The sequence below is a fragment of the Cavia porcellus genome, unplaced genomic scaffold (assembly GCF_034190915.1).
Source record: "Cavia porcellus strain 051 isolate PalLab524CR breed Dunkin Hartley unplaced genomic scaffold, mCavPor4.1 scaffold_16, whole genome shotgun sequence".
Taxonomy (NCBI): Eukaryota; Metazoa; Chordata; class Mammalia; order Rodentia; family Caviidae; genus Cavia; species Cavia porcellus.
The window spans coordinates 55,891,108-55,958,119 of NW_026947499.1; the positions used below are offsets into that span (position 1 = coordinate 55,891,108).

At 50.0% G+C, this 67,012-nt stretch overlaps 5 protein-coding genes across 40 annotated transcripts in view; 2 read left to right on the forward strand and 3 right to left on the reverse strand.

The window, feature by feature from the left end:
- Window positions 1-3,979: 3,979 nt before the first annotated feature.
- On the forward strand, window positions 3,980-15,965 carry Rabep2 (rabaptin, RAB GTPase binding effector protein 2). Of its 4 annotated transcripts, XM_063226733.1 has the most exons (14): window positions 3,980-4,643; window positions 5,026-5,235; window positions 7,901-8,058; window positions 9,811-9,921; window positions 10,003-10,347; window positions 10,995-11,090; window positions 11,185-11,283; window positions 12,935-13,090; window positions 14,151-14,328; window positions 14,468-14,479; window positions 14,573-14,628; window positions 14,725-14,775; window positions 14,890-15,006; window positions 15,369-15,965. In XM_063226733.1, the coding sequence occupies exons 1-14, from the start codon at window positions 4,583-4,585 to the stop codon at window positions 15,468-15,470; spliced, it is 1,752 nt and encodes a 583-aa protein (XP_063082803.1). In that variant the 5' UTR covers window positions 3,980-4,582; the 3' UTR covers window positions 15,471-15,965. The 4 variants fall into 4 exon arrangements, with proteins under 4 accessions (XP_063082803.1, XP_063082804.1, XP_003477882.1 ...); XM_063226734.1 differs by lacking the exon at window positions 14,468-14,479 and having other exon boundaries at window positions 3,981-4,643; XM_003477834.4 differs by lacking the exon at window positions 14,725-14,775 and having other exon boundaries at window positions 3,986-4,643.
- Atp2a1 (ATPase sarcoplasmic/endoplasmic reticulum Ca2+ transporting 1) lies at window positions 15,920-33,771 on the reverse strand. Of its 2 annotated transcripts, XM_013142000.3 has the most exons (23): window positions 33,456-33,771; window positions 33,154-33,171; window positions 32,719-32,801; window positions 31,174-31,278; window positions 30,011-30,149; window positions 28,092-28,172; window positions 27,176-27,261; window positions 26,751-27,048; window positions 26,403-26,569; window positions 22,633-22,721; window positions 22,318-22,420; window positions 21,983-22,114; window positions 20,189-20,314; window positions 19,871-20,089; window positions 18,539-18,874; window positions 18,179-18,399; window positions 17,876-18,078; window positions 17,660-17,745; window positions 17,444-17,577; window positions 17,192-17,309; window positions 16,901-17,018; window positions 16,599-16,642; window positions 15,920-16,199 (listed from the first exon to the last, which is right to left on the reverse strand). In XM_013142000.3, exons 1-22 carry the CDS (start codon window positions 33,571-33,573, stop codon window positions 16,638-16,640), a joined length of 2,985 nt encoding a protein of 994 aa, XP_012997454.1. In that variant the 5' UTR covers window positions 33,574-33,771; the 3' UTR covers window positions 15,920-16,199; window positions 16,599-16,637. The 2 variants fall into 2 exon arrangements, with proteins under 2 accessions (XP_012997454.1, XP_003477883.1); XM_003477835.5 differs by lacking the exon at window positions 16,599-16,642.
- Window positions 33,772-38,221: 4,450 nt separating this feature from the next.
- Sh2b1 (SH2B adaptor protein 1) lies at window positions 38,222-46,636 on the reverse strand. Of its 5 annotated transcripts, none has more exons than XM_013142071.3 (10): window positions 46,483-46,636; window positions 43,496-44,520; window positions 43,106-43,207; window positions 42,889-42,980; window positions 42,604-42,779; window positions 40,426-40,629; window positions 40,022-40,230; window positions 39,753-39,921; window positions 39,184-39,283; window positions 38,878-39,005 (listed from the first exon to the last, which is right to left on the reverse strand). In XM_013142071.3, the coding sequence occupies exons 2-10, from the start codon at window positions 44,429-44,431 to the stop codon at window positions 38,987-38,989; spliced, it is 2,007 nt and encodes a 668-aa protein (XP_012997525.1). In that variant the 5' UTR covers window positions 44,432-44,520; window positions 46,483-46,636; the 3' UTR covers window positions 38,878-38,986. The 5 variants fall into 5 exon arrangements, with proteins under 5 accessions (XP_005007606.1, XP_023416548.1, XP_005007605.1 ...); XM_013142070.2 differs by having other exon boundaries at window positions 39,703-39,921; XM_005007549.3 differs by lacking the exon at window positions 39,184-39,283 and having other exon boundaries at window positions 38,222-39,005.
- A 12,825-nt stretch (window positions 46,637-59,461) lies between these two features.
- Tufm (Tu translation elongation factor, mitochondrial) lies at window positions 59,462-64,537 on the forward strand. The gene is made up of 10 exons (XM_005007553.4): window positions 59,462-59,621; window positions 59,723-59,917; window positions 60,533-60,699; window positions 61,276-61,380; window positions 61,463-61,627; window positions 61,765-61,897; window positions 61,979-62,083; window positions 62,179-62,330; window positions 62,419-62,538; window positions 64,181-64,537. The coding sequence occupies exons 1-10, from the start codon at window positions 59,579-59,581 to the stop codon at window positions 64,352-64,354; spliced, it is 1,359 nt and encodes a 452-aa protein (XP_005007610.1). The 5' UTR covers window positions 59,462-59,578; the 3' UTR covers window positions 64,355-64,537.
- A 2,320-nt stretch (window positions 64,538-66,857) lies between these two features.
- Atxn2l (ataxin 2 like) overlaps window positions 66,858-67,012 on the reverse strand; it is a 16,837-nt gene continuing 16,682 nt past the window's right edge. For all 28 annotated transcript variants that reach the window (XM_063226760.1, XM_063226761.1, XM_063226737.1 and 25 more), the window contains one exon: window positions 66,858-67,012. This exon is cut by the window's right edge. The gene's annotated coding sequence lies outside the window, so the exon portion shown is untranslated.

The following is a 67,012-nucleotide window of genomic DNA, read 5'->3' on the forward strand; positions in this document are numbered from 1 at the left end:
AAGTTTCCTTTGCTGGGCATGGTGGCACACTCCTAATCCCAGGAGGCTGAAGCAGGGGGTTCTCAAATTCCAGCTCTGCCCTGGAATTTAACAATTTAGCAATTTAGCAAGAGCCTGTCTCAAAAACAAAACAAAACTTTTTTTTTCAAGAGGGTTGGGGATGCTGGGCATGATGGCACACACCCATAATCTCAGCACTAAAGGGAGGTTGAGACAGGAGGATTACTGAAGCCAGTTCAAAGCCAGCCTGGGGTACATAGTGAGTTCAAAGCCAGCCTGAACTGCATAGAGAAACCCTGTCTCAAGAAAACAAAAAAAAAAAAGGGCTGACTTGGATGCAGTAGCACACATTTGTAATCCCAGCATTTTGAAAGGATGTAGCAGGAGTCTTGCCTGAGCAATTTACCAAAACTCTGTCTCATAAATAAATATTAATAATAATAATGACAAAAAATAATAATAACAATGGCTAAGGATGTTGCTCAGGGTGAAGCCTCTGAGTTCAAGTTCTAGTAGCACTAAATAAATAAAAAGCAAATAAACATTTTTTAAAATTCGGAGCTCTTACTGCAGAGCTCTTTTTGCAGAGCCCTGTTTTATTTTTTACGTTTTACTGTTTTACAGCAGAATGCCCAACTTAAAACATAATTGCTAATATTTAGTTAAACAAAAGAGGTGCTAATTCCTAAGTACACATGAGGGATGTGATTGTTTTCAACAAACATCTAAACATGTCTTCTTCCTCCTCAAGCATCTGGACTCTAGGTCTACATAGGGGACCTCCTTCAATTGGGGACCCATATTTATGTTATGATTCCCCCTCCAGTAATAGCCTGAATTTGTGTTTCAATGATCAAACATAGTTACAATGTCTCTCTTCTGAAGCCCTCCACAGTCACCTACAGATGGGACCTGGCCAGGACAAAGACAACTGGAATTTCTTGAAGGTCAGTACTCATTATGAGTCTTCTGCATGATTCTTTTTTTTTTCTTTTGGCTTTTTCCTTTTTTATCGGCTCACGACTGCCTGCTTGCAAGGCAGGCACTTATGCCACTGAGCTAAATCCCCAGCCCCTTCTGCAAGATTCTTTTAGCAAAAGAAATCTCCTCTATCAGCCACATGCTTCCCTTGCTCATCAGTCTTTAAAGGCTCTCAGGGTCTGCAGCAAGCATATACCAACCATGGTTTGTGGCCTGCATATGGCCCTGGGCTGCTAGGAATTCGGCTCCACATAATTGCAAACCATTAACATAATTACAATTTTTAGTGATTTTTTTTTTTTTTTTTTTGAGTACCAGAGATCGAACTCACAACCTTGTGCTTACTAGGTGGGCACTTTTGCCGCTGAGCTATATCTCTGGCCCTGCGATATTTTTTTTCATTCAATTGCTTGAGCAAGGACTGTGTAGATAACCACAAAATGGTATGGAGGGGAGGGTTTGTTGCAGTGCTGTCTGCCTCCTGCATCTGCCACATACAGTCTAATGGCAACCCTCTCTTTGTGTGTGTCAGGTGTTATATGCGCTTGTGCAACTTGGGGACTAAAAATGAGTACCAATCATATTCCAACCTACTGGCATGTGTGTCTGTGAACACAGGTGTTTGTCTTTATTAGGCAGCCATGTAAATTACCTTATTTATTAAACTCGGGCTTGTGTTATATCAAACTAGTTTCATAAATTTTAATAAAAGAGGCAGTTTTACTAATTTTTTTTTTTTTTTTTTAGTTTTACTATTTTCTATGTGACCCAAGATAATTCCTCTTCATTTGATAAGGCCCACATCAGCCTAAAAGATGACATGCAGGGCCTACAAGATGACAGCCAAGAGTGACAGCTGTCAGGCAGGCTCTCACTAAACTTGCTGGAGCCTTATATCTGTCACATGTCATTTCCTATCCTCCTCTAGATATCTTGTCACATACACTGGAAATAGAGACTTAGTACTGAGGGCAAGAAGCTTTTGGAGAAATAATTTATTTTATATTATTATTACTATTCGTAGTGCTGGGAATTGAAGTCAGGGCCTTTGCCCTCCTAAGCTATATTCCCAGTCCTTTTTTATTTTTGAGACAGTTCTAAGTCTCCAAATTGCCCAGGATAGGCTCAAACTTGTGATCCCCCTGCATCAGCTTCCCAGAGTGTTAGATTACAGGCATCCTCTACAGTGCCCAGTTTGTATTACTCTTTCATTTTAGTTATTTTAAGAAGTCTGTAGTGTTATCTCCCTGTGGCTTTAACTGACATTTCCTTAATGGCTAATGTTAAACCTTTTTTGTGAGACTACTTGTCTTTTGTGACAGCAGTGAACTGTCTGTTCTTATCCTTTGCCTATTTTCTTTCTTGTTTTGTTTCTAAGAAGCATGAGAAGGAATTAAGAGGTAGATATAGGAAGCACTCAAGGGCAGAGTGCAGGTCTTAAGTAAATGAAGCACTTGTTTGCTTATTTTCAAACTGGACAGCTAAAAGATTTTAAGTAGGAATAAGCCATGATCTCTGCTGTACAAAGTTTGCTCCAGCTGCTTGAAGGAGAAATAAAGGGGTTAAGAGTCTCATTGTAGATAACTTTGTGTTTTTGTGCTTCCAGTGGGGTTAAAAACATCCTGGCCCAGAAACAAGGCTTTAATCCCCATGTGTCAGCATAAGGACTAAGGCCACAGGGAACAGGAACCCCAGGTCGACCTCAACAAAGAACAGGAGGTAGGCAGGATGGAGGCATCCTGTGACTCCTTCTCTGTGTTAGCTCCTGTGGAGGTGGAGGTAGTCTTAGCTAAGCCTACACTTTTCTTTATCATCATGCCACATATATGTATTACCACCTTAAATCTCCACTTTGGGGTGTGGCTTCCTATGCTAATAAAGCAATCTACTTTGGGGTGTGACTTTCCTATGCTAATAAAGCAAAGATAACCAGAGGTTTCTTTAGTTGCATTTCTTCCCTGCCCCCATCGGCGCTGAGGCTAGGCAGGTGTTTATGCCATTGAGCTAAAACCCCAGTCCCTTTAGCTGCATTTCTATGATGCTTGTTCCTTGCCATTTGGAATTTGCCTCTTATCATCTGGGACAGTTCTTTGGAGCAGAGCAGATCATTCTTCTGCCTTGATGGGGCTTAATCTTAATGATCTTGGTTTTTTGGGTCTGGGTTTAGCTAATTTCTTTGTTGTTTTTTTTTAAAGTTTTTAAAAACTTTTTATCGGTACCAGGGACCGAACTCACGACCGCCTGCTTGCAAGGCAAGCTTATGCCGCTGAGCTAAATCCCCAGCCCCTTCTTGTTCTTGTTTTTGAGACAGGGTCTCTATAGTTCAGGGTGGCCTCAAACTCACAATGATCCTTCTGCCTCAGCCTCCGAAGTGCTGGGATCACAGGCACACACCATCACGCCCAGACTGTTTTTATGTCTTCAAATGTGCTCTTCCAATTGTTTGTTTTTGGTTTTTGGTTTTTTTGAAACAGGGTCTCATTATGCAGTTCAGGCTGGCCTTGAACTCACTTTGTAGCCCACACACTGATTTTGAATTTGCCATAATCCTCCTGCTCGACCACACCTAGTTTATGCTCTTTTAGTTAATTTTATAGCCTGGGAGACTGGTCTATTTTTTAACTCCTAATCTTTCTATATGTCTGTTAACCGTCCCCCAACAGCCCTATGAGCTATTTCATCACTAAGGAAGAGCACTGGGGAGATGCTGAGCACTGGGACTGGGTGTTGATGCAGGGGAACGGTGGGGACTCCACATTCGGAGATAATCTCTTCATTGCAAGATATGTTTGCAGGACAAGAAAACCGGCAATATCAGCCTTTTAGTTTCGTGGAAGAGTTTTCCTCTGTTAACAGGTTTAGGGGAAGGGGAATCAAGGCTCTGGACTTTGAATTGTCTGTCACTGGGCCAAGAGGAGAGGCCACAGATAATAGGAGCTTGACCCAGAGCCCAGATCAGGAGAGGGCGGATTTGAGGGTCTGGGAGAGAGAGAGGGGGATTAGCAGAACGCAGCATCGCCATAGGGGTGGTGAAGTGGAAGATTCGCATTTCTGTGACTGATCACCCAGGGACTCAGAGGCGCCCAGAAAAATGAAGTCGACACAGCCCTGGCCCCAGGGACGCCCCAAGAGGGCGGAGGTGCAGGGAGGGCCAGGCCACCATTCGCTGTAACGTGAGCCAGGCTGTGGCGGAAGGGCGGCCGGCCGATCAAAGCCAGGCTCCGCAGCCAGGGCACGCGGAGGGAGACCGCGCGCTTCGTCCGCCCAGGCCGAGTAGCAGGCACCCCCGAGAAGGTGCAGCTAGAGCAGAGCGTCCCAGAACGCTGAGACGCCAGGAGCCCTCTGGAAAAAGAACTGCAGGACTCTGAAGAGCAGGCATCCGACGGAGCCGCGCCGCCCAGCAGAGAGGCGGGGCCCGGGCCGGTGTCCACTCGGAAATCTCCGGCCGACACTCCGCAGTACCCCAGCCACCACGGGCCTGGGCAGCTTGCCTGGGACCCATCCGGAAACAGCCGAGCGGATCCGGAAACAGCCGACAGGACCCGGAAGCGGTGAGCGCCGTCACCAGGGAGTGCGGGAATCCGCCGTTTGCGCTGAAGTGATGGCTGCAGCTGCGCCAGCTGCCCCAGGCGAAGACGGGCGTCTGCAGCGACCAGGAGCGGGTACGTGAGGGCGAGTCCATGCACGCAGGGAGCTGTGGATCCTGAGGCGGGGCAAGTCCACCAACCCGCAGTCTGGGGGTGAAGGAAGACTTGGGAAAGAAGGCGGGGCTGTGCATCTGGGAAAGGGGTGGGGCCTGGAATCACCAGGAAGGGGGCGTGGTCTAATGGCTCAAGGGGTGTGGCGAGTGGTGAGAGGTGGGTGGAGCCTATAGGAAGGCGGTGGGCCACCCAAGGTGGAGCGAAGTGGAGGGAGGGGCCAGGTGAGTGGGGCAGGACCGAGTGCAGGTGGGGCTGCAGTGTAGTAGGTTGCAGCACCTGTTCATTTGGTAGGTGGCTTGGGGTGTAGGGCATCCTACAAGTGACTGACTTCTGTTCCCCACAGCTCTGGACCGCTACCCCCAGGACGAGACAAAAGTGGAGGGCGAGTCAGGTGAGCTGGGCCGGCTGCGGGTAGAGCTGGCAGGCGCCCTAGCAGAAATGGAGACCATGAAGGCTGTGGCGGAGGTGAGCGAAAGCACAAAGGCGGAGGCTGTGGCTGCAGTGCAGCGACAGTGCCAAGAGGAGGTGGCTTCACTTCAGACCATCCTGAAAGGTGAGAGAGCCTCTTCCAGATCCCCCTTCGGCCCTTCAGGGTAGCACAGGACAGGAAAGGCATCAAGAAGCTATGGGGAGTTTAGCCTAGAGGTAGAGGGGCCCTTTCCTAATTTGCATAGAGCCCCATGTGTGACAGCACCAACTCTGTCAGCCTTAACTAAGTTTAGCTCCCATCTTCTCTCTATTTCCTTGCCTTGTGACACTTCTTGTTTCTCACTGATGACTGACCAACCCTGAAGGTGAACAAGAAACTTCTCAGTTCCCCAAAGCACCCTCATTTTAGTCTGGCCTCTGGGCCACAGCTTCAACCTCAGCCTAGTCTGAGAGCCTAATCTCCTGGTTTCCTTCCTTTGCAGCTCCCCCACAACCCTCCACCCTTATTATACCTTCCTCCACGTCAGGAGGGCACTAGCCCCCTGGACCCCAGGTCCCCAGCTTCTTTTCCTGTTTCCCATTCGCTTCCTCTGCTTTGGTCGAGGTCTCGCCTGGACTTCCACCGAAACTTCCTCACAGGCCTGGCCCTGTGGCCTGGCCTTGACACTGGCTTCCAGAGTGGACTGCTGAAAATTCCCATCCCACCATGTCTTTTCCCTTTCTAACCACTGCTGGCTCCAGCCTTTTCTGGGAACTGTTTCCCACATTTCAGGCATCCATACACCTATGTGATGTCATTGTATCTGTGCAGTTTACCCTGTAAAAAAGCAAAATTTAAAAAGTTTGTGTTCTGCTCAGCATCTCCACCTACCACTATTCTGTAGGATAAGTTCCAGACCACTTGGTGTGGTGCTGAAGGCCTGGGAGCCACAGAATGCCACTTTCTCCACCCTTTCCGCTAGGGTGCCTTTGTGCAGACTCTTCTGACAGCACCCAGCCTCCTCCTCACCTCCTCACCTCTGCTCATGCTGGTCCTGTTACTGATGTGTCTTTTTCCTTCCCCATATGCCAGCATCCTCTGAGGCCAGGGATCCTTCCTCTTTGATTCAAGGGCCCTGGGTGGTCCCTGCTTATAGCTCTTCCCACATTGCATTCTGTCCTCATGACTGACATACCCCCTGGACTGTGCGCTCCTAGTGGCAAAGCTTTGTCTTTGTTTTTTGTTTTTTTTGTCTTTTTCCTTTTTATCGGTACCGGAGATTGAACTCAGGACTGCCTGCTTGCAAGGCAGGCGCTTATGCTGCTGAGCTAAATCCCCAGCCCCAAAGCTTTGTCTTTGATTGGTCCCTACTTTTCAGAACCTAGTGTTGGTATTTATTAACATGAATAAATATTAGTTGTTAGCAGTATATATGAATGGAGATAGCATTTCTTCAGGATTTAGTAAGGGAATAATTGGGCAGTTGTCTGTATGCATCAGATTCTCTGATCCTGTCCTTTCTCTGAGCAATATGACTGCAAAAGTCACAGAGAAAGTGACTATGGCTATAAAAGGAATTTTGACCCATTCTGTGGTCCATGTCTACTATTTCTGTCTCTATTCTCTCTGGCCCTTTCCCTCCCTTTTTCTTCTCGCTCCTTCTCCTTGCCTCTCTTCCTTTTCTCTCCATTTGTGGTCGTCTGTCTTTCTCTTTTTCTAGTGGTACAAGGCATTAAGCCCAGAGGGTGCTGAACTGCATCCTTAACTCTTATTATTTGCACACCAGGTCTCACTATGTAGTGCAGGCTGGCCTGGAACTCACTCTATAGCTTGGGCTGGCCTTGAGCTCTCTGCAGTCCTCCCACAGCCTCCCAAGTACCTGAGATTGCAGATGTGCCACCTGGCTAGATGTCTACAGTTTCTGTCATGAAGTATGCAAGTATTACATCTGATAGAGTTTGCTTTTCCAGATTATTAAGTGTTAGTCTAGTCCTGTTTTAGCCACAAAATGAAGTATCATTGTGGACTGTCCTCCAGAGGGAGGAACATGGGCTTTTGGTGTCATAGGTACTACCCTTTAACTATTGGTTGTTTGGGAATTGTTAGAAATTTGGCATTCTGCCCAAACTTTGCTTCTTGACTTGCAGGGCCTAATTCATACTGGTTCTGCTGTTCACTGTGACTCATGTGCTGTACATCATAGCATTCAGCCTCTTCTTGGCTTCCTTCAAGCCCAGGTTAACCATCAAGATCCCAGCTTCTATGTAGAACGTGTATTTGGATGAGTTCCTATAGTACTATTGATCTGGAAATAGTGTTTTCAATTCCCTTTCACTGTATGTAGCAGAATAATTTCCTGTTAACTCCAATGATGTTGTGAGCCTGACATGAGGATGTATACATGTAATCCCAGCTACTCAGGAGGCTGAAGCAGGAGAATCATGAGTACATGACCATCCTGTGGAACTTAGCAAGACCTTGTCTCAAAAATTAATTAATGTTTCAACTTTCAGTTTTAGTGTGTTTTAGTGTAAATATCCAGTGGCCAATTCTTCAGTTGAATGCATCTGGGAGGCAGATTGTCTGGTTTGGCCTTCTTATGTTCAGGGAGAGAGCTTTACCTGCTATTCTCTCACTTAATCCATAACCTCCCAGTGAATCAGTAGCATCCTGGTTCACAGCCAAGGACACCGTGAACAGAGAGCCCCAGGGCCAGCCTGGGGCTGCACAGAGCCCAAGTGTGTGGTACTTCCCTGCAGAACTCTTGCAGAGAGGCAGTGCCTAAGAGCCCGCCCCCCCTGCCCTGCAGACTCCATCAGCAGCTACGAAGCTCAGATTGCAGCCCTGAAGCAAGAGCGGCAGCAACAGCAGCAGGACTGTGAGGAGAAGGAGCGGGAGCTGAGCCGCCTGCAGCAGCTGCTGGCCCGGGCCCACCCGCTAGACTCCCTGGAGAAGGAGATGGAAAAGGTAGGAGCTGCATGGCCTGCCCCAGCCCTAGGGCATGGAACTGTTGGGGACTGTTGGTGGCCTGTTCCCTAGCCACAAGTACAGGATGCTGAGTAATGACTGCTTGACATGGACCCTACGAACCCCTCTCTTGAGAGGTGGGTGACCATGAGGGAGGGGACCATCACATAGAGTGCTGTCCTATGCCAGGCACTGTGCTGAGTGTTTGATGGATCCCCAAGCCCCAGACATACATACACCCCATTTTTGCCCAGTTTAGGATACTGAACAGATGAGTATGGTGATATTTAGATTCTCAGTTTGTGAGCCAGGCATGGTAGCATACACCAGTAATCCGAGTACTCAGGAAGCTGAAGGAGGGGAATTGCTGGGAGTTCCAGACCAGCCTGAACTGCATAGTGAGATCCTGTCTCAAAAACAAAACTAAACTAAGATAAGGTTAACAACTTGTACCGGTGAAAAGGAGTGGAGTTAGGTTTGAAAAAATCTAGCAATGTAGTTGTAAGGTTTTATTCTTTCTGTTTATGGCATATAGCCTCTTTTATTATTGCCACTGTCATTAACAGTAATAGTGAACTGCATGCCGTGGTGCATGCCTGTAGTCTGAGCTACTCCAGACGCTGAGGCAAGAGGACCACAAGTTCAAGCCCAGGTTAGGCAACCTGGTGTTTAGCAAGACCCTGTCTCAACATTAACGAGGGCTGAGGGTACAGTTCAGCACTCCGAGTTTGGTCTCCAGTACTAAAAGGAGAGAGTAAAAGAGAGATGTGGGCCATTACGCTGAGCTTGTGTGGGAAGTCTCTGAGTGACTCGGGTAGAAACAGCTGAGTTGGTAAAGAGTGGTGATGAGAGAGGCTGACTGGCTGTTTTTTTTTCTTGTGCATCTGGGTGCATGACAGGGGTGCTTTGCTTTGCTGCCGTGGTGCTTGTGACAGGAGGAGTAAGGTCGGTGAGTAGGGCCCATTTTGGTTGTGTTAGGCTCTGAGAGCCAAGCAGACATATCCAGAGGTTGGCTGTACAAGTTCAGCAGAATCCCAAGCTTCATGGTGGTGACACGAAGGACACACTAGTCAGGATGAAGTTTGGCAGCATGTGATGGAAAACCAAAATTAGTAGTGGATTAAATATGATGAAGGTTTATTTTTCTTATTGTCGATGCTGGTACAGCAGCTGAACAAATCATTAGGAATCCAGGCTCCTTTTATACTGCTGTTTTGCCATAAATAGCAGACTGTCTCATGGTTCCAAATGGCTGCTAAGTGCCAGCCATGACATCCATATTCCAGCCAGCAAGGAATAAAGAAAGATACACCCTCTTCCTTTACAGAGTTATCCTGAAGTTCACATTTGGCACATCTGTTTATATATCATTAGGTGGAACTGAGTTGTATAATCTTTTTGGTTGCAAGGAATCTGAGAAATGTAAATGGTGTTACAGAATGTAGGCCATATGCCTAGTTAAAAATGTGACATTCTATGATCAAAAGCATGGATGTGAGGGAAGAAAGATGTGGGCAAAAATGGGAGAAAGCGAGGGCAACAGGAAAATAGCTGTGAGCTGGACCCTTTTGTCTTCCCACCTCCTGCCTGGTGCCATGTCCTGGAAGCTCTGGGCACCTTTGTCTTTACTGAAATGGGGAGAACCACGCCTTCCAGGGGTAAAGAGCTGGCAGGCTTCATAGACAGCCCTGTACAGACCAGAGGGTGCTACAGCCGGGAAAGGACAGTCACTGCCCAACCACGTCCCTCCAGGCCCACGAGGACTCAGAGAAGCTTCGGGAGATTGTACTGCCCATGGAACAGGAGATTGCAGAGCTCAAGGCGAAGCTGCTGAAGGCAGAGGAGCTGATTCAGGAGATCCAGGTGAGGGGCAGCTCAGGCACTCGGAGTGGCACCAGGGCCTGCAGCACCCTGGCCCCAGCCTCTTCTCTGTTCCTTCCCTAGGGACGTCCCCTGCATCCCCCTTCCCTGCATGGCTCCACGGAGTTACTGTTGCTGTCCCGAAACCCATCTCCCCCCCTGGAGCCCCTGGAGGAGCCAAGTGGGGGCCCGGCAGCTGAGGCCTTTGCACACAACTGTGACGACAGCGCCTCCATCTCCTCCTTCTCCCTGGGCGGCAGTGCCAGCAGCAGCGCCTCCCTGCCCCGTGGCCGTCAGGGCCTGAGCGCTGAGCAGGAAGAAACAGCCTCTCTGGTATCCACAGGGACCCTGGTCCCTGAAGGCATCTACCTGCCCCCTCCCGGTTACCAGCTTGTTCCGGACGCCCAGTGGGAGCAGCTACAGGTGGAGGTGCGTGGTAGAGGGAGAGGCTGCCAGCATCAGGCCTCTTGGGCCTGCCCCCCCGAGGCTGGAGCTAGAGCTGAGGAAGCCACAGAAAAGAGAGGGGCTTTCAGGAGAGGGAAGTGTGTGCAGGCTGGGGGGCAGGGAGAGGCCTGCCGCACTCTGGGCCTCTGTGGAAGGACAGGTTGGGGTGGAACAGGAGATGATGGGAGAAACAGAGTGACCTGTGGGGACTGTAGGTTAGAAAGTCGTTCAGTTCTGCAAGGCTGAGGCAGGAAGATCATGAGTCTGAGCCTAACCTGAGCAACTTACCAACTTAGTGAGATCCTCATAATAAGAAAGAATGTTAGGGGTGTAGCTCACTGTAAAGGCTTTGGGTTCAATTTCTAGTACTACTGCCAAAAAGAGAGAAAGGGTAGCGTCTAGACCAGGAGGTGGTGGTAGAGACAGAAAGAAGCAAGTGAGCAAGTGGATTTGGAACCCACTTGGGAAGAAGGTAGATGGGGCCTGCTGGAGGATAGGTGTGGGCAGGGTGGGGAAAAGCCAGCCTGATGTTGGCTTCTGGCTGAGATGAGTGTGGATGCTGATGCAGCCCAAGACTGCCAAGGAGCAGGAAAGGCCCCTTGGCAGTGGGCTTCAGCTCGGGTCTGTGGCAGGGCCGGCAGCTGCAGAAAGACCTGGAGAGCATCAGCCGGGAGCGGGATGAGCTGCAAGAGGGGCTGAGACGCAGCAATGAAGACTGTGCCAAACAGGTGGGTCTAGACCTCTGCTTGGCCTTGCAGGGCTGCTGAGCACCATGGACCCCCAGGGTCCTCTGGCCTCACCACGCCTGCCTCCCACCCCCAGATGCAAGTGCTGCTGGCCCAGGTCCAGAACTCGGAGCAGCTGCTGCGGACCCTTCAGGGCACAGTGAGCCAGGCCCAGGAGCGGGTACAGCTGCAGATGGTGAGTGCTCAGGGTACAGGCCGAGGGAGGTGGACACCTGGAAAATCAGGCACCTTTCCTGCTTCCCGCTGTTCCTGTTTCCCCCTGACATCAGTGCCAGATAAGATAAAGGTGTTTCAGGCAGCTGGGAAAGGCCAGAACTGATTTTTTTTTTTTAAAGGAAAATAAAGCAAAACAATAAAACAGAACAAAACAAAACAGTGACAATTTCAGAATAAGACAAAAGGGAATCCCCCATACTTGCTATATGGCATATTGTTGTCCTCTAAATAGATGATGAGACTAATGGCTTCAGGCCTGCAAAGTCATTCAAACAATAGAAGCATTAAGTTGTTTTTTTACTTTAGTTGTTATCATCTCAGCCTTGGTTCCTCCAAATCAGCCAGTTGCTTAGAAGGGCGGAAAGGGGGGGAGGGGCTCTTCTTGTCTCCCAGCCTTAGGGTCCCTAACCCTAACTCTTAAGTGCAGGCTGGCTCATGGGAGGGTGTGGGTTAGCTTCTTGGTTCTCCCAGTCTGCATGACTGCTTCTGGCTCACAGGAGGGCTCAGTTTGGCTTCTGGGTTCTCCTGGCCTGTGTGGCTGCTGCTGGCTCACAGGAAGGCATGGGTTGGCTTATTGGTTAGAACTATGTGATCTTGAACCAGCCCTACAACCTCAGACTTCCACTTGCCATCTATAAAACTGACCGAGTGGAGCCTAGTTTGCAGTGTCTTGACACTTGCAAGCAAGTCAGATACTCCCCAGGGCCGAGGCAGGGTGGTCAGGACAGGAGGGGCCAAGTATGAGGCAGGGAAGGAGCAGAAGGCACAAGAGGCCTGTGCCAGTGGCTGCCACTGTTAACTGCCCTGATCTTCTCACCTAGGAACAATGGCTCCAGACAGCCAGATATTCTAATTTTTTTGTTTGTTTGTTTTTGTTTTTGAGACAAGGTGTCACTATGTAGCCCAGGCTGGCCTGAAACTCACAGTAGTCTTCCTTCCTCAGCCTCCCAAGTGCTGGATATGTACCACTATGCCCACGTATATATTCACATTTTTCAAGGGAATCCAGAAATCACTCAGCATGGTGGCACACACCCATAATCAAGAGGCTGAGGCAGAAAGATCACCACAAATCTGAGCTCATTCCAGACTACATAGTGAGTTCAAGGCCTGAATTACATAATGAGACCCAAAAAAATTAAAAAAAAAAAAAAAAAAACACTGAAAGTGTCCAGGCTCAAACTATGACACATGCCTGTAATCCCAGGTATTTAGGAGTCTGAGGCAATAGGATCTGGAGTTCAGGACCAGTTTGGGCAAGTTAGGAGGATCCCATCTCAAAATACAAAAAGGACTGGAGACATAACTCAGTACTAAAGCACCTGCCTAGCATGCGTGCCCAGTATCACAATTAATAAATTAAATAACTAATTTAACTAGGTTTTGTTAAAATTAATTTTTAAAAATACACGGACCAAATAAAATATCCAACAGGGCTGTGACTACTACTGTTTGAGCCTGAGTCAGCAGGGAGGATATCCAGAATGGGAGGCAAAGAAGCTTTCTGCCCTTCCCCACAGACTGGGACCTTGGGCTTGCTGGCTGTTAGTCTGGTCGGGGACCAGAGACACCCTGTCTCCTCCTTGCCTGGTACTGCTTTCTGTCCACAGGCAGAGTTGGCCACCTCCCACAAGTGCCTGCGCCACGAGGTGAAGCGGCTGAATGAGGAGAACCAAGGGCTCCGAGCTGAGCAGCCACCACCTGCAGCCCCCCAGGGCCAGGAGCGGCTCGAGGGCGAGAAGGAGGTGCTGCCCAGCTCTGTGCAAGTGAGCAGGGTGTGGGCTGCCCTTTCCACCTTCCCATCGGCAGGGTGGCGCACAGGCTGGGACCACTGGCTTGGGCTACAATAGCTGTTTGCCTTGGCCAACTCCCTTGACTCCCATAAGGCCCACTTGCTCATCCGAGAACGGTGTGTCTCCCAGTGTTGGCGCTGTGAGGAAAAGAGTTAGCAGAATAGCACGGGATTTGTTTGTTATTTTTAAGTGACAGGAAGGAGAGCTTTAAGGTTTAATTCACAGGGGCTGGGGATTTAGCTCAGTGGCATAAGTGCCTGCCTGGCAAGCGCCCAGTCCTGAGTTCAGTTCCTAGTACCAATAAAAAAAAAAAAAAAAAAAAGATTTAATTCATCATAATCTTTGGTTCCTAACAAGCCATCTTCATTGATCTATGCATGCCCTTTGTTGATTCATTAACAATAGAATTAATTAATAAGTTGATCTATTAAAAGTATAGAGTGGGCTGGGGATTTAGCTCCGTGCCACAAGTGCTTGCCTGGCAAATTGCAAGGTCATGAGTTTGATCCCCAGTACCAAAAAACAGTATAAAGTTCCCCAGAGTCCCTTCCTACTGAGCATCCCAATTTACTTATTGTATGGTGCTTCTGCATAGCACATGTGCTCCTTGGCTGATTGGCCAGTTTGCTCTTTTCTGGGATGGTTTTCATCTCGTAAGTAATGGACTCCTTAAAGTTGGTTGTTTTGGAGCTGTGGGTCTCTTGTTCTAGGTCCCCACTGCCCTGTGACAGTGTGGTTGTGGTTCATTAATTAACTCTACCATGGAAACTGCAGTAGGTTCACCTGTCCTGCCAGCTGTGGCATTTGGGCTCTTTCCTATCGATTTATTTTCTTTTTGGGACTCAGTCTCACAATACAGTTCAGGCTGGCCTTGAACTCACACGATCTTTCTGCCTCGGCCTCCCAAGCACTGGGATTACAAGCATACTCCCTCACTTCCTATTTTAGCAGTTTCCTTCTTCCCACGGTGCCCTTGGCCCCTGCCCTCCTGTTCCTTGTCCTGTGCCCAGCAGACAACTCTCATCCTTTCCAGGAGCTCCAACAGCTGTTGCACCGCACACAGCAGGAGGCTCACGCCCGGCAGCAGGCCCAGGAGCACAAGGCTGAGCGCCTGCGGATTGAGATTGTGACCCTTCGGGAGGCCCTGGAGGAGGAGACAGCAGCCAGGGCCAGCCTGGAGGGGCAGCTTCGGGTGCAGCGGGAGGAGACAGGTGAGAAGAGGAAGGGCACGAGCCGCCTATCCCACTGCCAGGGTGCTTGACCACCCCACAGGGACATATGGGCCTGGTAGAGGTGAGGAGGGGCAACAATGCGAGAACTAGCTGTGACTTCTCTCCTCCCTCCTTGCAGAGGTGTTAGAGGGTGAGTATGGGCCAGCCCTGCCCAGGACCTGCCTCAGTGGGGCATGCACCTGAGTGGACCTGACTTTCGGCCCCCTTGTACCTGACTTCCCAGCCTCCCTGTGCAGCTTGAGGACAGAGATGGAGCGGATCCAGCAGGAACAGGGCAAGGTGAGGTGGAGCCTAGCCCCAGCTGGGATGGCAAGGGACAGTGTGGCTGTGTGGAGAAGACCCTAGCCAGCCACTCCTACCCTCCATCTCCTATAGGCCAGGCAGCTGGAAGGCCTGAGGCAGCCCCCAGGCTCCAGCAGGACAGAGGTCAGCGCTGGGTGGTGAATGGGCAGTTGTGGGGATGTCCCACTGCCATGGCCACACCCTGGCCCATTTAGACCAAGCCTGTGCCAGGCTCCAGCCCCAAATCTTGTCTCACAGGCCCAACTCACAGATCTCCTCGCTGAACAGAGGGCCAAGGTGCTGCGGCTGCAGGCTGAGCTCGAGACCAGCGAGCAGGTGCAGAGGGATTTTGTCCGGCTGTCCCAAGCCCTGCAGGTATGGTGTGGCCCACCCACAGGCTGGCACAGCTCCCCATGACACTTATGGGAGGATGGTCCCCAGTTAGGGCAGTCCTTTCTTTCCTTCTACAGTTAGTATGGTTCTTCCCAGAGCTATGGCTCCAGAAATGCCAAAACTCTTGTGTGTCTTGGACATAGACAGTCCCATAGCAACCTTAGCACGGGGCCTGCAGGTGGCCAGCCACGCCCACACTGCCCCAGGTTGTGCTCCTGGCACTTGTCCCTGCCCTGGACCCTGATTTCCCATGAATGATGGGAGGGAGGTGACCCAGCCACTAGCTGGGGGAGGGCCACCTTTCCCCACCAGAGCCCCTCTGCATCCATCTGGGGACTCCACAGGTACGCCTGGAGCGGGTCCGCCAGGCGGAGACTCTGGAGCAAGTGCGCAGCATCACAGATGAAGCACCTCTAAGGGACATAAGGGACATCAAGGACACCTGAGGGGCCAGGCGAGGAGTCCCCACATCCACTCTGAGCAGGACTTGCCCTTCTCCACTACAGAACTGGGAGGCATCTCGGTCTTAGGATGGCATCCTCACCCTCCAAGCCCAGTTTGAGGGGCCAGGCAACCACTGCCCAGCACCTCCTCCCAGGGTGGCTGGGCCTTCTGCTCTCAGGGATGACACCTGGGTGAGGGTTCCAACCCCCTCCTGGAACCAGAGGTACAGGTTGACCCTCACAGCTTTCTGGCTGCAGTGCTGCCTCCAGGCTCAGCCCTGTCCTCCAGCAACAGCCACACTGGCATCCCTGGGCATGGTCAGGATGGCCAAGTGGTGGCTGGAAGCCTCTTAAGCATCAGCAGGTTCCTTAAGAGTGCCCTTGACAGCAGCTGCTTTCTGGGCTGTATGACATCAAGACGCTAAGGCTCAAGACATGCATGGAGGCGAGGCCAGACTTTTCTGTCATTTATTTTCAATAAATAAGCAGCTCAGCTCAGTTGCCTTGTCCCTGCAAGCCCCATAGGGTTTGAGGAGGGTGGGTCACAGGGTTCAGAGGGAGGGTGGGTTGCTGAAGTAGGGGAAGGGAAGGGGACCTTGTATTTATAAACAGAAACGTGGGAGTGGAGGGAAGGGGGTGTCTGTGCCACAGCTCTGGCTGAAGATGCGTCACTATGAGGGTGGGGAAGAAGGGGCAAAGGGGCTGGTTACTTCCTTCTTTCATCTTCTGGATCTGGAAGGAGAAAGGGATAAGATGAAGCAGGGGGGCAGGAGGGAGCTAAGTTGTCCTTCCCAGTGCTTCTCCCAGAGCTTACGTAGGCCCCTTTCCCATACTCACCTGTGTCCCCAGATCCCCCCATCCCTCCCCCACTGCAGCCCTAGCAGCAGAGACAGCGAGCGCCACGCAGCGCAGCGGTTGTGTCTAGAGGCCAGTGCCACCAGGGCGAAAGGGTCGGGCAGCGCACTGGCGCCTGTGGCGAGCACACAGCCCACCCTGTGGAAGCATGGCAGGGGCAGCAGCGGCAGTGGCTCCAGGTGGAGCTGCGAGCGCAAGTGACTTCAGCTGCATGGAGAGCTGGGTGGTGGGTGGCAGGGCACAGCAGCTGGGGGAAGGGCAAGAAGGGGGTGATACCTGTGACACGGATTCAAAGACATGGAGGAGGGGGAACAGTTATCCTATGGCCAGAGAGGACAGAGAGAGCAGTTATCAAGGAGGAAGGTGGCCTGCTGGGCCGAGAAGGCTGAGGAGGCTGGGGTCACCCTGGGGAACATGGCTCCACCAGGCAGAGCAGGAGTGGAAAGGGGTCTGGGCTGCCCCTCTCTGGGGGCAGGGGTCCTGCCAGGGCCAGGAACTTACCACCTGCAAAGGAAGAGGTTGGGGGCGGGCGCAGGGAGGGCAGGATGAGCTTGGGTCAGAGGAGGGGTGCCCCTTACCCTCCAGGTAGTTCCGGGCAATGAACTTGAGGATTTCATCCAGCCCAATGACAGGCAGTGAGATTTTGAGGACCATGAGCCACTGCGTGAGGTTCAGGGCCCGGAGCTTGAAGATCATCTGGGAATGGGGACAGCAGCCATGAGAAAGGACAGTTGTGCTTTCAGGAGGAGGCAGAGAGGGAGCCAGGTACCCAGCTGCCCCAGCCCATCCCCCCTTCCCCAGGCAGCACCTCCAGTGTGGGGGATCCCTGCTCCCACATGTGGGAGAACGGGGAACAGAAGGCAGCTCACCGGCAGGGGGTCAACGTAGAGAATGAGGAAATGGAGGGACATGGATAGGCAGATGGAACCCAGCAGCCAGATGTTTACCCAGGGCGGCATCCGCATCAGGGACTGGTTTTCAGACAGGCTGCCATGAAGGCCATGGCCACAAGGGAGGGGGACACAAGGAGAAAGCCATGTGAGGGGAGGAAAGAGGCAGGAGGTCAAGGACAAAGACAAACATCTCTGAGGGGATAGCAGGGTGCAGGCGGCACGCCCTACCTGTTCAGAGCATTGCACATCTCAATGGTGACCAGCACAGACAGGGCCATGGTCATAGGCTCAGGGGCCTCAAAAATCTCACAGTCCATATCCCCAAACTCAGGGTTGTGCTCAGTGCACTGCATAAAGTGGGTCTGCAGGGGAAGGAACAGGAGCCTGAGATCGTGTGGATGTCTCCATGCCACCCTCCTGGTGCCCACCTCTCCACTGTCCTACCAGCTGGTGGTAGGTGACATGAGGGCCATCGTCTGCATACAAGAACCACCAGGCAGCTGCTCCCACGGTGGCTGCACCCACGTAACCTGTGGTAGAGAGGTGGGAGTTGGGGTCAGGGGTGGAGTGACAGGAGGCATGGCTGGGATCGGCTGGCTCAGGAAGAGCCCTGAGAGAGGCGGCGTCTAGGGAAAGACCAGGGAGCCCCATCCTGCTCACCCCCAATGGCCATGTAGCGGAAGAAGAGCCAGCCGCTGATGAGAGGCTCCTTGGGGCTCCGAGGGGGTCGGTCCATGATGTCCAGGTCTGGTGGGTTGAAGCCCAGCGCTGTGGCTGGGAGCCCATCAGTCACCAAGTTCACCCACAGTAGCTGCACTGGGATCAGGGCCTCAGGCAGCCCCAAGGCAGCTGTCAGGAAGATGCTGCCAGAGGAGATAAACTCATGTCTATGCTGCCCAGGCCCTTGGTCACCCCGCCAAGGCCCTGTTCCCCCTCCCCAAATGCCGGTCCCCAGCTGCTCACCAGACCACCTCGCCCACATTGGAGGAGATGAGGTAGCGGATGAACTGCTTCATGTTGTTGTAGATGGCGCGGCCCTCCTCCACGGCAGCCACGATCGTGGAGAAGTTGTCATCGGCCAACACCATCTCTGAGGCTGTTTTGGCCACAGCAGTGCCAGATCCCATGGCAATGCCAATCTCAGCCTTCTTCAGAGCAGGGGCATCATTGACACCATCTCCTGTCTGAGGGGAGAAGGAGGTGGGGCTTGGGGCCTGTTCCACAGCACTCCAGAGGCTGAGCCCTCTGCTTATAAGCAAGAGAGCCATGTTGGCAGGTGCTCAGGACAGCCCCAAGCCTGAGCAGCCAGCTCCCACTCCTCACCATGGCCGTGATCTCATCAAAGGACTGCAGGTACTCCACGATCTTGGACTTGTGTGAGGGCTCCACTCGGGCGAAGCAGCAAGCGCGGCGGCAGGCTTCCCGCTGCTCGGGGAGGGGCAGGTCGTCGAACTCTCGGCCTGTGTAGGCTCGGTCAACCACCTCCTCACTCTCTGAAAAGATGCCAATTCGTCGGCAAATGGCAATGGCCGTGCCCTTGTTGTCTCCAGTGATCATGATCACCCGGATCCCAGCGTCGCGGCACAGCTGGATGGAGCCTGTGACCTCCTTGCGTGGGGGGTCCAGCATGCCCACCACACCAACGAATGTCAGGTCCGTCTGGGGAGACAGAGACAGCTAGAGGTCAGGAAATGAGGCCAGGATAAGCTGGGGGAGCAGGGAGAAATGTCAGGGGCCAGGGTTTGTAGTTTTGGGACCTGGCGTTGGACCTCCATGATACCGGAAGTGTTTCTCATTCCTAGAGGTACCTGCAGGTCCTGGAAGTGCCAGGAATGCTGCAGATGCCAGATTGTACCTTTCCTAGAAACCTGCGAGCTGGGAGAGCAGCAGCTTCTGCTTGTGGCAGCACTATCACTTGACCCAACTTTAAGCACAGCCTATGACCTGCTGGGCCATAATGTCCCCTCTATAAAATGAAGGCAGGGTGTGTTGGGGATTTAGTTCGAGGCACAGTGCCTGTCTGGCAAGTGGACGGTCACAAGTTTGATCCCCAATACAAAAAAAAAAAAAAAAAAAAAAGGCAGTGAGCTGTTCAAAGTCCATGACAAATATCCAGTGCCTTGAGACAGTCTTGCTTCGTGAATGTTGCCAGCCAGATCCCACTGTGTTCAGAATGGCAACAGTTCCCCTTCTGACCCAAGGGCCTCATTTTGTCAGCTCCAGGGCACCACATGTTTAGCATGTGCAAGGGCCTGGGTTCCATGCCCAGCATCACATAAATAAAAATAAAGTAGCACTGGGCCAGGCAATTCCTAAGGCTCCTCCAGACCCTAATGTACTGCAACTCTGTGACCCACACTCCAGGTTGACTAATGAGGTGGGAAATAGCAAGTGGTGAAGGAAGGGCACGAGGGGGCACCTGCAAAGCTGCGTCTTTTTTTTTTTTTTTTTTTTTTTTGTCTTTTTGAGACAGCGTCTTGCTATGCAGTTCAGACAGCTTGAGCTCACTTTGTAGCCCAGGCTGATCTCAAACTTGCAACAATCCTCCTGCCTCAGCCTCCCGAGTGCTAGGGTTACAGACATGCGCCACCATGCCCAGCTAGAACAGCTGCCTCTTTACACATTGCAGACCAATGGGTGGTTTCATCTGCTCACCTCATATTCCATGAACTTGGAAGAATCATCCAGGATCATCTCCTCTCGCTTGGGGGGAGCATCTCGGGTGGCTAGGGCCAGGCAGCGCAGGGTGTCCCGGCCAGTGCCCCACTCTTTGATCACCGACATGATCTTTTCCTTCACTGGACCCGTCAACGGCACCCGAGTGGTGCCCACCCGCACGTAGTTACAGCGGTCGATGACCCCCTCGGGGGCACCCTAGGGGACCAACACAGAGGCTACAGTGGGAGGGGCAAGCAGAGGAGAGGGCCCAGCAGTAGGGAGAAAAGGACACGAAGGCACATTTGGATTTCTGACCTTGACAAACATCTTGTTGCCCACAACAGCCCGGGAAGACTTGGCAGGGGAGCAGTAGACAGACATGGACTTTCTGTCTCGGGAGAACTCCAAGGTGAACTCCTTCTTCATCAGCTGCCGGATCACCTGGGAGAGGGTGGACGGGGAGAGAGAGCTCAGACTCCTCCAAACAGTCAACAAGACTGAGTAGTCAGAGTGGCCCCCGAGCTGAGTCAGGCTAAAACTAAGTCTGGCACCTACGGTATGGATGGAGAGGATTTCAGCTCTAGAGCTGCTACAGAGCTCATGGGGTCCTTAGATCACCACAGTCAGGGTGGCCTGTGTGGCACTGTGCCATGGAATCCTCAGTGATGACAGAAATCTGTAATGTTCAGTAGCTGCTAAGGTACAGGGAGTCCTGGAAACATGGCCAGGGTGACAGAAGAACTGCATTTTTACCAATATTGAATTTTAATTAATTTAAATGAAATGACTACCTGTACAGTATCGTCAGATGGTACAGGCCTAGTGCCTGGCATTGCAGTAAGAAGTCTGAAAGTCGGGACTGGTGGTAGCAGTGAGTATAATTCTAGCACTGCGGGAGGCTGAGGCAGAAGGATTATAGGTTTGAGCCCAGTCTATGCAACTTAGTGGCTCAGCAAGACTCCTCAAAATAAAAAATACAGACTAGGATAGAGCTTAATACAAAGGCCCGGCTTAAAAAAAAAAAGCTTTTTTTTTTCACCAAATATATCATGGACATTTTCCCACAAAATAAAAATTTTAAATACATTCAGTTCCTAAGATGTGTTACCTACATGTATCAACACATCTTAAGAATGTAAATGTTATACACTACATACATGTATTAATAAACTGAAAAATAAATTTATATTATCATTTGTAAAATTCTAAAAGACTCTCTTTTTTTTTTGTACCAGGGATCGAACTCATGACTGCCTGCTTGCAAGGCAGGCGCTTATACCATTAAGCTAAATCCCCAGCCCCAAGACTCTTTCTTGATAGATATTTAGGTCATTTCCTTTTTTTTTTTTTTCCCAGTACTACAGATGGAACCCAGTGCCTGGGTACATGTGAGGCTCTACCACTGAACTGCAGTCCCAGCCCCTTTTAGTTTTTGTTTTGGGACAGGGTCTCTCTAAATTGCTCATGCTGGCCTCAAATTTGAACCCTCTTGCCTCAGCCTCTCAAATAGCAGGAATTTAGGTGTGTGTCACTATACCCAGCTCACTTTTGTGGTTTTTGTTGTCAGATAAATCAGTGATAAGTATCCTGCACATATGAAACAAAACAGGACTTCCCAGCATGTTTAAGTCCTTAGAGTCCATCGCTGGCACCCCATGAAAGAAAAGAAAAAGAATCTAACATCCCGGAGGAACTCAATCCAGAAGTTCAGCAAATGTTAATAAATGCTGAGTGAGATGAACAGAACTGGCCTTGTTCTCTGCCCTCTAGGTGCAGTGGCCAACGTCCCCATCCTAAATCAGAACTGAGATCTGGTGGAAATAAGTGTGCTTCTAGAGACACAGGGCTTGTTGGTTTCTGTGTCCATCTCTGTCTGGTACAGTCTGGGATACAGCAGGAAGAGGTTGCCTCCAAGGACAGCAGAAGCAGCTGTATAGCTGCAGGGATATATGTCCCACGGGAAGTCAGCCTCGTTAGAGAGGCCGCTGGTGAAGCCATCTACCTGCATGTTGATGTTGCAGCTGGGGCACAAGGTTGTCCCCAGTCCAGACTACTTGGACTTTGGTTGTACGACTAGAGGTAAAGGCTTTGTAGCAGGTCCAGACTCACCGAGTTGCAGGCGTTGGCCCTCTCCACCTTCGAGAGACTCCTCACATCAGTGTTGAACACATTCATCTTCTCCACCAGGGTGGTGAGCGCTGTCTCGGTGGCCTCGCCGACCTTCTCATAGACTCCTTTGGCCTGAGAGGGCAGGGGAGGAAGAGGAAGTGGATGCCTGGCTCCTTGCCCCTTGCCCACACCCACCTTCCATCTGGATGGTGCAGGAAGGGAGCTGACCACTCCCCTGGCCTCCTCTCTACTGCCACTTCCTCCTGGCCTGCCAAGGAGGCACAGGATCAGAGGCAGCAGGGAGGGAAAGGGGCAGCTGCGGGGGGGGAGGTTACCTCATTGAAGTCCAAGGAGGAGTCATTGCACAGGGCACAAATGGTGGCCAGCTCCACCAGCCCATCATACTGCCCTGCCCGGACTGGCTTATCATTCTTCAAGCTGGCCGTGGGTTGGAGAGGAAGGAAGTAGAGAGAGATAGTGGAGAAGAACAGGAAGTGAGATGCAGAGATGCCCAGGGAAGCAGAGAGTAGGGTTCAGGAGGGACAGTCAGGATGAGCCGGGAGGTCAGTGGGGTCAGAACAAGGTGGGGGAGGCAGGGAGAGAGGTGGGGCATCAAGAGGCACTGGGGCCAAGCCTCCCAGGTGACTTACACCTCTCCCTCAGGAGCATAAGTGGAGCCGGTGATGGAGAATTCATTCAGCAGGCACATGTCCCCATCCACCTTGTCAATGATAAACATCTGCAGGAAAGAAGGGCAGGCACACGGCTGTCCATTTCTCCCGGTCCCTGAAGGCACCTGTCTTCACAAGGGAGGCCCACACTCCCGCCGTTCACTGCCCCTTGACCCGCTGGGCAGCCTAAGCAAACCTCCCTTCATCTCCCTCCCACTCGCCTTTCTTTGGAACTCCCCCACACCCCACTCCCTTCTCAACCTGGCTATGCAGCCATCCTGCACAATGCATGTCGGTGATCTTAAAAGTTTCTGGGCTGGGGGCTGGGGATTTAGCTCAGTGGCATAAGCACCTGCCTTGCAAGCAGGCGGTCCTGAGTTTGATCCTCAGTACTGATAAAAAAAAAAAGTTTCTGAGCCTGATACATAGCTCAGTGGCACAGTGCCTATTTAGCAAGTGTGAGGTCTTGAGTTCGATTCGAGATACCCAAAGCAAAAGTTTCTGCAGGCCAAGCTGCAGCTTCCTGAGGTCAGTTAATAAGATGTGAGGTCAGTTAATAAGAACTAGACGTCCAGGTTATTTGCCTATGAAATTTCTTGTCCTTTAACTATGGACAGTTAATTCACTTTTAGGAAAGAGGACAGGTGCCTCTTAGAAACTGGGCACTAAATGGCTGTTAGAGAACAGATGCCCAGTGGACAGTTGCTCCCTTGCCCACCCCAGAGCAAGCAGCAGGGGATTGAACTTCTCATTCCCAAGAAGAGAAATGGTTAAAGTCACATCCTAGATAAGAAGGCTTGAGTCAGGTGTGGTGCTGGCACATGCCTGTGATCCCAGCACTTGGAAGGCTGAGGCAGGAGGATCACAGGGAACTTGAGGCCAGCCTGGGCTACACAGTGAGTCAAGGCCAGCCTGAACTACATAGTGAGACTCAAGCTTGGTGCTGGGGATTTAGCTCAGTGGCATAAGCACCTGCCTTGCAAGCAGGTGGTCATGAGTTCAATCCCCAGTAGTGATAAAAAAAAAAATCCTAGAGACTCAAGCTCAAGAAAAAGGAGGAAGGAAGGAAGGAAGGAAGGAAGGAAGGAAGGAAAAGGGATTCTACAGTTAAACAAACTTGGTAACATTTTCAGCAAAAAAATATGGAATCCACTGTATTCAGTTAGACTTCTCCAAGGTTTTAAACTCCAACAGAACTCTTGTGAGTCTCCCAAGTGGTCATGGGCACAACCTTCCTTTTCTTGGTCTGATTACACACTCCTCATGTGTCACAGCAGGAATTCTCCCTTGTGGTGCTGGGACCTTGCACATGCTAACCATGAACGCTACCACTGAACCACACGCCCCACCCCAGTTCCACACAGCAGCGACCTACATTTCATGGATGTGCTAATCCTTTTACATTGTTTAGGGCAGAGGTTCTCCACCTGGGGTCTATAGATAAACTCTTTTTTTTTTTTTTAATTGGTACCAGGGATTGAACTCACGACTGCCTGCCTACTTGTAAGGCAGGCGCTTATGCTGCTGAGCTAAATCCCCAGCCCCTATAGATAAACTCTTGAAGAGTCCATGAACATAGATAGCCAAAAGCTACGTCTTTATTTTTTCTCTGACATTTAGCATTTCCTTCCAGTTTGTGGGAGGGACTGGGTGCTGGAGATTGAACTCAAGGAATCCACACTGAGCTGTATCCTCAGCCCCTTTTAAAATTCTGTTTTGAGTCAGGGTCTTGCTACATTGCCCTAGCTGGGCTTACACTTTCATTGTTTATTTATATTTATATATTTTTTATTTTATTTTATTTTTGAGATGTGATCTCACTGTGTAGTTCAAACTGACCTAGAATTCCTATGTAGTCATGCTGACCTCAAACTCAAAACAATCATACTGCCTCAGCCTCTCAAGTCCTGGGACTGTAAGTCTATGCTACTATCCATGGCAGGGCTTGAACTTTCAATCTTCCTGCCTTAGTATTCCAGAGTGCTAGAGTTATAAGCATGTGCCACCATGCATGGGTTCCTCCAGTAATGCCAACAGACCACATTAGTTAACACCTATGATATGAGTTGGGCATGGTAGCCCGCACCTATTGTCCCAGCCACCCCAAAGGCTGAGGTAGAAGACTCATTGAGCCCAGGAGTTCAAGACCTGCCTTGGCAACATAGTGAAACTAAATCTCAAAAAAAAAAAAAAAAAAAGAAGCAAAAATAAAACATGTGACTCTGTCACCAATATAATCACAGGCACTTTCTTGTCACATTACCATTGTTGCAGATAAAGACGCATTATTTACATTCACCAGTGTCTCAACATTATGATGGTTTTTAGACCAACTGCTAGAGCTCATTAAAAACATTAATAAAGACTCATATGCTACCAAATTACACCTTGTTTCTAAAACATTTTGATAACTGTGTTTCAATCATCAATTGCTTTTGTAAGCCTATGTACTTTTCCTATTATTATTATTGAGGGATGTGCTAGGAATTGAACCCCAGGGCATCTAATATGCCAGGGAAGAGTTCTGCCACTGAGATATATATCCCAGTCCTTCCTATGCTTTATTTTATTAATTTAGTAGTTATCTTTTGAGGTTTTGTTTGGGTTTTTTTTGGTACTAAGGATCAAACTCACCACTTTACGCTTGCCAGCAGGCACTTATGCCCCTGAATTAAATCCTCACCCACCCTGTTTTGAGTTTTTTGAGGCAAAGTTTCCCTATATATTTCAGGCTGGCCTGGAGTTTACTGTGTAATCCAGGCTAGCTTCGAACTCATAGAGATCCTCTTGCCTCAGCCTCCTGAGTGCTGAGATTATATAGTGCGCTACATGCCTGGTTCCTTCTTCTTGTTTTTAAAGCAGAATCTTACATGTTTTACTTTATACACTTAAAATATTATGTAATACTTTATATGTATTATATAATACTTTATATATTAAAATATATAATACTTTATATATTGAAATATTATATTATATAGTACTTTATATACTTAAAATATTATATAAACTAGGTGAACTGGCACATGATCCCAGCACTCTGGCAGGGTGGGGCAAGAGGAGCATGAGTCTGAACCAGCCTGGGAAATTTAGCAACTTGGTGAGACCCTGTCTCAAAATAAAAAATGTTAAAGGGCTGGGATGCAACTTGGTGCAAAAGCATGGTCAATCCGAAGTATGAGAGAAACAGAGGCAAAGACAGAGAACAGAAACAAATGCTGTACTGAAAAGCACCGTTTGGGCCTTGTCAGGAGTGATCACTCTGCGCGCACAGCTTGCTGCTTAGGCAGGAGCTCTGGGCCATGCAGACTTGGGTTTGGCACTCAATTCTGCCATTTTTTTTTTTTTTTGAGATGGAGTTTTGTTATATTGTCCAGGCTGACCTCAAACTCCCGGGTTCAAGTAGCCTGCCTGGGCCTCTGGAGTATCTGAGATCACAGGTGCCTCTCACCACACTTGGCTCTGCTACCTATTCACTGAACATCTTTGTACAAGCTGCTGAATCATGCAGAGCCTGATTCCTGCTCTGAAAATAGGGCCTGTCCTCTGAAAGCACTGATGTGGAGGGTCAGAGAGAGCCCGTGGCTATGTCTGGCGCAGGAGCCGTGACTGCAGCAGGCCGTCTGGCTGACCCCTTCATAAGGGACTGGGCAGTGCTGTTTGCCCTCAGGCATTTCCCAGGGCAGGCAAAGAAGCTGCCGCTGATAGAAGCTCCTGACCGACCGGGAGCACCCTGTGCTGCTCCTGACCTTGCACACCGACATCTGGTTGGTGGTGAGGGTGCCTGTCTTGTCAGAGCAGATGACAGACGTGCAGCCCAGGGTCTCCACGGAGGGCAAGCTCCTCACAATGGCATTCTTCTTTGCCATCCGGCGGGTGCCCAGGGCCAGACAGGTGGTGATGACGGCAGGAAGACCTGTGGGCAGGGAGGGGTGTGAGGAAACAATGAGGTGGGAAGGAGGGAAGAGGGCATAGTCACTGAATTTGGCTCCCAAAGATACGGTCCTGGTCCGTGAGGCTTTTGGTGCTACCTTGTTGGGTAAGTGTCTCTGCAGATGAGAACTGCAAATAGGAGAAAGAAAGGCAGGCGGCCGTACCTTCTGGGATTGCAGCCACAGCCAGGGCCACAGCGATCTTAAAGTAGTAGATAGCACCGCGGAACCAGGAGCCCCCATGGACAGGGTCGTTGAAGTGGCCAATGTTGATGAGCCAGACAGCCACACAGATGAGGGAGATGACCTTAGAAAGCTGCTCCCCAAACTCATCAAGCTTCTGCTGCAGAGGGGTCTTGTCCTGCTCTGTGGCAGCCATTTGGTCACGGATCTTCCCAATCTCAGTGTTCACACCAGTGGTGGCCACAATCCCCAAGGCTTTGCCGGCTGCAATGTTGGTGCCCTGGGAAGTGACAAAGAGGCAAGGAATCAGGTGAGGGCTGACTCTCATGTCGCATGTCCCACATGGGGCCTCATCACTTCTCATGTGGCCACCTTTCCCTGCCACACCAGAGGCCCAGGCCACTCACCGAGAAAAGCATGTTTTTCTTGTCCTGGTTGACAGCTCGGGGATCAGGGACAGGTTCAGTGTGCTTGATGACAGACACAGATTCACCTGTGGAAAAGGGACCAAGAGGCACTTTCAGATGACATCATATCCTCCTCCCTGACTTCCTGCCCCAAATTCATTCCCTGCTCAGCAGGACAGGGCCTAGCAAAGACGGAGCAGCCACACTGGAAGAAGTCTGGCCTCTGAAGTAAGCGGATAGAGCCAGGTGGGAATCCCGCTGCACTCAGGCTAAAAAGACCTTGACCAGGCTGCAGCTGACCACTTGCCGCTGCATGGTTTTGACTATTTAACCTCTTTTTGCTCCTCCATAAAATGTGGACAACAATGTATACACTTCAGGAAAATGTCTTGGCAACAAGCAAATAAGCTTGCTGGATGTGTGGAGATCAACTGGAGGGCATGTTCCTAGAAGGCAGAGGTCCCACTGTTGGGACACTGGCCCCCTTACACTAAGGGCTAAACCCGCCTCGAAGTTGCCCTACTTTTTTTTTTTTTTTGTCGTTTTGAAACAGGATCTCACTAAGCAGTTCAGTTCAGACTGGCCGTAAGCTCACTTTGCAGCCCAGGCTGGTCCCCTGCTCTTTACCTTCTCATTCCCAGTACAGAAACAGCTGCCACCCCATCCTGCATCTCATGGGACAGTTCTTTGGCTGTGGGTATCCCTACATCTGTGTAGACATGGTAGATGGATGGCCATATAAAGAATGGTCCCAAAACATCCAGTCCTCTCCCATGATCCCTTGTGTCAGTGAAGGCTGAGCCATGCTGACATCGCTCTCCTATGGAACCAGGAAAGGCCCTAGCGCTGAGCATTTACCCTCTTCTGTCTGTCCTCCCTCACTGTACCCTCCCTCCCTGTGCCCAGGCCAGCAGACCTGTCAGGATGGACTGGTCAACCCGGAGGGTAGTGGATTTGATGGAAAGGATCCGGATGTCTGCAGGGACTTTGTCCCCCACTGTGGAGAGAGAAAGTAGAGAGAAACAAGGTCAGTTGGGAATAGAGTTTTCCTCCTTCCTAAAGAAGCCCCAGTCTTTGTCTGAATCCCTCACCTCTTGCATCCTTCTCAAGGCATCTACTCTGGCTTCCTGTCAGGCCCTCTGCATGTGCCCCTGTGGCCCCAGCAAGCACCCTCTGTAACATCATCCCTACTGTCACCTTGTTGAATGCATTTCTTCCCACTGACTCAGGCCTGTGAAGAGAAGGTCTGGCATAATTCCTGGCACATAGTATGTGCTCATTAAATGTACCTTAAACAACTTCAGGGAAAACTAAAGACCGGCCAGTTAAAACTGAAAATAGGAAACAGCAACACAGAGAGGGAGACAAGAGTGGGAAGCCAAGGAGGGAAGGCAAGAAAATACCTGAGAAATCGGGGTGAGAGTCAGAGGAAGGTAGCAGAATTTGAGGACTAGCACAAAACACACAAAGGGAAGGGAGGGACAAAAAGGAGAAAATGCAAAGATGAGAAAACTAAAATCAACCAAGAGAAAAATGGAGCACCCAGCAGAGAAGAGTGAGCCAGAAGGAAGAGCGTGAAAGGATGTGGGGAGTCGGCGTGGGGGGTCACAGAGCCTGGCAGCAGGCCTCAGTGTCTGAGCATGGGCACGGGAGCCTGATGGGAGGGGGCGACCGGAAACAAGGTGAGCCTGATGGGAGGGGGCGACCGGAAACAAGGTGCGGGCTGGCAGGCAAAGCAACATGTGCCAGCAGCAGAGGAAGCTGGGGTGGGGAGGCGTGCAGGCCCCCAGGTGGGGCTGGCACCCAGAGCAGACACCCCACCAGACTCAGAGAGCCTCTCAGGTCTCTGCCTGATTCTACATTGGTCCCACAGATGACCTGGGACAGGGTTCATCTGCTTTCCTTTTCCTTGGTCTCTAAGGTCCCTCCTCCCAGGCCGGAGGAAGCAGATGGAGGAGGGAGGAGGTCGGCCATAGAGTTGGGCAGACGCTGTCACCCAAGCCAAAGTGATATTTATAGACATTCATGACACCAATTCCAAACTGTCACCGTAGCAAGACAGCCCTGAAGTGTAGCACTGGGGTCATCGGCCCCCCTCACCCTCTTTCTCCCCATGCTTCCCCTGGTGGTGACGGGGTGTCTAGTGGAGGGACAGAGGCCTAGAAAGACACAGTCCCAATGCCAGGGGCCTGGAGAGGTGAGCAGGCCTGAGCAGGGCAAATATAAAAACCGCTGAAGGGGGCAGAATCCCAGTAATCTTAGCCACCCGGCCCCCACCCCTCCCTGGGAGGCATTAAGTGTCCCTTGCTGGGGGCAGGGCACTCCTTGAACTCCCCTCCTCCTAGGTCCCGTGCTCGGAGCTGGGACTGGAGTTTCCCTTACATGGTCGGGGGCTTGAGATTTGGCCCCCCTCTTCCCTGCTGCCCTCACTCCTTCGCCTTTGAGAGGCCTCAAGGGCACTGTGAGGTCAAGACTGAAAGCTGACCAAGCTTGGGGGAGGCTGGAAGGAGAAGGAAACCAGGCCCTGCGAGGGGGTGGAGTGGGCCCATTGGCAGGGACCAGGTTCCACCTGTTGCTCGCAAGTGCTGGGTGAGAGGAGGGGGAGCAGGGGTCTGCCTGCAGCCTTGGGACAGGACTGGCTGTTCCTGCCCAGGTTCTGATGGGGAGGGGGTGCAGCAGCTGGAATGTCCTGGGGTGACCTCCAGGGGTGTCTGGGAAGGAGAGACAAAGATTTCTCCATCCTTCTGAATACCAGTATCAGGGCTGACCAGGTCCTACCTTCTCAGCCTCAGACCCAAAGCGTCACAGCCTGGACCACTCATTCCTATCACTTACCAGCCACCTCCACAATGTCCCCAGGGACCATGTCCCGAGCCTTGATCCTTTGCACTGACTTGCGGTCAGCCCGGTAGACCTTCCCCATCTCAGGCTCATACTCCTTCAGTGCCTCGATGGCGTTCTCTGCATTACGCTCCTGAGGGGACAGGAGGAGGAAGACAGAGCTGTCAGAGGGAAAAAGGCTACAGAAAAAGGGGACTACCCAGGTGCACCAGACCAGGTACGCATGTGCAGAGGGAGGAGCAGAGACCAAGGTCTTGGGAGAGCTAGGGACATCACCAAGGAGGTGGGATTATATAGCTCCATCAAGGGCAGAAGTACATGTGTGTGTGTGTGTGTGTGTGTGTGTTGAAGAAGCTATCACTTTTGACTAAGAACAGGTAAGAGGAATTTGGGCAAAGCAAAAAGAAATTGGGTGTGGTGGCATTACCCTATAATCCCAGCACTCAGAGAGGCTGAGGCAAGAGGACCGCAAATTTGAGCTCAGCCTGAGACACTTAGCGAGACCTTGCCATACAAAAAAAGTAAAAGAAAAAAAAAGGGGGTGATGATGTAACCCAGTATACAAGTCCTGGGTTCAATTTCCAATACTGAAATAAATAAATAAACAAATAGTCAAACAAAATGATTGCTCATTTTGTTTGTCCCCTGGCCGGCAGGGGACAAGTCCGGTAGGAGAAAGAAAGAAAACAAGATAGTATTTTTTAAAAAGATCCTACTATGTGTCAGGCACTTTCACATTTAACATTCATCTTGTTCAACTTTACCACAAATTTGAGGGACAGGATTAGAACTAGCAGCCAGGAGTGATGGCACCTGCCTATAATCCCAGTACTCAGTAGGCTGAGGCAAGCACAGCATCTGCTTGGCAAGCACAAGGTCCTGAGTTCTAGTCCCAATACAAAAACTCCCAAAGGATTAGAATTAGTACCCTTATTTTATAGATGAGGAAATTAAAGACCTGGAGGAACTTGCTCAGGGTCAGGTCATGACAGTAGTCCCCAGTCTCCTAGCACTTTGCACCCCTCCATCCCATTTCCCAATGAGGTTAAGAGGACCAGAGGTACAGGTAAGGCCAGGAGAAGTTATGGAAAAGGAGGAGGGAGTATTGGCTTCAAATTTAGTGTGAGGACATGAAGGGGAGGGAGTCAAAGCTTAACCTGCCAGACTCCCACGATGGCATTGGCAATGAGGATCAAGAGGATGACAAAGGGTTCAACGAAGGCGGTGATGGTCTCTTCACCTTCCTCAAACCAGGCCAGCACCTGAGGACCAGCAGGGGGAGAATAACAGGTGATGCAGCCTCCCAAGCTGATAAAGCAAGGTAGAGGAAGGGATTTAAAGACCGCCACAGAGGTGAGACTCTGCAGGCACTGTGCAGGGATATGGGGGCCTGCAGCTCCGTTATCTGCGTTAAAGTTCTACACTTGGGGGCTCACAGCATGCGTGTGCAGCCACTGCTGTGGCTCAGCGTGTACAGGAGAGCATAAACACACCCAGCTTCAGGATTAACCAGGAATGCTTTCAGGTTTCCCTAACCAAACTGTTGGCTTGTAAGCAAAGCTCAGGGAACACCCAAGCCAACTACCCCCACAGTCACATCCATCCCCACGGGAGCCAAAACCCAATAGGAAACACCCTGTGGTCCTCACAAGCAGGCGCCTGGCCCCCCACGTCCCTCCCCCACAGCCCAGGCAAGGAAGCTCCGATTTCACAAGGGAGCAAGAGTGGGGATAGGGTTACGGCCTCTTGTACACACCCCGGCCCAGCTGTTGCCACTGCCAGGCAACAGCCACGGGCAAATGTCAAGGAGCAAACCTGAGAAGACAGAAGGGAGGCCCTGCCAGCTTGGGCTCAGGGGTGGACCGGGCCTCCAGTAAGGAAACCAAGGGACCGGGAGGATTGTCTTTTGCCTCCAGAATCTTGTCTTCCAGTAGCACAGAGTCGTTAAAAGAAATTTTGAACTGTACGATGGACTTCTGGGATGATGGGGTGGAAAGGAGTCCCTAGCAGGGGCTATGGACCAGAAGAGCGGTCCCAGGGCAGAAGTGACCTGGCCAGAAGGGCCGCTAAGGTAGCTCCCAGGCTGCGAGGGGTCTGGGGGTGACGAAGGGGACGTAGTTTAGTCAGGCTGGCGGGCGAAAAGGAGCTGGGCTTCAGCAGCGAAGGGAACAGAGGGCGGGGCCGCGGGAACATCTGCAGCCAACCTCGCACGAGCAGCGCTTTCCCGCCTCTTTGCGAGAGTCTTTCCTCGACCAATCAGCGTCAGAGGCCGGGAAGGGCAGGGCAGGGGCGCCAGAGCGCTCAGGGATTGGCGGAGCCGCGCGGCGCTGGGCTCGCCGGGAGTGGTCATGGCCCCGCGAGTTACTGCCCGCGTTGGGGCCCAAGCCCGGCGCGTCGCTTGGGGGGTAACCCGAGCCCTTGAAGCCCTTGTAGCTGCGAGGGTGGCTTAGCTTCAGTGTTTTGGCCGAGAACGCCCTTAAAGCTTAAAATAAAACCCGCCTGCGGAGTGTGAGAGAGGACAGAGGACGGGAACCAGCCCCCACCCATCTCGCCCCAGCACCCGGCTCTGGTCTGGAAGATAGGATGCTCAGGGGTTGGACTGGAGGATCGGGGACTAGGAGCCCAGCTTTTCGCCGGAGCAAACTCCTGATCCCCCAACCCAGTCACACCCCAGCCAACCCTCAGTGCCCTCTCACACTTACAAAGGAAATGCAGGCGGCCAGGAGAAGGATCCGCACCAGGAGGTCTTCAAACTGCTCTATCACCAACTCCCACAGGGATTTCCCTGGGGGCAGAGGCAAGGAGGCGGGTCCCCGGGGTTAAGATCCTAAGGATCAAGACCTGGGCCTCTGCTCACGGGCTGGGGTCCAGGAACTGGAGTGCCCTGAATCTCTAGGGTGATGGGCAGGCAGCTTGGTAAGAGAGAAGGGCTGAGGGAGGCTCCTCAGAGCAGTGGGCAGTGGTTCAAGAGTAGGACGCCTCAAGGAGAGAGTGCCTAGAGACTTCTATTATGGATTCTAATCTTTGGAGAGGGACATTTGCCCTTTGGGAAGGAGTGTGGGGTCTCTAATGAGAAGATAGAGTAGGACAGGGGAAGGGGGGTCAGTTATGAGTGCTCAGGGCTTCCAGTAACTTACCTTCCTCAGCGGGGAGCTCTACCCAGAGAAAGAGAAGAAAAGGACATTTTCATTCGGGGTTCAACCTTATGCTCCCCCACCCCCAGGACTCTGGCTAAGGTAAGAGAATCAGGTTCATCAAAGTCAACCCCTAAAACCTCCCCAGACTAGGAATCTCAGCGACCCAAAGATCTCAGTATCTTCTCCCTCCAGCAACCATGGACCAGGACTCTAAGATAACCAGGAGGGAGAGTGTGTGTGTGGTGTGTATGCATGTGTGTATGTTCAGGAAAGGGGTACCAGCCTCTCTGAGGGACACTTACCATTGGGGCCATATTTCTCCAGATGTCGCTTAACTTGGTCCGGGGTGAGGCCTGTGGTCTCACTCACCCCAAAATAGGCCAAACATTCCTCTGTGGTCTTGGAGTGTGCAGCCTCCATTATGCTCCCTTCTTGGGGGCCAGGGGCGGTGAGTTCTTTCCGGCCGGGCTCTCACTTGTGGGGGGCCTTCCTTAGTGTGTCCACCTGCCCGTTGTTCTGGGTTTCTTCCCTTTTTCTCACCTGACCGCCCCCCCCAGATTTCTCTTCCCTCCACAGAGCTCTGAACCCGTCCCACTTGCAGCAGCCGGCCACCCCACAGCCCCCAGCTGGTCCTTATGAGGGAGTGGGGGGGACAAGCTCCCCCTCCCCCAGATCAGGGATTGGCTGGCTGAGACTACAGCAGGAGGGATCAGAAGAGAGAGATATTTCTGCTGACAGAGGGGAACAGTGGGGCTGCAGCCTGAGATGTCACTCATGAGGGAAGCAAAGGTGGCTGGGGGGGGGGGTAGAAAATTCACTTTCTGTCATCTGCTTCTGACCCCTCCTTCAGTTGCCCAGACTTCCCACATTGCACTGAATTTCCCATTCCAAACTCATCTCCACAATTCTTTCCCTCAGCCCCTTTCCACTCTGGGGCCTCTCCTTTCATTTCCCTCACACCCTCTTCTACCCTGAGCCTGTTTCCATTGCCACAGTTTCCTCCCTCACGTGCTGTGCTGGAAGAGCAACAGAGATACTCCATGCTTTTAGGAGACTGAAGTCAGGGAGAACATCTTTTGAGGACCAGAGGAAGTGGCTCTAGAAGGACAAGGGAAGTGGGGAGGGGAGAGGGCCAAGGGGACAGGGCAGAAGATGGTAACCCTACCCTAGGGAGGGGTTGCTATAGCCATCAACAAGGGATTTAGTGTCCAGGCCCTGGTGATCAAAGCCAGGACTTCCTGGCTCTCCCCTAAACTGCCCCCTCCCTATCGTTCTAGCTCAGCCTCTGGGAACATAGTCTTCAGCCCCTCCACCATTCCTGACAGGGAATCCCCCCCCCAAGAAAATGGGACACCCAGGCAGCCAGGTAACCCAAGAGGCTACAGAATGTGCTGATGGCAGAGGGCGAGGGAATAACTGTTTCAAGATGGGGGCAGGGGGTCACCCCAAGCCATGGCATGAGGGTCACCTCATTTCACACCACGCTTCCTTTTTAACTAAGGGGTTTGTGTGGTGGACCCCAGAGGTGTGTGGTCTTCATTCTCTGGTCCTGATGCAGCGACCCCCAAGGGAGAATCTGGGGCCAGCCCTGAGGGTATGCTCAGAACTGGGTCTGCCCCACTGAAGGAGGTGGAAGGGGAGAGGGGGCCTCCTGAGAAAGCTCAATAAAGCAGAGTCCCCAGACCAAAGGGATGGGAAGGGGCAGATCTAGGAGAAATGAGGACACAGAAGTAGAGGGGCAAGCCCCCAGACAGGCCCACCAGGGTCAGAGAAAAGTCTGAAAAGCAGTGAGAAAAAGGGACAGCAGGGAGCCAGCTAGTGGTAGCCAGGTGGGCAGGGACCCCAGGACTGGGTGCAAAGCCATAAGTTGTTGCTAAGCGGCTGGCCTTGGTGTCAGCTTCCCCAGAGAAGCAGCTGCTCTGAGCTGCCCTTCCCCACCCTGCTTCGGGATGGGGGCATCTTTTGGTTTCTACCAGGGCAGCTGCTAGAGGAATCAAGAGTGTACCATGGGGTGCAGGCAGGCATGCAGGCAGGGGAGCATCGTAAAGGAGAGGGTCTGAGCATAGTGGTGAGAGGTCAGCGAGGGTAAGGAGCCTTCTGACCCTGAGCTCAAGTCCTTCCTCAGTTTCCTGCAGTGAACAGGGGTGTAGGGAAGACTGAGAGGGCTATTTTGTTTTTGCGGTACTGAGTCCTGAGCACAGGGCCTTGTGCATTCTAGGTAAGCCTTCTGTTAGCACTGAGCTATACCTCCAACCTTTAAAAAAATAATTGTTTTTCTCGCTTTGCAGTGCAAGTTAGTTTTCAAGTCCCTATGCAGTCCACTAGTGGCAGTCCTCCTGCCTCAGCCTTCAAGGCATGTATCACTATGCCCCGCTTAAAAATCTTTTTAAAAATGACGTGTTTGTGGTGCTGGGGCTTGAACCCAGGGCCTTTGCACTCAACTGTATTCCCAATTCCTTTTTCATTTTTTATCTTGAGATAGTCTTGCTAAGTCACTAAATTTCCCGGGCTAGGTTAGAACTTGGAATCCTGCTTCAGCCTGCCAAAGTGCTTGGATTAGACTACCCCTGTGCCTGGATAGCTGGCTTTTCTTCCTCTCCCCTTTCTTTCTTTCTCTTTCTCCTTTCATTTAAGTAATTTATTTGGCGCTATTGGAGAATAAACGCAGGGAGTACGGAGCACCCTCAACGCTTTTTATTTTGAGATTAAGTTTTGCTAAATTATCCAAGCTGGGCTCAGAGTTGGAATTGGATTACCCTACCTCAACCTCCCAAGTAGCTAGGACTAAAGAGGTATGCCACCATGCTGGCCTGAAAGGGTTATTAAGGCTGTGTCCCACCCTGGGGCTTGGGCCCCCAGGCAGAGAACAGCACCGAAGGTGGCAGACACAGAGGAAAGAGAAGCCCAGCTTTTGCGGGGAAGGGGATGGAGTTTTAAGGATTTGGCCTCCCAGACTTGCCTTGTGCTTGCACTTGGGCAAGAGACAGACAGCCTTCTGGGTGAGCTGAGGACAAGGTGCTCCTTCCCTCCCCCTTTTCCTAGTTTCAACAAATGCCTCCCCTGAAGCAGAGTCCTGCTATGACCTGGGGGAGGGGTTCTCAGACAATGGGCTATGTTGGGGGTCCTATCACCAGGCTCCTCCACGTGGCCCAGCACCCACCTCAGCCGAGAGTCAGGCTCAGCACCTCTGAGCCTTTTGGTGCTGGCTGGCTTCTCCCCAGTGGCACCTGGAGGAGTGACAGGGCCACTGTCTTACAGCAGCAGGAATGCCCAAACATGGAGGGAGAGACGAAGATGGGCAGCTTCAGGGAGTTGAGCATGAGAGGAGAGAAGGAAGCAGGCTTTACAGGACACTCCTGCCAGCGGGGCCCTTTGAGGTTATTCATTTCTCCACCTCCAGCTTCCCAGAGGGGCAGACTAAACTCAGAGGGCAGAGAGGGCTCCCATTGCAGAAGAATGTGAGCAGGTGGCTCTAAGGTGCTTCCTAAGAGCCGTTCCCACTGGGGGTCTCTTTACGCAGGGCTGACAGCATTTTTATTACCAACCTGTGGGCTGGAGGGGAGGGACTGGAGAGTCCTAACTGTAAAGGATATGTAGGTAGGACCTGGTGCATCGATGACCAATTTGGTTTCACCATCTGTAAACAAACCCTTGGAGGGAAACTGTCTCCAGTCTCTGAAAGTCAGTCTGGGGAGTGGGAGGGTATCTTCATGCTTGTCCCCTCCCCATCTCTGGAAGCCAAGTAATTGAAAGCCAGCAGTGTTTGGGGAAGGGGGGAGCCTTAGCACCAGCTGCCACTAGATTAGGAGAGGATCAGCCCCTGCCTACCCTGGGCACCAGAGCCCTTGCTGGTCACCTCACTTTGAGAACACAGCACCCAGGTCTCCAAAGCACCAACCCCCTTTGCAGGGCTGATTCCATCCCCAGTTTCCTGAGGTCAAGTTTTGGGGGAGCCCCAGGGATGAGACACTACAGGGAGAGCCAACAGGCTTCCCCAGCCAGCCCTCAGCCTGGGTGGCCAGTGCACCCAGCTGTCTCCTGTCCATCTCCCCGCAGGACGCAAGGCCCAGAATAGCAAGGTCATGAGCGTGGGTAGGGCCTCCTGGAGTAGGGGCAGAGGCTGAGGGGCAGGAGGGTGGCAGTTCCGCTCTGGCTAGCGGTAGTGAGAGCAAGGGTGGGAGGCAAGGAGCTGAGCACATAGTGGGACTCTTCAGACCCCGGCCATCTTTGTTGGCACCTGCTATCCCAGATCCAGAAACAAGCTTGCCTTGTTTGAGGATGGCATGGCCCAGGTGTGGGCAGGAAACTCAAAGAGCACAGGCTGCGTTTACAGTGGATGTGAGTCTAGACTCGGCCAGCTGATCAGCTGGCTTTCAAGTGGGTCAGTAATCTGGACTGGACATTTACATGAAACTCAAGGAAACAAGTCATTTCTGTAGCTCTAAGATGAAACTTACCATTTTACAAATGAGGACACTAACTCCCAGACTGGCTCCCCAGGTCACATAGCATATAACCAACAGGCAAAGCCAGGCGGAAATTGGTGCTCTTTGTCAGCCAGTCCCCAGACTGGCTCTGAGAGAGAGCAGTCAGTCTGTCCTCAGGCCCCTCCACAGCCAGCCTGACTACCATATTAAACCTCAAAGCAAGCTGGAGATATGGGCAGTGGCACAGCGCCTACCCTGGCAAGTGCAAAGTCCTGAGTTCAATTCCAAGTGCAAAGAAAAAAAAAAAAATCCCAAAGCAAGATGTGTCCCCACCCCCACTATCGCTGTACCTTTCTCCCTAGGGAGGGAGCCTAACTTAAGAATTCAGAGCAGCAAGAATGCTTGGCAGTCACCAACCTGTTACTGTTGCCCAGTGCAATTAGGAGAAATGGCTGAAGACCCCACAAAGCAGTGCTGACCTCTACTCTCCAACCTCGGAAGCACAGAGGCCCCAGGATGGTGGTCTGAGGACTCAGGACTGGAGAGGCACAGAGCACTGGCCTCTCAGCTCTGGCTGGGCCACAATGTCGACAGAGCCACCCAGTCCCACAGCAAGCATAGCACAGCCATAACCAGGGAACTGAGATAAACCCCTTTATTTATTTATGCTTCTCCATTTTGTTTAAAACAACAACAACAACAATCTTAATATAACTGACAGCCCTTCCCCCTCAGCCTTGCTTGGGCTGGGGGTGGTTTAGGGAGAAATGGCCCTCAGAGGTGGGGCTGGCTGGAAGAGCCCCTCAGGGAGGTAATGGAGCCCAAATCCCCTGCTAAGGGAAGGGGCACCTGTAGTGTAGGAGTCAGGGAGTTAGCAAGGCCCTGGAATCGCTGCTGTACCAACATACGGTATGTGCCCTTGGCTGGCAAGGGCCAGGAAGCATGGGAGGGGGGAACGCCCACCTCTCCTCTGTGTCCCTCCTCAGCCCCATCTCAGGAACGCAGGGCTGGGAAGCAAGAAGAGGGCGGGAGGGTGGGGTAGGGCATCTCACACAAAGGAGTACTGGTTATTAATGGCTCTGGAATGGCCCCCTTCTTCTCCATTGCCCCCTAGTGGTAACTGCTGGAGCTGTACCATTGGAGTCGCCCCCGCATCCCCAACAGAGCCAGCACCACCCTGGGCCTCCGTGCCTGGCGCTATGGCCTCTTCCAATTCAACCACGGGGACCAGCTCAGCCATGGGGACCAGCTCTTCCCGGATCCCTCCACTGCCCGCTTTCTCTTTCTCTTGCCTCTCTTTGGCTGTTGCGGCTGCGGCTGCCGCCACTTCTGACGCCCCCGACGCCTCTTCTGCCCCAGGATGTGGGGGATCTGTCCATGAAGGGGGTTCAGGGGGCTGGGGTGGGTCACGGGAGGTGTTCGATTCTGGATAGGAATGGTAAAAAGACAGACTGATGGTGGAGGGCGGCAAGCTCTGGCGGCAGCCTCCCCTTTGCTCAACCCCCCAGGAGCCATGTGCTATCTCCCCCACATCCCGTTTCCTGAGCAACCCCCTCCATGGAAGATGGATCATGGGCGGCGGTGAGAGGAGGACCACACTTACACACAGTCACTCGCTCCGAAGGGCATGAGGGTGGAGGAGGCATCGGGGAAGCATCGATCTCCCTCGCACACCCCTGCATGGCTCCCAGCCTGCTCCCGGCCTGGGGGGTAGGGGCAACGTGGGGACAGATGGGGTGTTGGGGTGGAGGAAAGGGAAAGATCAGACAGGGACATCAGACATGGAGGGAGGAGGGTGGGGGACCAGACCAAGCATCCCCCAGAAGGGCAGGCCCAAGGCAAGGTGGTGACAAAGGGCAAAGACAAGCCAGGGAGGATGGAGTCGGGGACACATGGATGATGGCACAGACAGAGGATCCAATGGAATGGGGATGCGTTCACCCAGCTCTCCACTGCCTCCCGGCCCAGCAAGGAGCCTCTGCCTGCCTACGTCCTAGCAGCCTTACAGGTCCCGTGCAGCCCCACCCCCTGCAGACACTCATGAAAGCGGCCTGGGCTGCCTTGCACGCCCCTCACAGCCTCTCCTCACAGCCCTCCCACCCCGTCTTTCTGGCACACACACCTCACTTCTCGGGTGCACGGGCACCTCCCCTGCAGACCTGCTCTGCTCACCCTGCTGCCGTTGGGAGGGCACATAGCTGACAAGGACAACGTCACTGGAGCCTCCAGACTCCAGAGGGATGGGGTGCACCCGGAAATGCTCGAGCATATCAAAAATGGACTGGAACCACAGGTGCTGGACCCGGCACTGACCCTCCTCATTCAGTGACAAGCGCAGGTGCTGAGGGTGGGGTAACATATGAGGCAAGGGCCTCAGGCTCTGCCAGTTACAACCTCCATGGAGGCAGCACCCAGCCCTCTGCACCCCCAGGCTTGCTCACCTTGGCCTTGCCCTGGAAATTGAAAGTGAGGACATATTCACCCCGCCTCGTCTCACTCTGTCGAACCAGAAAGACACCATGGGAGTTGGTGCCTCCTTCCAGCACTAACTGGGCGGCCTTGAGTCGTGAGAGCATCCCGTGGAACCAAGGGTATCCTGAGAGGGGCTGGTCCCCTTCTCCTCCCTCTGACTCCTGGAACAGGAATGACCCTTCAGGAAGGAGAGAAGGAGGGAAACCAAGGTGTCATGGAGGCCTCCCATGTCCTGGGAAAAAAGAAGTCTTCCTTTTCCTGCATCAGGTGCCTCCTAGCATCCTGTTTCACTCCTTCCCCCAGGTCAGATCCCCAGACAAGAGCCTCAGAGATGGGCTGCTGGCCTGGAGACAGATGTGCATGCTGCTGGTACCTGGGGTTGTTTCCGGAGTGTCCAGAGGAGGATAGGGGGTGGAGAGAGGATGAACTGTCCCTGCTGGGGGCCCCTCCTCAATGGGAATGCGCGGGGGCAACTCTGGGGGAAGCAGTTCCATTGAGTCAAAATGGGAGGCGGCAACAGAAGCTGAACTGGGGGAGATGGATGCGGAGGGCCGGTCTGACAGGCCCCCATACGCCCCTGGAAAGAAATGGAGAGCCAAGTTGAAAACTCGAGTTCCTTATCTAAGGCCTTGGGCTCCTGTCCATCTCCCACCAGCAGACCCTGGACACCTAGGAAGACAGTGATCTGACAGTTTTACCAAAGACCCCAACTGACACCTCTTACACTGTGGTTACTGTGCATCCTAGAATCCAGATATGCCTATATCTTTTAGGAATCAACAGCTAAAAAACTATCAGAGTTGAGGAAGGAGTAGAATCCCTCAATATTCTCATATTAAAAGAGTCAAGAGTAGTGGCATATCCCTATAATTGCAGCTACTCAAGCAGCTGAGATGCCAAGTATGAGCCCGGCCTGGGGAATTTAGCAAGACACTCGTCACAGAAAATACAAAGGGCTCGGGATGTATATCAGTGCCAAGGCTTGGGGTCTAACTTTTTAGTACCCCACCATAAAAAATGACAGAGACAGAGACAGAGACAGAGACAGAGACTGACTTCCACTGGGAGACAGGACAAAGCTGCCAACTTTCAGTTGTTAGTTTGCTTGTTTTCTGAGACAGGATCTCACTATATAGTTCAGGTTGACCCTGAATGCCTCCTTATGATCTTCCTGCCTCAGCCTCCAGAGTGCTGGGATTACAGATATGTGCCATGCAGGATTTAAAAGCTTCCAATTCTAAGAGGCAATTAAAAAAACAAGAAATCCTCTAAATCCCCCTAATCTAAACCAACTTGCTCTTTACTTTAACTTGTATCTATCTATTTTTCACTCTAGTGCATTTATCTTACTCAGTTTTCCCAAGGATCTGAGTCTTCCCCACTTCCGGCCTGTGCTGCCCTTGTGCCTTCTTTGACCCATGTTCTTTTCTCTTACCTCCTCTGCAGCGCTCTATTCCACCTTCCCCTGTTCTCTTCCTCCAGAACTCTCAAGGCACTTCCTGCTGTGCTGCTCGGAGGACACTAAACACAGAGTCTCCATCTGGGGGACCTGCTTCTTGCTGGGAATGATGTCTTGCCAACCCAGCTAGACTGAGCCCACCAAGGGCCAGGATCCCATCTCAGGCATTTGAGTCCCCCATCCTGTCCCAGGCCCAGCACTGGGCCAGTGACACACTGGGGCCTGCCTGGTCATCTGCCAGGCAGCAAGCCTACATGAATGTTGACAGGGTTCAAAAGATGCATGGAGAGCTGTGGGTTTACTTCAGTGGCCAAGCGCCTGCCTGACAAGCGTGAGGTCGTGAGTTTGTTTCCGGGTACCAAACAAAAAAAAGGATGCATGGAGGACAGCAGCTCAGGAAGCAGGATGGCACAGACCAAGTTTCTCAGTGACTCAGGTGACCACAGAAAAACCTCTTCCTCTCTCTGGTCTGAGCTGCCTGAAATCTGATGACTTGTAAGCTCCATTCTACTTCTCAGGAGTCCAAGATTCCTTTCTCCACTCACAGTGTATACCCTGTGTGCTAGGCTGAGGATAAAACTCAGATTAGGAGAAAAGAGCAGAGTGGAAGTCAAATCTAGAAAGCTGGGCCAGACATTCACGTGTATTGTATGTTTGGTCAGCTGAAAAAGTACAAATTTAGCTAAAGAAAATTTGATGCCCTTGACATGAGCAGAGATGCAGAGTTAGAACAAAACAAAGATGTCTCCAAAATGCTCTGAATGCTTGGAGAAAAGAAACATTATCTCCAGCCAGTGGTGGCCTGAAGGACACATGGAAAAAGTGTTAAAGCCAGGCAAGAAGGCTGGAGAGGAGTTTGCTGGGACCTAAATGGCAAACTGGGGCTAAGAATGTTGCTCAGTGTGAGTTTGTGGTGCAACCCTGAGCACCATAAAATTAATTACTTATCTAAATTTTGAAAGGCAAGCAGTGATCTAAGATTGACTGGCACGTTCGGACACAAAAAGACAAGCAGCAGGAACAGGTGGCCCGACAGCAAGAGCCATCCATGGCGGGCTCTGGGGCTTCCGATTCTCCAAGGCACCACCTTACCCTGCGATAGGCGGTCATTGCTCTCACTGGGCCCCAGCAGCAGGTCCTGGCTGGGCAGACTCTCTGAATGATTCAGGCATGGTGGCTCCAGGCCATCCGCATTGTCTTTTGTGAGGAAGGAGGTCCCAGGGGCCAGGGGGAGGGTCATGGGGCGAGGGCTGGCAGCAGGACAGGGTCTGCAGAGACAAAGCAGACGGTGCTGGGGAGAAAGTTACATGAGGACAGGCTCCAGGCTGCTCCCACCCTGCCCCCAGGCCCCTCAGTATCAGCAGGCAGGCTCCTCACCCTGGGCTCAGGCATTCTTGGATGTCAGACACCCAGGCCTTCACATGGATAGCATCAGCTGTCTCCAGGATATACTCGGAGGGGCCTTCCACCTATGGGGCCAGAAGACACACTCTCAGGCACCCAACACATAGGTGCCACCCTCTGCCATCTTATGTGTGCTGAACATCCCTCCAGAGCACAGGCCCTCCATGGGCTTTGGGCTCAGCACCCCTACCTTAACCACAAACGTGTTCTCCCGGTCAGGCATCTCCAGGGCTGTGGTTGTCCGAACATCCGTGATAGTAGAGCAGGGAATGCTGAGCCGCGGCCGGGACGCCTCCGTGGGAGCAGGAATAAGCTCTGGTTTGTTGGTGTATGGAAACATCTCTCCCTTCCCCTCACTCACCACTCTGCATCCCAGGGGAGTTGGACAGACGGCAGTAATACTGACCTCAGTCCTACTCACAGCTAATCCAAGAGCCCAGAACTAGATCTAAAATCAAAAAACCAGCCAGGCTATTGGGGGGTGGGGGGGCCAAACCCCATGGCTGGTCTGCAGGACTAAGTGACTACTCTGGCCAATCCATCACCAATTCCCAGCCACTCACCCTCCTCTTCGCCTCACCTTGGGGGGCACAAAGAACTCCAGGCGGCTTCCTCCTCCTCCTTCTCCTTCACTTCGCAGCAGTAAGCGACACTTCTGCCACTGAGGCTGCCCTCCTCCCCCTGAGGCCAGTCCAGCTGCCCCTCCTCCCCGGCCCACTCCAGCTGGGTCAGGGGCAGCCTCTTCAGCTCCCATAAAACTCAGCAGCTCTTCTCTCTGCACCATCCCTGATCCATCCTTCAAGGTTCCCCCACCCCGACTTAGTCTCAGCTTTTCAAAACGGTGAGTCCATCTCTCCCCAGGAGATGTGCCGTCACTAACCAGTCCCCTACCAATAGTCCCAGCCCCACCAGAGGAGTTGGAGTTGCTGTTTCCACCTAGGACTGGGGGGCTTGATGAGGTCTCCAGGGGCCCGGCTGGGGATGGAGGGTCAACGGCCCCTCGCCACTGCAAGATGCCACGGACTGAACCTCGGACAGAGCGGCCCACTGAGCGGAGGGAGAAGCGTTTCTTGAGCTTCGGTTTCGAGGTCGTTGAGGAAGAGACTGAGGAAGGGAGGGGGCCGGCCAGGTCCTCAGATGATCGAGAAGGGCCCAGCACAGCCAGGGGCCCACCCACCCTGCAGCTCTCAAGGGATAAGTCGTATGATGTTGGGATCTCCACACCAGGACTCAGGGGAGTCAGGACGGATGGTGAGAGGGAGCCAGAGGCCCGGGCCACCTCAGCTTCAAAGTGCTGCAGGAAGAGCTCAGCAAACCGGCGGGAGAAGGCGGCCTCAGCCCCAGGCCCTGCGTACTGGGGGTGAGAGGCCAGGTAGAGGCGAAAGCGACGGGCAAAATCCAAGGCAGCAGCCCTGGCGTGGGACTCACAGAACTCTCGCCAACTTGGGGGAGGGGGCGGTGGCAGGGGAGGTGGGGAGGAGGCGGCCCCATCCTCTGGGGAAGGGGTACCATTCATGATGGGCCCCAGGAGATGGACAGGGAGAGCCTGTGGGGAGGGGCGGCAAAGAGGGAAGCGGCCAGAAGATACGGGGTGAGCGGCAGCAGCTGCAGGAGGAAGACAGAGGTACAGACAGTCACTGCAGAGGTGGGACTGGGCGCACATCCCACCCCCAGGGACTCCCTATTTTTGGTTAAGACCTCAGAGAGCAAGAGAACCAAACTGCCTCCTTTCCCACTCCCAGATCCACAAACCTCAGAAAGGTACCCGTGACTAGCCTGCCTGCATCTCTCTTGCCATTTTTTCAACTTTTACTCTCTGGGAACAAGATGTTCTGGGGGCCCCTTCCTCAGAGGACTCTTTTCCAGATTCCATCATCCCTTCTCTAAGCCTCTCTTTGACTGTCTATCACATACTTCCCCTTGTGCCACTCAAGGGGCTTCCATGGGGTCGTCTTACCTTTCCTAATGAGAGGATTTAATAACTTTTCTAACAGATGAGCAAACTGAAGGTCAACAAGTTTTGGAGCTCCCAGTCTATTCTTTTTCCCACTGTATAGTTCTTGTTCAGAAGCACTGGCTGGGCCAGTCTCAGCCACACCTCCTCACTGCTCCAACTCTTACGGGGCCAGAAGCATGCTAGGACTAGAGTTAGACTCGGCCTCCTGCACCCTACTCATTCAGGCCAATGGATGGAAGATGGGCACAAGGAGCAACTGTCTTAGAAGCTGACTACAAAGCCCAGCACCCAAGCACTGTGTAAAGGAGACTTGGAATGGTCACAGCCCATTTCGTGGGTGCCCCTTTTAGTTTGAGGCCCAGTAGCAGCAGCAGCACAAGAGGCAAAAAGATGATGGGTTGGGTCAGGGCAATCTTTGCTGTCATGACAAATAATCACAGGGAGCTGACGATTTTCCTCCTCCTTTTTCTGTCTCTGGGCAATGCATCCTAAAGGCTAGTTAGCACAGTGGTTAAAGGCAGGTTCTGGAGTGAGACTTGGGCTGAAACTACAGCTCAGCCACTTATCAGCTTTGATTTTGAAAGATCACACATTGTCTTTTGAACCCCAGTTTTCCCATCTATAAAACAGAACTAATGATCCCTACCCCCTCTAGTTGCTGGGAGAATGAAATGGAATGGTACATGTCAGTGCTTGACACAAAGTAAGCACAGGAGAAATGACTGCCATTATTACTATCTTTATGGGGAAGGTCAGTATTAAGAGTTCCAGTGTTCTAAAAGAGCAATTAGAGAAGGAAAGGCTTCCTAAAGTTTCACGACTAGAGACAGCCAGGTGTGGAATTTACAACCCATGGCTTTTTAGTTAGTATTCCTGCCTATGCTATCCTGGAGGGCCAAGGCCCCAGTCTGGGGAGAAGTAGCTCAAGAAAGTCTCTCCAAGCCATCTACTCAAACCGCAGCCAAGCTGTAATCATCGACCCCTCCCTTTCTTGGCCTCAGCCCTACATACTCAGATGTTCCCAACCCCAACCCTAGGGACAATTCCAAACCCACAAGATGCAGCCAGGAGATGCGGGAGTCATGGAGCAGAGGGGAACCGAGCCAAGAGGTGCAGACACAGTAGGGACGGATCCCCAGCCAGAGGCCACCTCGGCTCACAATGACCACCCAGCCCTCTGCACCAATGGCAAACCCAACCCCCTCCAAGCCCGTTGACCCTGCAGCTCCTGAGCTGGTGACTCAGTTTCTCTTCTACCCAGTAGGACTCAGATACATTTTCCCGGTGCACCTGCCTCTTGGCTCGGTTCTGACATTTCCCGAAGGACGGGTGGTGGAGGGTGCAGTCTCCTCTCCTGGATCGGACCCTCTGGGCCGCGTGGTCAATCCACTCTGAACTGACTCTACTTGCGGGACACCCCCACAAGCGCCCACTTCTCGGGGCCACAGCCTCCTGAGGACCAGTCCTGTGCGCTGCACTCTGCAGGGCCAAGTGCCCCTCCTGCCCTGGGGCCCCACGCCCACCCCCACCCTGGGCTCCTCTCAGGCGCCGGGCCGGGTCGCGGAGAGGGAAGAGGCACTTGAAGAGGGGGGTTCCGGTTCCGGTCCCACCTGCATCTCGGTCCCCGCGGTTAGCTCCGACAGCAGCGGCGGCTCCCGCTCCCTGCGCCCCTCCCCCTCCGCGACGAGCTCCCAGCCCGGTTCTGCGCAGGCGCGCGGACTTCTTTTCCTGTCGCCGAGGGAAGCGACCATAGAGGAGAGCGACGGGAGGGAAGGGCATTTTCGTACTCACTTCCGCCGTGCTCCAACTCTGCGCAGACCGCTCAGGGACTAAAAGGAAGATAAATCTCCTAGGCGTCAGTGATTTCTCCTAGTGCACCCAAAGGGGCTAAAGGCAGTGGTGGAGAGGAGTTGAATCCCACCAGGACGTCCTCTCGGAAGAAATTCTGGACAAAGGAAAGACGCCAACCATAGTGAATTCACTTTACAGGATAGAGTCCCTAGTCCTTTTTGAAGGATAGAGTGGCCGTCGAGTACCGGAAACCAACAAGATGACAAGGTTCTGAGAAGGACCAGCTTGCTGCCTAGAGCGCCTGGCCCTGCGACAGAGAGGGACGTGGACACAGCTCCCAAGAAGCCGGGAGAGGAAAGAAGGGGGGTTACCTTGGGGAAGACCCTTGAGGAGGTGATGCCTGAATCTAAGACCTTGGCTTCGCTGAGGAAAGGGGCAGGCGGTGGAGGGGATTCCATCTCTAACGGGAAGTCGGGGGGGGGGGTGCAAAAATTATGAGGTCAGTTTTACATGTGCTTGTGGCACCTCAGAGGTACGTAGACTTACAACTTGGAACTCGAGGCGAATTTTAGGAACTAAAAACCGTTAGTATAGAGGGTACCTGAAATCATGTGCCCAAAGAGCCTCTAGCAACCCAATCTGTCATTGATCCAGCTCTGGCTAGCCTAAACAGTAAGAAAATCTGTGACACAAGTAATTGAAAAGTCCGCAGTGGATAAGTATCCACCGAATACAGGACCAAAAAGGTATCAGGAACCCGTGGTTCATGATCTCTGGTTCTGCATAACCCATGCATTTGGCTTCACTCAAGCAGGCTTGCTTCTACCTCCACACTTAAATCCTAATAGCTTAGAAACTTGGTGGGAGAATGTCCCTTTTCTGACGTTGTCAGTAACAGTTTTTAGAACTGACACGGTGATTGGATTAAGTGCCCTCCTGGAACATAGAGACAAGTGATCCAACAGATAGAGATGGATAAATGCCGTGGGTCACATAGGAATGTACAGGCAAGGCGAAGGCCGAGGTATTTTGTCTCGGCAATGAAAGAAAAGTAACTAAGATACATGGTGTGATCGGAACTGTGTTTGGAGGGGCAGGCAGGGCTGGCATGCAGAGCTGAGGAGGGCTGGGAGCAGAGAGGAAGTTGTTGCACCAGCCAAGTGGAGGACTGATGTTAACTTAGCGAGGGCAGAGCAGTGAGGTCATTGCTGAGGGGATTCCAGTTGGATTGCTGAGCCAATATCAGTTGAAGGATGCCCTGGAAATTCCAGGAAAGTTTTGTTTTGTTTTGTTTCATTGAGACAGGGTCTTCTATGTAGTTCAGCCTGGTCTTCAGCTTGATAGGGAGTCAAGGCAGGCTTTGAACTTCAGGCGATCCTCTAGTCTCAGCCTCTGGAGTACTAGAATTACAGGCGTGTGCTACCGTGCTCGGTTCCAATAAATTTTTTTTCCTTTTTATGTTTTTAAGTCTAGGTCTTGCTGGGGCTGGGGATTTAGCTCAGTGGCATAAGTGCCTGCCTTGCAAGCAGGCAGTCGTGAGTTCAATTCCCCGGTACCGATAAAAAGGAAAAAGACAAAAAAAAAAAAAAAGACTAGGTCTTGCTGTGCAATTCAGGCTGGCCGTGAGCTCACTTTGTAGCCCAGGCTGATTTCAAACTTGCAACGATCCTCCTGCCTCAGCCTCCTGAGTACTGAGATTACAAGCATGAATCACCACCCAGGTTCCAGTCAGATTTTGATAAATAGCATTGAGGACACTGTTCCTCAATGAGCTGCTTAGTTATTGGCCAGGGTAGTACCCATTCCAGTTACACCAAAGTCCATCCTTTTAGAAGTTTTAGAGCACCAAGAAATCTTAGAGCACATTTAGCTCATTTAACTTTCAGTGCAGAGGCCAAAAAGTAATAGCAATTTATTTTTATTTATGAAATGAATATGAGTACAAAACTTGCTTTCCACTGAAAGCATTGAGAAACTTAAAAACTAAACAAATGCTTAAATGAAATGCGACAAGGTATTTCTTTCTTTTTTTTTTTTTGTCTGATTTTTGAGACAGGGTCTCGCTATGGAGTTCAGGCTGACCTTGAGCTCAGTTTGTAGCCCAGGCTAGTCTCGAACTCGCAACAATCCTCCTGCCTCAGCCTCCCGAGTGCTGGGATTACAGATGTGAGCCACCACACCCGGCTCGACAAGGTATTTCTTAATAACTTACCTAAGTGTCAGATATTGTTGTTAGAGTAAAAATTAAGTTTTTATTGTCATGAGCTATTGATGGAAAACAAAAACAATCATGGGATGTTCAGAGTACAATCAGGCTGATGTGGCTAAAGGAGAGTGAGACAAATCAGATGGGTTTAGAAGTGGGTGGGGCCAGATCATGCAAGCTTTGTGGGTCACTGGGAGAAGTTTGGATTATTATTTTTTGGATCTTTTGAGACAGGGTCTTTGCTATGTAGTTCACGCTTGTAGTGATCTCACTGTGTAGCCCAGGCTGGCCTCAAACTTAGAGCATTCCATTGATCTTTCAAGTGCTGAAGTTACAGGTATATAATACTATACCTGGTTTGGGTTGCTTTTTAATATAAGCTTTATGGAGATACAATGCATTTACCATCAGTGGCCACCATGAGATATAATCCATACTCTTTAATAAAGAGTTTGGCATGTGCTTGTAATCTTAACTACTGGAGAGGCTGAGGCAGAAGAATCACAAGTTCAAGACCAGTCTGGGCAACCCAGTGAGATTCTGTCTCACAATTTAAAAAGGGCGGGCCGGGGATTTAGCTCAGTGGCATAAGTGCCTGCCTTTCAAACACGGTGTTGTGAATTTGATCCCCAGTACAAAAAAAAGTTTTTATAAAGGACAGCCAGGCGTGGTGGTGTATGCCTATAATCACAGCACTCTGGAGGCTGAGACAAGAAGGTACCAAATTGAAGGAAAGCCTGACTACATAGTAAGACCTTGTTTTCTCTCTCTCTCCCCCTCCCTCCCTCCCCGATTCCCTATCCTTCCCTGCCTCCCTCCCTCCCTCCTTCTCTTTCTCTGAAATAAAATGAATTTGAAAAGAAAGACCTTAAAAAAAAAAAAAAAAGGCAAGGCAAAAGGCTCTACTCTCTGGATATAATCCCTAGTAATACACACACACTCCAAATGTGCACCAGTGCAGGAGCTTGGATTTTATTCTAAACACAATGAGTCACTGAGGGAGAATTGGTTTGTGGTCTATATTTTATTAGTTTATTGTTGTATTGGGAGCAAACTTAGGGCTTTACCAAACTTGTACTCTACCCCTGAGCAACCTCACCAGCTTACATTTTGAAGCATGTGTGAAGAATGGATTTGACAGATATTGGGAATAGGAACACAAGCCACAAGACTCATTGGAGAGCTGTGTGTATGTTTTGTACTAGGGATCAAACTCACGACCTCATGCTCGCAGGCAGACAAGCTCTTGTACCACTGAGCTATATCCCTGGCCCTGTTTTGTTTTTTTAAGACAAAGTCTCACTGTGTAGTTCAGGCAGGCCTCGCACTCACAGCTATCCTCCCTCCTGCCTCAGTCTCCAGAGTGCTTGGGATTACAGGTGTGTGACACTACACCTAGCCAAGACTCATTGGAGAGCTTTTGAGGTAAACTATTTGAAATGATCCCAGACTGAACCACAACCTTTTTTTTTTTTTTTTTTTTTTTTTTTTCTTTTTCCTTGTACCGGTACCAGGGATCGAACTCACGACTCCCTGCTTCCAAGGCAGGCGCTTATGCCGCTGAGCTAAATCCCCAGCCCCTGAACCACAACCTTAACAGTGGTGAGCTGGTTGTGAGTGTGAGGCCAGTCCAGGCTACATAGTTCAAGACCAACCTGAGCTACACTGCAGGACCCTATCTCAAAAAAAAAAAAGATGAGTGATAAGTGGACACATTAGGGATATAATCGGGGAGGGGCACAAAGATGGTAGCAAATTAAATATAAGGGGAAGAGAGATTAAGGCTGCTATTCACTGAGGTATACAATGAGACTGGGAGAAAATGCAGTTTGCAGGACCACAGCATGGCCCCTTTTGTTAGGAAGGCTCATTACAGGTGCAGACGCTCTCAAAGGCCTAGACATATACTCAGAGGAAGATATCAGGCTCAGAAGACAGGGGTCATAAATGGACAAAGCCTATGAAGCCTACTCCCAGCTCTGCCGAGGTCACTCGGTCTCAAGACAATAAAAACCAAAACCAACATCTCAGTACCAAAGTGCCACATGCAAAGAACCTGCAACCCTGGTTTACACAAGACATTCCTCATGTCACACGAGTGTCCATTCTCCTGAGAATTTCCTTGATTTGCTTGCCTCTGGGATTTGGCCTCGACATCAGTGGAAAGCAAAACAGGCACAGCCAGCAGGTGCAGATTTCAACCAAAACCTCACAACATCCAGTGAGACTACCGCTTCAAGGCCACCTTCCATTCTCCCCAGGGATGCTCTTCTGAAAGTGCCCATCCCCAGTAGATCTTTTACTTATCAGCTCCACAGATGTCACACACAGAGCCCTGAAAAAACCCCTTGGCAACAAGTAGACTAGACGTGCTAGGATTTCTTCCTGGAGGTGTGTAGTGTGGAGTGTAGTCAGGGTTTGCAAGAGAACAGGTTTAATACAGGACATATAATTCATAGGATTATTTAATAATACCCAAAAAGTCAAATGCAGGAGAGTGCCATAGATCTGTCTATACCCTTAAGACCCAGACAATCCAGCTGAGGGCCTGGATCCCATGGCAATGTCCTCCACAAGTCCAGCTGGAGGCCCAGAGCCCATGACGGTGTCTCATGCGAGTCTGTATCAAAGATCTGCATTGGGAAGGCCCAGAGGTCAGCGCTGGAAGCTAGGAAGTCTGTGCCAACAGGCTGAGGGATCTGCACTGGAAGCAGGAAGCAGGAAGCAATGCAAGCAATGTTCGGAGCTCCCCCAAAGAGAACCACAGCCATCAGCAACAGTGAGGACTGAATTTGTCCTGCGATGATGAGAACAGCTGAATTTATATCAGAAAAACCAGTGCAACAAACTTCAAGAGAACCAACAGCACACTGTCTTCTCCAGGTCTCTGTTTTATGCTGTTGGCAACAGTCTTCAGGTAGACTTTCTACACCTAGAAAAATGGATTTGGTTCAGCTGGACATTACAAGTTGATCATTAGTAAATCCACAAGTTGGGAAAGGGCCACCCTGCACAAAATCAGTATCCTACTGCAGAAAGATGGAAGAATAATTGTTAAAGCTCAGAGTACACATAGCAGAACACACTTCTACTTCAGAAGGCCACTTGAAGTAGACAGGAATGATGACATATGCCTGAACTGCCTAGCAAGACTCTTTAAAAAAGAAAAAAGGCTGACTCTGTAGCTCAATATAAAGGCCCTAGGTTCAGTCCTCTGTACAAAAAAACAAAAAATTATTTTTCTCAACGGTAAAACCCATAAATGTTTTATTTTATTTTGTATCTTTTTTTTTTTTTTTTGTCTTTTTCTTTTTTTATTGGTACCCGGAATCGAACTCACGACTGCCTGCTTGCAAGGCAGGCACTTATGCCACTGAGCTAAATCCCCAGCCCCTATTTTGTATCTTTTTGAGACAGGGTCTCACCGTGGAGTTCAGACTGGCCTTAAACTCACTTTGTAGACCAGGATGGCTTCGAATTCATGCCAGTCCTCCTGCCTTAGCTTCCCAAGTGCTGGGATTACAGGCATATGCCACCACTTTTGGCTCCATAAATGTTTTAAACTGAAAAATCTCTAAGCAAATTCAGTCTCCTTGTGTCACAACTGTTTTGGATTTACTTTGTCTTCCCTCTACCCCCTACCTTATGCACATGCTAATTTTCTACAGTAGCCAGCCTTCTTTCTTAACTTTGCTCTTAAACGTCTTCACAGTGGCTGGTTCCCTTTGGTCTTTCAACTCTAATCTACCCAAATAATATTTTATCTGGTGGCTATACCAAAAGCCATGCTGCCATGTACACATACAGACAATTAATTGTGTGCATTCCACTATCACTGCCACAGTGGTCACAGGTATGACACCCTTAGAAAACACTGGACATCCAAGCGAATTCCCAGGTGCCAGCTGCAGTCCCCATCACCATCAGAATCATCTCTCAGATTCATCCGATATGTGTGACTCAAGGCTCTGCCAGAAGATGGATCCGTGTGAAGTTTTGAGTCTGCTTGGCTTTGGGACTTGAGGGAGAATAGGGTCACTTTTTTTTTAAAGACAGGGTTTTACTATGTAGCTCAGGATGGCCTGGAATTTGCAGTGATCTGCATCAGCCTCCCAAGTGCTGGGATGTCAGGTGTGTGTTCCCATGCCTGGCTAAAAGATCATTTTCTTCATGCTGTGTGCCACCAATAGTAGCTATTACAAATGAATGTAAATATATAGTACTTAATGGCAGCAACCGCAGGTATTCTGTAAGGAATTATGTACCTAATATTCTTGGCAAATCTTTCTTTGCTTAAACCTGTCAAAGTAAAGTCTTATCAGAAAACCAAGACTCTTGGCTGATCCATTCACTGTGACAAAGGATGCTATAGTCAATAGTTACAGAAAACATTTTCTCCCTTTGGGTTCTACTGTGAACCATGTTCTCAAACTTCAGTCATTCGTGCTTATTTCCTCCTGAATTTGCCATATGTTCATAAGTCATATGACCCATACTATTAAATACCAAATAGTATTCTTTAAATTCTCTTCCTCCTCCTACTTTTTTTTTTTTCTTTCGCTGGGAATTAAACCCAGGGATATTCTACCACTAAGCCACCTTCCCAACCCTCTTTATTTTCAGCAAATTCTTCCCATATTGCCAGGCTAGCTTCAAGTTTGCAATCCTTTTGCCTGATGCAGGTAAGTCTACCGTTGAATGATCAGCCACCTGTCTTGCTATAATTTAACTCTCATTTTACTGCTCAGGTAAGCTGAAGAACTTGCTAAGACTCCTGACCCTCCAGCCCACCCACTCTGATTAGTAAGGGCCAATACAGTATAAAAGGATTGTTTAAAGAATCCCTTGCCTGAGTTCCATGCCCAGCACAAAAAATTTTAAAATGTAGTGGCTAGATGCATACTTTTGGGAGTTTAGCTGTTTTAGGTCCTTTAATCACTGTGTTCCTGAGCTTTCTTTCCTGTAAAATGTGAAGATAATAGATCCTACCTCACAGGAGGCACTGGGAGCATGGAATTGTGAACCAGTATGAATGGCTAAGTGAAAAGTTCTCGTTCAGAATTTCCCACTCTTTTGAGCTATATAGTGTCCCTATCTGTGCCTATACCACTGAATCTTAATCTCCAGAGGAGGAATTAGGGAATCTACAGGGTTCTTTTGTGTTCTGCTTTTGCTGTTTTTTTTTTTTTTTTTTTTTTTTTTTGACAAACTACAGTATTCGGAACAAGCACTGTCAGATGAGTCAGGCTGAGTTTCAAAAGCAAGTCAGAGTTTAAGCAGCTGCTAGTATCACCTCAGGGTGAGGCTTGGAAGCTAGCTGTAATGAGATAGATGGAAAAGCTGGAGGTCATTTTCTTTCTTTTTTTTTTTTTTTTGTCTTTTTCTTTTTTATCGGTACCGGGGATCGAGCTCATGACCGCCTGCTTGCAAGCCAGGTGCTTATGCCGCTGAGCTAAATCCCCAGCCCCTGGAAGTCATTTTCTATCCTTGTACTTAATTCATACAGTCCATGGAAATTTATTGGGCACTCATTGTCAGGTGCTGGAGCCACAGCAGGATTTTTTTTTGACAGGGTCTCACTAATCCTGCCAGAGCCTCCCAAGTGTTGGGGTTACAGTTGTGTGCCACTACACCCAGCTCCTGAGGGAGTAAAAAAGAGTTGAGCCACCCTTAAAGGGTCCCCACCTGGTCCCTCAGTCTTGTGGTCATGGTGAAACTGAGGAATCAAGGGAATTGCTCCTTAGGCTGCAGACTGACTATGGGGAAAGCTGAAAATCTCTTGAGGATTGATTCTGTGAGATTAGGCAGTAACATGTCCTGGAAGGCCATGAGACATGCGGGCGGGTATATTTGAGGATCTCAGAATTGAAAGTTCCAAGATATTACTCCTAACTCCTGCCCAGTTTGTTCCCTCTCATACACCAAGTTCTGCCCCTTTCATCACTCTTTCAAGATATCCTTCCCTCTACACTGAGGATTGGACTGAAGCAAGGCTTTCACACTGAGCTACATCCGAGATCATTTTGTTTTGGGATGGTCTAAATCTTTAAGAAATTTAAATTCTGAGCTACTTCTGGGAGAACATAGCAGATAGATAACAGCAGCTACAGAGGCTCTCTGAGATAGCCAGCTTAGAATCCAGGAATGGTGCGGTATGAGGAGTCCTAAGCAAGGGGAGATATACCCTGCTGACCCAGGAATGAACTAAGCTGAGAAAAACCAACTGGAAATGCAATCCCGGTGCTATAACCAGAACAGATAAAATCTCAGCATGGAAGCTGGAACCCGCCTCTCTGGAAGCTGCAATTTGAATTTCTTGCTGCTGCTGCTGCGTCTGAATTAGCATAGCAGGGAGAGAGATGTGAAACCTCTGAGAGCGGGAATTGGCGAACGGAATTGAGAATGGGACTGGCGGGGATTCCTGCATCGACCTGCAGTGAGTGAGAGGAACGGGGACCCTTCCATAGACTAGGAGGCTCCAACAGAGGACATTCTGGGACCCAGCAGACTAGCCGGAACAGGATGATGCAGTGACTTTAGTCGCATATTCCCCTCTCAAGCGGGACTGGTGGGGAGCGCTTGGCCTGGGTGATGCCACAGACTGAGATCCAGTAGGCTAGCCCAAACCAGGTCCCAGCACCTGGCGGTGCACTTGAGCAGTGAAGCCTTCAGTAGGTTGACCTGGAGGGGCGGGCCCAGCAGAGGCTGCCCAGGTCTGTGTCTCCCTAGTACATTGCAGTGGGCGGGAACACCTACCAGCGGATTCAAACAAACTGTAACTGACAAAGAAAAAACTGGGCCTCCTATATACGCTTGTATGGAAGGAACAAAAAGTATGGGAAGAGGGAGCAACAAGAAAGGGTCCTCAGTCCCCAATCCTGAGAACACTGATTCAGGAAAGGTAAATGCAAAGGAGAATGAGGACAGAAAACATGCAATATCAGACACGGCACCAATAGACATAAAGCAATACCTCCGGAGCCTCATAGACGAGTTCAAAAGTTAAGTATTTAACAAAGTAAAACAAGATATAAGTAGAATAGTTATAGAAATGCTAAGCACCACCCAAGAAAACAGATAGTGGAATGGAAGAATGGAAAAAAAGAAGAGAATTGTTTGATGGAGAAAATAGAGAAAACATAGAATATGTGAAGCAGGTTCAAAGAGATTACCAGGAAACTAAAAACTCTATTGAAAGCTGACCTAACAGCTTGAAAGAAACTAAGGATAGATTATCTGAACTGGAGAACAAATGTGTAATGTAGGAGCATAAAATGAAAAACTTCTTAAAAGTAACAAGGAAACAAACAGCAATAATACAAAGGCTAGAAGATGGTAAGAGGATCTATAACTTAAGAATTAAGAACATAAAACAAGTAGGGACACAAACAAATGAACTACAAAAGCTATTCAGAGAAATAATCCAGGAGAATTTCCCTAATTTAGCAAAAGGGAAAGATACTCAGATGTATGAGGCATACAGGACCCCAGCCACCTACAACCCAAACAGAGCTACACCCAGGCATATAATTATCAAAATTCCAGAAATCCAATATAAGGACAGAATATTAAAAGCCGTCAGAGACAAGAAACAGATCACTTACAAGGGAACACCCATCAGAATTACAGCAGACTGGGTCTGGAGATTTAGCTCAGCGGCATAAGCGCCTGCCTTGCAAGCAGGCAGTCATGAGTTTGATCCCTGGTACCGATAAAAAGGAAAAAGACAAAAAAAATTACAGCAGACTTCTAGGCACAAATCATCAAATCACGAAGAGCGTGGGGGGAAATAATTCAAGTTTTGAAAGATAATAACCTCCAGCCAAGACTGACATATCCTGCACAAGTGTCCCTAGAAATTAATGGAGAAACAAGGTACTTCCAGGATAAAGAGGAACTAGGGGAATTTGCAACCACCAATTCAACTCTACAGATAATACTGCAGGATATTCTAAAAAAGAAAAATACCAAGATTCCAGAAACAGTGACAGAGAGGCCACAGTGAATGGAGCAGAAAGCAAAATGAAGAGGACAAACTGACAACTAATGACAGAAAAAGAGCTCAACAGAAATGAGGCAGAGAGAGGCTGGGGATTTAGCTCAGTGGCATAAGCGCCTGCCTTGCAAGTGTGTGGTCGTGAGTTTGATCCCCAGTGCTGATAAAAAAAAAAAAAAAAAAAAAAACGAGGCAGAGAAGGTTGGACGGTAGGAACAGCTATTTTGGAGAAAACAAGACATCATAATAGCTAGTGCTGATTTAATATCATCTTGTTTTGAAGTCCCATCAAGCTTTTGTTCTTCTGTCTCCATCCATCTTAGTATGTTGTATCTTACTGGATTTTATTTATTTATTTATTTAGTCTTTTTCGTTTTTATCAGTACCAGGGATCAAACTCACGACTGCCTGCTTGCAAGGGAGGCGCTTATGCCACTGAGCTAAATCCCCAGCTCCCTTATTGGATTTTATTATATGTGATAATATAAACAAAAACTTTTATAGACAAGATTATACAGAAACCATTGTTGATTTTCTGTTAGTTGATTCTAAATACCCTGTACTACTGTCATTCTCTTTAATGGTTTTACATTGTCTTGATATGTTTGATACTATAGTATACGAAATTATACTCAAAGATTTCAAGGAAAGAGACACTATGGTAACTACTTTTATGTTGGGATATCTTGTGGTGAAACACTATTTTGCTTAAATGGTTATGTTTTGACCTGCGCTGTTTTGTTGTTATGCCCTCTTTTATCTCAATCTCCTTTTTTTATTATTTACTTTTTTTAATCTTTTTAATTAAGGGAAAAATAAAAAATAGCAGGATATATTATAGTAACCCGCTTTGATTTCCTATTAACTTGATTTGAAACCCTGTATTGCTCTCACCATCTTGTTTTAACTGATTTTCCTCTATTATGTTTTGCTTGATAGTACCAAGTTTGAAAGTATAGGCAACAACTGTGAAGACAATAAGATTCATTATGACCCCCATTCTGGTTGACTATTATCTTCTTTTGAAGTCCTGTATTGTCTCCAATGTTTTTGTTTTATTGGTTTTGTTCTTTACTGTTTTGTTCAATTTTATTATAACTGATGATATAGGCAATTATTTTTAAGATAGCAAGAGGCATTATGGTAACCATTGTTGATTACCTTATATTTTGTTTTTACAGTATGTATTATGTCCATCCTTTGGATTTGACTGACTCTGTTTTGTTATGTCACATTTGGTTTTATTCTCTTCAAAAAAAGTAATAAGAACTGTGGGAGTAATAAAACCCAAAATGTGTAATTGTCATTGTACAAAAGAAAGGAAAAGAAAGTGCTCTAAAGGATATAACTGCATGTATATTTAAGTGGATTTGATAAAAAAAAAAAAACGAGGCAGAGAAGGTTGGACGGTAGGAACAGCTATTTTGGAGAAAACAAGACATCATAATAGCTAGTGCTGATTTAATATCATCTTGTTTAATATCATCTTGTGGTGATAGATAACCATATTACTGAGTTTTTTTGATCATTGAACAGAACTGTTTGCAGTCTCACAGTTTGAATGTCCACTTTGTATGCTTTCATTTTGTAACTTGAACAACTATTTCTAAGATGACAATATGTAATCTATTAACTAGTGATTTCCTACGGTTTATTTTTTCTGAAATTCTGTATAACCTACCATTTTTGTTTTTTTTTTCTTTTTCTCCTTAAATAAATTTTTTTTTTGTCTTTTTCCTTTTTATCGGTACCAGGGATCGAACTCACGACTGCCTGCTTACAAGGCAGGCGCTTATGCTGCTGAGCAGCCCCCTCCTTAAATAAAATTAAAAAAAAAAAAGAAATTTAAATTCTCCTGCCTCAGCCTCCCAGAGTGCTGAGTTTACAGGCACAAGCTACCACAACCAGTTAAGATCTCATTTTAAACTGGAGCCTACAAAAAAAAAAAAAAAAAAAAAAAAAGAGCTAGGCATGGGTGGCGCACACCTGTTATCTGAGGACTCCGGAGGCTGAGGCAGGAGGATGGGTGCAAGATCGAGGCCAGCCTGGGCTACATATGTCAAGTCCAGCGTTAACTACCCCAGCGAGACCCGGTCTCAAAAAAAAAAAAAAAAAAGAAAAGAAAAAAAAAAAAGGCGAGGGATATAGCTCAGCAGCACAGCGCCCACCTGTCAGCTACGAAGTCTTGAGTAAGATCCCGGTACCAAAAAAAACAAAAACAAAAAAACTGGGTGATGTTACTAATACCACTTTAAGAAAAAGTTGCGGAGAGACAAGTCATACTTGAGCTCAATTCTGAAATACAGTGAGGACTTGGTCCTATCTCTAGCTGCGTGCTGCCAAATCTCTCTGGTCAGCCAGAGACATTCACTTAGTACCCGCCTAGGAACCACAATGCCCATGAGCTTCCGGGGCACCGTTGCATTATGGGACGCTCCACATTTTCCCGTTTTCGTACCCGGAAGCCCTCGAGGCCGCAGTTGTGTAAACTTTCTCTATCCTTCTCTGTCCTGGACACACCAACACTGTCAGCTTCCGCCCCTCAGCCGGAAGACATCCGAGATGATCATAGAAACCGGCGGATAGAGGCGCCCAGGCGTGCCCTCTGGGCCTCCACTTCCGCCGGAAGTGGGCTCCCGCCGCAGGTGCCCTTCCTAGGTTGCACGCGCGGGCTCCCGCTACCTTGTACTCTGTACAGTGGCGGACCACTACAATGGCGGCGGCCACCATACTGCGCGCGACGCCCCGCTTTAGCGGTGAGGAGCTTGGGAGAGCTATGGTCGTCCGGAGACGTGGGAGAATCGCGGGTAGCTCGGCGCGGACCTCCACCCTGACTTCCGAGTCCTTGTTCTGACAGGTTTTTGTGCTAGCCCGACCCCCTTATTGCAAGGTCTGTTGCGGCCGCTGAAAACTCCGGCGTTGCCCTTCTTCTGCCGTGGCCTGGCGGTGGAAGCCAAGAAGGTCTACGTGCGCGACAAGCCTCATGTGAATGTGGGTACTATTGGCCATGTGGACCACGGCAAGACTACACTGACCGCAGCTATCACGAAAAGTGAGCGGGGTTAGGGTGGGGGTGTCCGACGAGCGCGCTCTCTATTGGAGGGACCCTAGCCAGGGAGGTGGGGCCAGAAGTGATTTTGGAGGAGTTCAGTGTGGCCCCAAGGGGCAGAACCGGGGGTGGAAGATGCCAAAGACAGATTGCCCTGAACCTAAAGAGCTTTTTGGTTATATACTGGAGGATCCCAGTAGTCTCCTTCTGGCCTTGCAGAAGCCAAAACTCGTATCTGCGGAGCCTCCTCAGCAGAGGCCGACCCCTGGAGAGGTCGTAAGGGCAAGCGCTTGAGCCCCTACCCCTTTTAATTTTGGGACAGGGTCTCTCTGAATCAGGTTCCCCAGGTTGGGCTCAACTTGGCAGACCTGCTGCTTACGCCTTTTTAAGTGCTGGGGTTTCAAGTGTGTGCTGCCATGCCCAGATACCTATACTCTTAACATTTCTTTCTAATCCAGAGTTCTCCTTGGTGGAAGAGAGGAGGTTTCAGAGAGGGGGGTCATGGAAGCTTTACCTTGTTGTGGTCTTTTATTTAGGTGGGAAGGACCTATTGGTGTGGCCTAAGCCATGCCTGTAGCTCTGAATTTGAGCTGAAAGGTGTTTTCTTCCTTCCATTAGTTCTAGCTGAGGGAGGTGGGGCTAAATTCAAGAAATACGAGGAGATTGACAATGCCCCTGAGGAGCGAGCACGGGGCATCACCATCAATGCGGCACATGTGGAATATAGCACGGCCACCCGCCACTATGCTCACACAGACTGCCCAGGTCATGCAGATTATGTTAAGGTGAGGGTTGCTGAGGACAGGGCCAGAAACTGCCTCCTGTCAAGATTAATGCTAGGGCAGGTGGAGGTTGGGGGGATGGGGTGTGTGGCTGGGTAGAGGGGGTGGTAGTGGTGATGTTAAGATATTTGAGCTTCCCAGCACTTGGGAGGCAGAGGCAGGAGGATCATTGCAAGTTCAAGACCAGCTGGGCTACAAAGTAAGCTCAAGGCCAGCCTGAACTGCACAGTGAGACCCTGTCTCAAAAAGACAGAAGAAAAAAAAAAAAAGATAATTGAGCTGTTTGGATGTAAAATTTAAGATTTGTAGCTGGGTTTGGTGACCTATAATCTCAGCATTTAGAAGGCTGGGGCAGGATTGCTGCAAGTTTGAGGCCAGCTTGAACTACATAGTTCAAGGCCAGCCTGAACTATACAGCAAGACCCATTCTAAAAGAGAGAAAGAGGGAGATGTGGCCATGCACACCCAAAAGTGAGTGGTGAAGAGATGGCAGAGAAAGAGGCTTAGGTTTTAACTGCTACCTTTGGCTCAGCAGAATAGTCACTGAACTTGGCTGTTTCTGCTCTTCCTCCTACCTAGAATATGATCACAGGCACTGCTCCCTTGGATGGCTGCATCTTGGTGGTGGCAGCAAATGATGGCCCAATGCCCCAGACCCGAGAGCACTTACTACTGGCCAGACAGGTACTCAGTCTGGGGGTGATACAGAAAGAGGGAGGAGGATCCCGTTGGGGGACTCTGAACACTATCTGTGTCTCATCTGCAGATTGGGGTAGAACATGTCGTGGTGTATGTGAACAAGGCAGATGCCGTCCAGGACTCTGAGATGGTGGAGCTGGTTGAGCTGGAAATCCGGGAACTGCTTACTGAGTTTGGCTACAAAGGGGAGGAGACCCCTGTCATCGTAGGCTCTGCTCTGTGTGCCCTTGAGGTGAAGGCAGGGCTGCTGCTGTACAGGATGGGGTTAGATGGGCTTCCAGAGCTTTGCACTATGTTTAAGTAGTAGCTTTTTTGTTTAGAGGAGCATTATGGAAATTGTATTGGTGTCCTGTCCCCTCCTCCTAACAGCAACGTGACCCTGAACTAGGTGTGAAGTCTGTGCAGAAGCTGCTGGATGCTGTGGACACTTACATCCCAGTTCCTACCCGGGACCTGGAGAAGCCTTTCCTGCTGCCTATAGAGTCAGTTTACTCTATTCCTGGTGAGGGCTGTTCATTCACACCCTTTCCTGAAGCAACAGCCAAGCCCAAGGTCCTTGATGTCCTGTCCTGTTTCCTCCCAGGCCGGGGCACCGTGGTGACAGGTACACTAGAACGTGGCATTTTGAAGAAGGGAGACGAGTGTGAGCTCCTGGGACATAGCAAGAACATTCGCTCTGTGGTGACAGGTACAGGAAGAAAGCCTTCTGGCCAGGGTTCCAGGCTGCCCTCTCCCGACGTTGATCCCTTGAGCCTTCTACCTCCTTTTCCTCTTCCTCCCTAGGCATTGAGATGTTCCACAAGAGTCTGGAGAGGGCAGAGGCCGGAGATAACCTTGGGGCCCTGGTCCGAGGCTTGAAGCGGGAGGACCTGCGGCGTGGCCTGGTCATGGTCAAGCCAGGTTCTATTCAGCCACACCAAAAGGTGGAGGCACAGGTAAGGGCTGCAGTGGCGAGCAGTGCTGAGAGGAGGATGGCTTCCAGCCACGTCCAGCCAGGCATAGCCCTGCCCTTTCTCCCCTCAGGTTTACATCCTCAGCAAGGAAGAAGGCGGCCGCCACAAGCCCTTTGTGTCTCACTTCATGCCTGTCATGTTCTCTCTCACTTGGGACATGGCCTGTCGGGTCATCTTGCCTCCGGGGAAGGTATGATTGGTAGAGGGACCATGCAGGAGTGGAGGGGGTACTCTGTTGGCCCTGCCTGAGCAGAGTCCAGAGATGTGATGTGATAATCTGGGGAGCTGAAAGAGAGCCTGGCTGCTACTGGTACAAGTGAAACTAATGACTGGTCTTGTTTGGGTTTTTTTTTTTTTTTTGGTTTGTGTGTTGCTTTTTTGTTTTTAAATTTATACATTTAAGATATACATAATACATTTATCCTAGGGAATTTGTATTGTTTATATCTTTTTTTGTATTGTTTATATCTTGCTACTGTTTTTTCCCCATTACCCTCCTGTTAACCCTCTCTTCCCCTCATTTACAATAAGCTGTTTCCATCTTTTCCTTCTCCCTTCTTTTTGTTTCTCCCCACCCCTCACTTATTCCCCTTTTCATTTAAATATTTTCTCCCCATTTCCCAGTATTTCCCAGTGTCTGTTACACAGTTGCTCATTTACACTTTTGGTTTCTCACACCAGATAAGGACAATGTAGTATTTATACACATCCAATTTATTTCACTTAGAGTGTCGTTCCAAGGTGCATTTATTTAGCTAAAATTTCTTGACCTTATCCTTTGTAGCATAGTACTCCATTATAGTAAAAAAAAACCCACATCTTTAATTTTATTGTACCAGGGATTGAACTCCTGATTGTCAGCCTGCCAGGCAGGCGCTTATGCTACTGAGTTAAATCCCCAGCCCAAAAAACCTCATCTTTATCCATTCATTGGTTGTTGGACATTTGGGCTGTTTCCAAGATTTAGCCATTACCAAGCGTGCCACTGTAAACGTGGGTGTGCATTATGTCGCTGTGATATGATTTTAATTCTTTTAGGAAGATACCAGGAAAGGGATTATCTGGGTTGAATGGAACCTCTGGTTTTAGTGTTTTTGAGGAATCTCTGCACTAATTTCCATAGGAGTTGCTGTACTCCCACCAACAGTGGAAAAGCCCCCCCCCCCCCCCAGTGTTGTTTTACTTTGAATCTTTCTTTTTTTTTTGTGCCGGGGATTGAATTCATGACCTTGCCCTTGCCATGCAAGCGCATAAGCCACTGAGCTAAATCCCCAGCCCCTACTTTGAATCTCTGGAATGACAAGTGATGTTGAACATTTTTTTGGGAAGGACTGGTCTTGAGGGAGTCCTTATCTGCACACCCTCTGGGCTGAAACAGGTGAAAAGCTTAACTATACCAGCATTTTACTTACAGAATCACTCCTCGGCTAAGCGTGCTTCTTGTCAAGTTTCTTCTTAAACATAAGGGCTCAAAGAAGTCCTATGATTGCCGGGCGTGGTGGCTCACGCCTGTAATCCCAGCACTCAGGAGGCTGAGGCAGGAGGATCATTGCAAGTTTGGAGGATCATTGCAAGTTTGAGACCATGCTAGGCTACAAACAGCTTAAGGCCAGTCTGAACTGCATAGAGAGACCCTGTCTCCAAAAAAGACACACACACACACACACAAAAAAAAAAGTCCTATGATTGAAGAAACTGCATAATCCAAGATTCCTGAAACATACGTTGTTTGCTGTCCCTGGATGGCATTTTCCCGTGATTTGTGACCTCAGCAGCAATCACAGAATGGTGGCAGTATCCTGAAGGCTTTGTGTACTTCTCTCATATTCCAGGAGCTTGCCATGCCCGGGGAGGATCTAAAGCTCAGCCTTATCTTGCGACAGCCAATGATCCTAGAGAAAGGTCAGCGTTTTACCCTACGAGATGGCAACCGGACCATTGGTACTGGCCTTGTTACTGATACATCAGCCATGACCGAGGAGGACAAGAACCTCAAGTGGAGTTGAGTCTGGACTTTTGCTCACGTTATCTTGAGTTTAGGACTGCCCTGGCCAGTCTTTCCTCCTGCTTTGGGTATCCTGAGGGCAGAAGCTGCCACCAGCAGAGTGCAGCCAGATGGACACTTCCCCCTGGTCATAGAGGTGGCCTGATAGACAAAGTAGGCCAATAAACTGTTCTGTGAATAGTAAGCTATGTGTCGTGTCCTTTGTATAAATTGGAGAAGGCAGGATATAGAAAGATATTTGATGCCCAGAACACATAAGCTTATTAGATTCCAGAGCCATTTTAACTGAGTTCCTCTAAGGTATTTTTTTTTTTCCCTTAGTAATGGGAATTGAACTCATGATTGCACGCTTGCCAGCCAGGCACTTATGCTGCTGAGTTAAACCTCCGGCCCCTCTAACTTGATTATCTCTGATACTGACACAGTCTATTCAAGGCCATTATCCTCACTGCTGTGACAGAATCTAGTCTGTGGAGCTTTATCAGAATGGTATGGCAGGAACAGAGTAAGTCGTAGGAAGTTGAGGCAGGAAGATCCCACATACAAGCCCCCTCTGGAACTTAGCAATTTACGGAGACCCTGTCTCAAAAATGGGACCAGGGAGCCAGGGATATAGCTCAGTGGCACAGACACCTACCTGCCTGGTAAGTATGAGGTCATGAGTTTGATACCCAGTACCAACAAAACCCTAAAAAACACAAATGAAGGGGCTGGGCATTTAAAAAAGACAAAAAAAACCCCACAAATGGACTGGGGTATAGGTCAGTGCAAAGGTCCTGGGTCCCATCCCCACTACCAACAAAACAAAACAACGGTCATCCAATGTGCTTAACTCAGGTGCCAAGGCCACATTTCCACTGAGTAGATTCTGGGTTGATACCTATCAGTTCTAAGAAAAGCAGCTGAAGGTCAGGAATAAGGTAAGCACAGTGTGATGACAAACACCTGTAACCCCAGCTATTTGGAAGGCCAGAGCAGGGGACCAGAAGTTCAAGGCCACCCTGGGCAATAGCCAGATTTACCTTAAAAATAAGGGCTACTCCATGTAACTCAATGGTACAGTGCCTGAAAAATTTGAGTTCAGCCTAGTGGTACACAATTGTAATCCCAGCACTCTCTAGAAAAGGCTGAGGCAGGGGGACCCAAAGGTTAAAACAGTCCTGCCAATTTAGCAAGACTGTTCTCAAAGAAAGGACTGGATATGTAGCTGGCATGAATGCAGGTGCTGCATTAAAAAACTTGCAGTATTTGCTGATTAAAGGCCATTTACTGTATTGCATGTAGTAAAATGCCAGGCACATTTTCTTAAGAGTAACTAGCAAGCTAACACCAAATAAAAAGGGCAATGTTCAAGCCAGGTGTGGCACTATAATCCCAGTTTAAGCACTAGGGTCATGAGTTTAAAGCCAGGCTGAACTACAGCTTCTGTCTTGGAAGGCTTCTCAGCTCCTGCCTCTTCCACTGCCAGCCCCCACCTCAATGTCCCCCAACTTTGCCATTATTAGCAGCAGCTAAACAAGTTCCTCTTCTCTATCATGTCCATTACCCAGGAAAGGAATCCACAGAGCCTGGAGCCTTCCTGTGCTCAACCCTAGGCTTTTGTCCAAGCAGATTTAAGCCTGCTTGATGCTGAGCACCAGAGCCATCCTTAAACCCTGGAAGTGAGGAATAACCTCCACTTCACAGACAAGGAAACCAGCATCAGGTAACAGGATGCCAAACTGCCTCCCTGACACCCCCCCCCCCCCCCCCCGTGAAGCCTGTTTCCATTTCCACATCCCAGACCTCTTCTCTGGAGACAAGGTCTTACTGTGCAATCCAAACTGGCCTTGAACTCCTGGCAGCCCTATCTGAAGTGCTGGGATTACAGGTGTGTGCCATACCCCTTAGCTCCCAACCCTTACTTGAACACTGGTTGCCCTAAACATGGCTCTCCCAACATTAGCAGTCTTCACAGATCTCACCCATGACGACCCCCAACTGTGTACCAGTAAGACTTTCTATTCTTCCAATGACAGCACTACAATGGATGTGTTTGCCAGGTGCTTTTAGTCAATGTTATTCAGAATGTCATAGTGATCAACTACGCAACTTTTTTTTGGTACTGGGATCAAACTCATGACCTTGTACTTGCCAGGCAGACTCTTAGGCTGCTGAGTGAAATCCTCAGCCCCTACAACTTCAAACATTAAATCTACAAGTCATTTGCAAATAAGCAGGGTCGCCTGACTCAAGAGGTGGAGCTAAGATCATGACAAGTTCAAAGCCTGCCTGAACTTTGTAGTGAAACTTGCCCCAAAAGACCAAAAAGGGTTTTTTTAAAAAAAAAAAAAAAAAAAAAGGTATAACCCTGATCTGGTTCCCCTCAGCCTCACCTTATCTTAGGTTTAGGGAAATGGACTACACTTTTTACATGGTGGGGAACAATAAGATAAACGTAACCCTAATTTAAGACTGACTCCTGTAATTTTACTCTTAGCTCCAAAGATCAAACTACAGTGAAGTTAAGTTAGTTTAAAATTTTATTTTTTTTATTTTTATTTTTTTAATATTTTTATGTAATAAAAAGTAAAAGTCCTTGTCCAACCATCCTTGTGGGGCATCTGTCTGTCTCACACGCAGGTCACTCAAGTTAATGGGAAGAACGAACAGGGGGCCC

Excerpts from the sequence above, each read along its gene's own strand:
- Rabep2 (XM_063226733.1), top strand. The coding sequence starts at position 4,583 with ATGGCTGCAGCTGCGCCAGCTGCCCCAGGCGAAGACGGGCGTCTGCAG. Across the intron at positions 4,644-5,025 it reads TCTGCAGCGACCAGGAGCGG|CTCTGGACCGCTACCCCCAG; the intron begins GTACGTGAGGGC and ends TGTTCCCCACAG. Across the intron at positions 11,284-12,934 it reads AGCGGGTACAGCTGCAGATG|GCAGAGTTGGCCACCTCCCA; the intron begins GTGAGTGCTCAG and ends TTCTGTCCACAG.
- Atp2a1 (XM_003477835.5), bottom strand. The coding sequence starts at position 33,573 with ATGGAGGCTGCACACTCCAAGACCACAGAGGAATGTTTGGCCTATTTT. Across the intron at positions 17,746-17,875 it reads CCGCTACATGGCCATTGGGG|GTTACGTGGGTGCAGCCACC; the intron begins GTGAGCAGGATG and ends TCTCTACCACAG. Across the intron at positions 17,019-17,191 it reads TCTACGTTGACCCCCTGCCG|ATGATCTTCAAGCTCCGGGC; the intron begins GTGAGCTGCCTT and ends CCCCATTCCCAG.
- Sh2b1 (XM_005007549.3), bottom strand. The coding sequence starts at position 44,431 with ATGAATGGTACCCCTTCCCCAGAGGATGGGGCCGCCTCCTCCCCACCT. Across the intron at positions 43,208-43,495 it reads AGTTCTTTGTGCCCCCCAAG|GCGTCCCGGCCGCGGCTCAG; the intron begins GTGAGGCGAAGA and ends GCTCCCACGGAG. Across the intron at positions 42,780-42,888 it reads CAAGAATGCCTGAGCCCAGG|ACCCTGTCCTGCTGCCAGCC; the intron begins GTGAGGAGCCTG and ends TTGTCTCTGCAG.
- Tufm (XM_005007553.4), top strand. The coding sequence starts at position 59,579 with ATGGCGGCGGCCACCATACTGCGCGCGACGCCCCGCTTTAGCG. Across the intron at positions 61,381-61,462 it reads ACTTACTACTGGCCAGACAG|ATTGGGGTAGAACATGTCGT; the intron begins GTACTCAGTCTG and ends TCTCATCTGCAG. Across the intron at positions 61,628-61,764 it reads CTGCTCTGTGTGCCCTTGAG|CAACGTGACCCTGAACTAGG; the intron begins GTGAAGGCAGGG and ends TCCTCCTAACAG.